The sequence below is a fragment of the Cannabis sativa genome, chromosome 2 (genome assembly GCF_029168945.1).
Source record: "Cannabis sativa cultivar Pink pepper isolate KNU-18-1 chromosome 2, ASM2916894v1, whole genome shotgun sequence".
Lineage (NCBI taxonomy): Eukaryota > Viridiplantae > Streptophyta > Magnoliopsida > Rosales > Cannabaceae > Cannabis > Cannabis sativa.
Window position 1 is genome coordinate 57,569,503 of NC_083602.1, and position 72,089 is coordinate 57,641,591.

Below are 72,089 nucleotides of genomic sequence, written 5' to 3' on the forward strand. Positions count from 1 at the left end.
CGGTTATATAGACCCATGGTCCCCCCACTAGTTGAGATAATATTGCTTGTAAGACTCATGTAATTGGTTTTGATTAATCAATTATAATTCTCAAATTAGACTATGTCTATTTGTGAATTTTTCACTAAGTAAGGGCGAAATTGTAAAGAAAGAGTTTATAGGGGCATATTTGTTAATTATGATACTTTGTATGGTTCAATTAATAAATATGATAAATGACAATATTATTTAATAATTATTTATAGTTATTAAATAGTTAGAATTGGCATTTAAATGATTGAATTAGGAAATTGGCATTTTTGAGAAAATCAGATACAAAAGGTGTTAAAATTGCAAAATTGTAAAAAGCAAGGCCCAATCCACTAAGTGTAGGGCCAGCCACTTTTGTAGGAAATTTAAACTGATTTTTTCATTATTTTAATGCCATATAATTCAAATCTAACCCTAGTGGAATGCTATAAATAGATAGTGAAGGCTTCAGGAAAAACACACTTTTCTTCTGACACTTTCTGAATCAGAAAAACCTGAGCCTCCACTCTCTTCTCTAGCCGCCACTCTCTCTCTCTTTTCTTCCTCAATATTTCGAACCTCTCTTAGTGATTAGAGTAGTGCCCACACACATCAAGTGATACCTCAATCATAGTGAGGAAGATCGTGAAGAAAGATCATCAGCAAAGGAGATTCAGCATCAAAGATTCAGAGAAAGAGATCCAGGTTCAGATATTGATAATGCTCTGCTACAGAAAGGAATCAAGGGCTAGATATCTGAACGGAAGGAGTCATATTATTCCGCTGCACCCAATGTAAGGTTTCTTAAACTTTATATGTGTTTAATTTATCGTTTTAGAAAGTTCATATTTAGGGTGTTAATAAACATACTTGTGAGTAGATCTAAGATCCTGGTAAAATAATTTCCAACACCATATAGTTCCTATCTTTCTCATCAGAAGGGACGAGAACCTACTGCTACTTAGAATGTTTTGGAACTTTGAAGTCACAAGTGGATTGTTTGGTACCGAGAATATTATAGGTCTTCAGATTAATCTCATTCAGAAGAAATTCAACTGAATGTAACCCAAACGGAAGACCTAAGAGATTCTTGTGTCGTTTCTCCATCTCGGGAGTTGGAATAGGCCTTTTTGAGACCGCTGTCAATACAATAAGCAAAATAATTAAAATGCCTACAATTAATAAATTGAAAACTCAAAACCAAGTTTTTGAGAAAAGGTAATACTTACGTATTAGGCGAGATGCAGTTGTGTTGATGGGGGAGAGACCGGATGTCCAGAAGAAATCATCCTTGAGTTCAGTTTTTTTGGGTAGCCTCACAATAATCGTTCGATCATTTGTAAGGGTCCCGAGGTAATAAAGCCACCTAATCCTCACTTCCTTGTGGGACATGCCTTTACGGAGTAAAGGTATAGAATTTCAAGAGGAGTTGGACACTCCCACTCCATAATTTGGTATAAGACCTTTAAGCATGCCAAAATTATGTAAGAACTCAAAATTAACTGAAAACGAGCAATTTTGAGATAATTACATAATTCCTTGTAATAATCTCTCAAAGGGAGTACTGCTCCAACTCTGATGTGCTCAAGGATCCAAGTGCCTATCCTAGACAAGCCACTAGTACTACAACCCTCTTCTCGAATTATTCTTTCAGGAGGGAAGCAGGTAAATTCCCCTGGAGCAATAAACCTAACACGACATCCTTTCTCGTATTTAATGTCGAAAGGCCTTAATGCTCCTATGGACCTAACCTTTGATTCAATCAGTTCAGCCTCAAATGTGATTGTGGGATCCTGAGGGGTCTTGGATTTTGAGATTGTGTAGTCATAATTTCAAAATCTAAGTCTGATTGAAATATTTTACCAGGATCTTAGATTTACTAACAAGTATGTTGTTTAACATCCTAAATATGAACTTCTAAAACGATATTAAATAAACACATATAAAGTATGAGAAACCTTACAGTGGTTGCAGCGGAATATAATGTCTCCTTCCACTCAGATCTCTAACCCTTGTATCCTTTCTGTTGCAGAGTATCACCAAGATCTGAGCCCGAATGTCCTTCTGTTGAATTTGGATTCTTCACGATCTTCCACACTATGATTGAGGTACCACTTGATGTGTGTGGGCACTCACTCTATCACTCAAGGGTTTGTTTTCAGATGTGAAGAAGAGGTATAGGAAGTGGCGGCTAGGTTTAGATAGAAGGCACTCAGTTTTTCTCTGAAGGAATTAAGATGCATCATCTTTTTCCTGAAGCCATCACTACCTATTTATAGGATGCCACCTAGGGTTAGGTTAGAATTATTTGGCATTAAAATAATGAAAAAATAAATGATAAAAACCTACATAAGTGGCCGGTCTTGGCTTTGGATATTGGGCCCCACTTTTGCAATTTTGCCGTTTTATCATTTCTACATCTCATTTTCTCAAAAATGTCAATCTTCCAATTTAACCATTTAAATGCCAATTTCAATCATTTAATAACTAAAAATTAATTATTAAATAATAATGTCATTTAATGTATTTATTAATTAGACTAACCAAAGTCTTTTAATTAACAAATGTACCCTAGAAACTCTTTCTTCACAATTTTGCCCTTGCTTAGTGAAAATTCACAAACTAGACATAGTCTAATTTTAGAATTATAATTGATTAATCAAAATCAATTAACTGAGTCTTACAAGTAGTATTGTCTCAACTAGTATGGGGACCATGGGCCTATATATCCGAGCTTCCAATAAGCAGACCAAGAACTTACCAAGTAAATTCACTGACTTATTAATTCCTTGTTGCATCCACGGATAGAACTTAGAATTGCACTCTCAGTTATATAGAACGCTCTATATGTTCCACCATATAGATACGATATCAATTATCCATTGTTATAATCCCAATTGGATCAATGATCCTTTATAGATGATTTACATTGTATAGGATTAAATTACCGTTACACTCTTCAATGTATTTTTATCCTTAAAACACTTAGCCCCGTATAAATGATATTTCAGCGAACTGAAATGAGTACTCAACCATTTATCTCTGTTTAGCCAAGCTCGAAGGAAATCATCATTTCACTTACTATTTGCTAGATATAAGCTATAGATTCCATATCTATGTTTAGCGCTCCCACTCAATTGCACTACCATGTTCCCAAAATGTACGTATCACCCTGACCTAAAAGTAGGCTTAACTAACAAATCAAAGAACATGTGTAATACTCCTGAGATTGAACCTAACCATATCAGGATTACGATCATTTGATCTAGGATCAACTAGGTGATATTGAATTGAATAGATATTACGGTAAGTTTAATATATCTAATTCAAAGTTTAATATCGTTCCCTTCCGATGCACACTCCATGCATCCAACCCAAGCTTTACTTTAACCAATGCTCTGGAAAGGACATAGCACTTATCCAAGGTGCAAGTAAACTATGTTGTAGATTGTCATATCAGTTAAACCCTGTGTGTACTGATAAATCTAGGAGTATCTATTTAATCACATAATCTTGATTACTTTCCACTGTGCTGACAACACAATAAACAAGAACATAAATGTGAAAAGGGTTCAGATGAATTTATAAATCAAATAAACAAGTAAATGATAACATGAACCAAATGACACACAAAAGAGTGACGAAAATACTTCTGTTTCTTTATTGATATTTAAAGAATAAAGATTACATTGAAAAGGAGTTTTATTTAGGGCATAAAACCCAACAAAGTCACCTGGTGAAAAAGCAACAGTGACTCGAGGTAAAAACAAGGGTCTCGCTAAAAGGAATAGAAGATAAAATTTGGAGTTCATGCCAAGCTACTTCACGCATAAAACGACATTTTTTCTCGATTATTTCTTACAAAAATCGTCTATAACGACTTGAAACCTCATCCTGATTGGTTTTTATTAGATGATATCTAATCTGGGCATCGTTTATCTCAAGAATAGTTTTAGGAACATAAGTTTTGGATTCAAAGGGAAAGGCAAAATTTTTAGGACAATTAGTTTATAAGAATTCTGGGATTGTTTTTTCTGGAATAAATTGGGTCATGTTTATGGGCAAATATTATCCCGATTTCTGGAAAATCTAAAACAATTTAACCCAAGAATCTATGAGCCGAATAACCTAGATTTTATCCTTAATACCCTAAAATTATACAAACTACCAAAATAAAATTACCTAAAAATAACCAAATAGCACTATTAAAAAGATATCAATGAAGAAAGCAAGAATATGAGTTCAGAAAAGAAAACAATTAAGAAGATGAGGATGTATCACTTACCGTTGTGGTTGGAATTCATGGGCAGAGAAAAGCCTGATAATGGTATCTGAAAATCATGAGATTGAGTCTTGAAAATCTCTGGGATGATGATTGATATCGATTGAAATACGCAAGAAATATGTGAAGGACAATGAGGGCATGCAAATTTTAAGGAGAAAACAACCGGGATTTACAGAAAAGATTTTAAGGTTCGAAATACAAAAATGGTGAAATGGATTGTTATTCCCAATTTTTATACCTAAATTTTAATAACCGTTCGATCAAGAGAAATTTGATCTAACGGATGGAAAATTTGCGAAAGAGAACAGTCAGAACATTTAATGCTAATGATGTGCCTCGAAGTTCTGAACTACCAAAACCCAAAGCATGAAATTTTTCAAAAATGGGTTGAGATGAAAATACTCTTGTAATCATTTAAAAAGTTCTTTTTTAAATTAAAAAGTAATTTTTAAGGGGCAATTATTATACCCGAAATTCGGCTGTACTTCAGAAGTTGATACGTGTTCTACAAAAGGAATATGAATCAACTCTAAAGATATAATAATATTATATCTTTAATTGCATATTAAATAACTCGTTGTTCTTACGTAGAAGTTTGATAGATAATATTCAAAACTCGTTGACTATACGGTCAAGAGCGAGACAAGGATAATAACTATCGAGTTGAGATTAACGAGATGTATGCCTGCCTCAGAATATACAGATAAGAAAGGAATATGCATCCACTCGACCAGAATAAATGTAATAACATAACTGCCTTGCATCACACATAGCAAGAAGGTCACCTCACATTGCTAATACTAATAAAAGAATATGACGAGACGAGCTACTTCCCAACACTTAGTATTTTTCTTTAAGATGGACAACAGGGAAAACTCATGTCAGGCGAGATGTAACCTTCCACGTTAGCAATAACCGTTTAAGGGATAAAACTAATGAACGGTTGGGTAGTTATCAGATATTATTCCACATGTGATTAAATGAAACGTGGGGATTATTCACGTTTCATGAGTAGTTGTATTTGAATCAATCCCAAAAAAGGGTAACTGCCAACCTATATTCCTATAAATAGGAGCAGATTCCATGAAAAAATAGACGACAAAATTAAGAGAGAAAATATTATTATTCAAATTCTGAGATTGTATTCCGTACTCAATAAATATCCCTAATAATTTTTAACTACAAAACTACATAAAATATCTGGTGTTATCTGATTATTTATTACTTCTATATATTTCTGTAGAGAATTTATTACGCAAAGGCTATTTTATTTTAGTTAACAAAAATCTACGTTAACAGAAACTACTTGGTCGACCAATGCTATATTTTTGACACAAATAGTGGCAGTGGTCGACCACAATATGGAATGAGTTTTTTTGGCCAAAGTGTGTTTCCAACATCAATATGTCAAATACAAGTGAGAAAAGTCACTCAAGGGTCCATAATCCACACAGGCGATCACTGCCATCTTTTTGGCCAAAAAGATGGCAGTGCTCTCTTAACCAATTGGCCAAAGTGGTTTTGTAGAATTCATATCACTAAAATAAGCAAGAAACACCATCCAAGGCTTCCCATAAGCCATGGCTGATCACTGCCATCTTTTTGCTCCAACTGATGGCAGTGGTCTCCCGTTAGGGTTTCAGACGTCAAAATAAGGTTTTGGGGTCCCAAGACTCCCAAAATATGATTTACCATCAAAAAACAAGTTAAAACACACCCCAAGGGGTCTGAAAACATGCGCTATCGAGAACCCTTATTTGGTCGTGTCAGTGCTCGCATCTGGAGACAAATAGAATAAACTTCCCTTTAGTAAAATGGGCATAACACTCTCAAATTTTATCCAGATGACTTGGTTGGACTTGCATTGAAAATATCTTTTCAAGACGGATCTATGTCTTTCTCATAGTCATAGCTCAGTTCTAAAGTTATTAGGCTCAAAATTGGCTCACAAGACAGGCTAGTACACTTCACTCGGGAATTAAGTAGTGTAATTAAGTGTGGGATGTTGGAGAGCTATCTCACAGCCCATGTGGCATCATATGCGAGGAATGACACCCTAAAACACCTATTTCCAACATTTCTCACCAATTTTATGAATTCCAAGCCGAGATGTGGCATCCATTGTCACTGTTCTCTAATTTGGTGTATTTCTAGCTGAGAATAACTATTTTCCCAATGTTTGTGGGATTTTGGCCTAGAAATAAGTGAGATTTTTATAGATATTTATTTATTTGTACTTTTTTATTCATTATTGGGAATAAGATTATGTTGGAATTTTATGCCCTAATAAAACTCATTTCAATATAAATCTTATTTACTATCAATAGAAGATTAGAAATCATTTAAGTTTACGTGTAGTTTTCATGATTATAGTTTTAATATAGAATTTCTATTAAATCCAGAACATATAGTTACTCACAATTACAGTGATGTCATTACAGTGGAAGGTAATTGTGATTATATATTTCAAACTATTTAGTCTCATGATTTATCAGTGCACTAGATTTACACTAACATGATAATTAACAATAAAGTTTACTTATACAATGATATGTGAAATGTCTTTTCTAGGGCATTAGCAAAGTATACTAGTATCCGATGTATTGGCTATATATTGGACTGAACAGATATTAATAGTGGAAAAGATATTACAAACTTACCATTATATCTTTTCTAAGTCAATGTCACTTAGTTGATCTTAGATCAAAAGATCTTAATCCTGAGATGGTTAGATTCTGGCTTAATTGTACTGCATGTGTTCTTTGACTTGTTTGTTACAACTGACCACTTTGATTGGCCCAATACTTACATCTTGGGAATATGGTAGCGCAATTGAGTTGTAGCGCTAATCATAAATATAGAATCTATAGCTTCTATATTTATTTAGAAGTGAAACGTTGATTTCCTTATAGCTTGGCTAACAGACATAGATGGAAGAGCTCTTATCTCAATAATTATATAAATTTACTGAAATATCATTTATAAGAAGCTAAGTATTTAAGGGTAAAATATATTGAAGGGTAGAACAGTAAATTTGTCCCTACTCAATGTAAATTATCTATAGAGGATATTTGATTATTTAGATTGAAACAATGGATAATTTATAGCGCATCTATTCTTGGTGAATAGAGTATTGTATGTAATCAGGAGTGAAATTCTGAATCTATAGTGGAGTCAGGAGGAATTAATAAGATAGAAAATTTACCTAGTAAATTCTAAAACTACTTATTGGGAGCTTGGTTACATAGGTACATGGTCCCCACATAAACTGGGATAATATTATTTTGTAGTCTCAATTAATTGATTTAAGATTCTAAATAAAGACTATGTCTTATTTGTGAATTTTACTAAGGAAGGGCATAATTGAGAAGAAAAGAGAATTCAAAGTTTATTTATTAATTAAGAGACTTTAGAAGGTCTAATTAATAAATATATTTAAATAGTAATTTTATTTAATAATTAATTATAATTATTAAATAGATAGAGTTAGTATTTAAATAACTAAAGCAGAAAAATAGCATTACTGAAGAAAGACAAGTTTGTTTCATTAAGGAAGCAAAATAATGGCAAAAATCTAACTCATGGGCCTTCTAAGGGGCTTGGCCATGAGGGTTTGTTTTAGGTCATTGGATCTTTCAAATCAGCCCATTTAGTTCTAACCCTAAACCTAATGAATCCCTATAAATAGAACATTATGGCTTTTGATTCAAAGATAACCATAATAGACTCTCTCTTGTCTAACAAATTAAATTAAAAAGAAAACCTATTATTTTTTTTTATCTATAATTTCAAAATTCTCTTAGTGTTTATTCAAAAAAAAATTCGTAGTCCTTGGTATTGAGAAATTACCCACATGATTCAAAGCAATACTTAGCATAGTGAGGAAGATTGTGTAGTTTAAATTGTCAATTGAAGGAGAATCCAAGTTCAGATCTTGATCATACTCTGCAACAGAAAGGATCAAGGGTTAGAGATCTGAACAGATTGAGTCATATTATTCTGTTGCCATCAATGTAAAGTTTTCTATTACTTTTATGTGTTTATTTCGTTTTTTTAGGAAATTTATATATATGATGTAAGATTATAGAATTATAATCCAACATACATGTTAGTAAATCTAGATCCTGTTAAATTAATTTTCAACAACTAATCTCAGAGCCATCGTAATGATTTATTATCATTAAATATGGATTTAAAACTTTTTTTGATTGATTTGGATGTGTTCATGATAATTTTTGTGAGTTTGATGATTGATTGTGTTATTACAAAATTTTCTATAAAAAATAATTTGATTTTTGATCTGGAATTATTTTATTTGGAAAGTTGGTTAAAAATAAGCAAATTAGCCTTTTACAAAACTGAATTTGGATTTAAATTGAAAATGATATTTTGAAGTTTTGAAATTTTGCAAGGGTTAAACCCTAGATGCGCCCGCGGAGGCTTGATATTTTGGGACACTCGCTCGGACAACATTGCTCAAACAAGAAGCTGTCCGAGAAAGGTCGATAAACATTGTATTTGATGCTAGCTCGTGTGCCCAAATGACCATGCATGCATGGTGTCTTCTCGGCCAGCCTCTCCACATGCGCGCGCGGACAGTATGCATTGCATAATGTCCGAATTTTCTAATTTTTCAATTTTTTCAGGTTTTAAAAATCATTTTTTAATGAAATAAATTTCAATTTTTGGTAGATTTTTACGTAGATTCTTATTTTTTAAATTTAAATCTAATTATCAAATTAAAATTAATTTTCATTAATTTTATTATTAATTAAAAAAGATGCAAGATTGGACAATGTGATGTGTTAGGTGTTGGAAATATTTTACGAGGATCTAGATTTACTAACAAGTATGTTTCATTAACATCATAATATGAATTCTAAAACAATGAAATAAACACATATAAAGTTTAGGAAACCTTACATTGGGTGCAGCGGAATATAATGACTCATTCCGTTCAGATATCTAGCCCTTGATTCCTTTCTGTAGCAGAGCATTATCAATATCTGAACCTGGATCTCTTTCTCTCCTTCCTTTGATGCTGAATCTCCTTCTTGTTGGTTGATTTTCCACAGTCTTACAAACTATGATTGAGATACCACTTGATGTGTGTGGGCACTACTCTATCACTCAAGAATTTCGAAATTATTGAAGAAGAAAAGAGAAGAAGAGGTTTCGGCTATAGAGAATAGAAAAAGGCTCAAATTTCATCTGACAGAATTCTCAAAGTTAAGTGTGAATGAGAGCCATCACTATCTATTTATAGGGAACCACCTAGGTTTAAGTTAGAATTATTTGGCATTAAAATAATAAAAAAATAAATGATAAAACCCTATAAGTGTGGCCGGCCATGGGCCTTGGATAATGGGCCTCACTTATGCAATTTTGTTGTTTTATCATTTCTGCATCTCATTTTCTCAAAAACGCCAATTTTCAAATTCAACCATTTAAATGCCAATTCTAATTATTTAATAACTAAAATTAATTATTAAATAATATTGTCATTTAATATATTTATTAATTAGACATATAAAGTCTTTTAATTAATAAATAAACCTAGAATCTCTTTTCTTTATAATTTCGCCATTGCTTAGTGAAAATTCATAAAGTAGACATAGTCTAACTTTAGAATTATAATTGATTAATTCAAATCAATTAACTGAGTCTTACAAGCAGTATGGTCTCAACTAGTATGGGGACCATGGGTCTATATATCCGAGCTTCCAATAAGCAGATCAAGAATTTATATCTTAAATTCACTGACTTATTAATTCTTCGTTGAATCCACGCATAGATCTTAGAATTGCACTCTCAGTATATAGAACACTCTATATGTTCCACGATATAGACACGTCATTAGTTATCTATTGTTATAATCCTAATGTGATCAATCATCCTCTATATAGATGATTTACACTGTAAAGGGATTAAATTACCGTAACACCCTACAATGTATTTTATCCTTAAAACACTTAACCCTGTATAAATGATATTTTAGCTAAGTGAAATGAGATTTCCACCATTTATTTTCGTTTGATTAAGCTCGAAGGAAATCATCCTTTACTTTCTATTCGCCAGATAGAAGCTATAGATTCTATATTTATGTTAGCGCTCCCACTCAATTGCACTACCGTGTTCCCAAAATGTACGTATCACCCTGACCCAAAGTAGGCTTAACTAACAAATCAAAGAACACGAATAACACTCTTGAGATTGAACCTAATCATATCAGGATTAAGATCATTTGATCTAGGATCAACAGGTGATATTGAATTGAATAGATATTACAGTAAATTCTAATATATCTAATCAAAGTTCAATATCGGTCCCTTCCGATGTATACTCCATACATCCGATGCTGGTAAACTTTGCCAATGTCCTGGAAAGGACATAAAACTTATCCAAGGTGTAAGAATACCTATCGCTGATTATACCATGTCAGTCTAAATCGAGTGTTCTGACAAATCAGGGAATAAACTTTCGAACATATAATTAAGATTATATTCCACTGTGTTGACAACACTATAATCATTAACAAATTGATATGTTCTGGACTTAAATAGAATTCATACATTATGTACATATAATCATGAAATAAATCATGTGAACCATGCAACATTAAATGTTATTTCTGATCTATATTAATAAGTAAATCTGATTATATTGAAATGAGTTTTATTTAGGGCATAAAACCCAACAAACTCCCACTTGCACTAATATAAAACAAAATGTGCATTTCAAATAATCTCAACACCTTGATATTCAAATCAAGTGTAGTAGTAGTAAATTCCTCGTAATAGGATCTGAAAGGTTGAATTAAACACAACCTTTTCTCCACCATTACTCTTCCTTAATCACAAAATCATTGATAATGTGAAATTCCTCTCTATATGTCTACTCTTTTGGGATACTGGATTCTATACCTTTGGCAACTACTTCTTGGTTATTTAGGAAGTAACCCTAGTAGTTAAGGCAGGTTGGAACAGTGCCACAATTGTATAGAACTTTCCTAGGACTGAATAAGTACCTTTCCTGCAACTTTAAAATTCAGTCTCTCTCTGGTGGACTTAAAGATTTCAGATAGGTTTTTACACTACTCCACCCTCAGAGTAATCACCATCTTATCAGCAGAATTTCTAGCACAAAGGCAAGTCTCGAAATCTGATGTGGTGTAGTCTAAGAGTTTTAAACATACCCTTATTGACTAACATATAGTTCCTCTTCTTAATCTTAAGATTTACTTGATTGTCTTCCAATGTTCTTCTCCTGGATTAATCTGATACCTACTCATTACTCCCACTCAACAGCAGGTGTCTGGTCTAAGGCATACTAAAGCATATCTGAGACCTCTCACTGTTGATTTAAGAAATTCTTTCATGGCTTTATCTTTTCTGGAATAGTTGAGACTTTTCCTTAGATAAATAAAATCTATGCCTAGAAGTCGAAAAGCTTCTATAGATTGCTATTAGAAAGAAAATGCTTCAGCATCTTACTAAAGTAAGTTGCTTGCATTAGAGTAAGTAATTACTAGGTATACCACAAGCCATAGGTTTAGATAAACTCAAACCTATAATACTAGGAACAGGAAGTCTTGTTAAGTCCATTGAATAGACTTATACACGAAATTTCCTTTTATGTCCTTGTAATAGAAAAATCTAGGTTACTCCATGTGAATGGATTAAACCATAGTTCTCTTGGCTTTTCTTCTTAGTTTCTTATCTTGACAATCCATTACTTGTTTAAACTCAAAATGGATTTTAATCACTAGTGTCTTCCAAGTCATAAGAAGTGAAGTTCCTTGAAACTCTCCCACTACGATAAGGTACCGTGAATTATGTCTAAGAAAACTAAATGGTATTGACCTCTTCGGTTGTGTCAAAACAACATAGACAGTGGGATCATCATATGGAATAAGATGATAGAACATTTTTGGAATCAAGAAAAAAAATCTCCTTTATTTGCTACTTTATTTTCAGACTTAGTCATTTTCTTAGAAAAGTAGTATTTGTTTAAACAAACACTTTCTTATCTATTGACTATGGGATGGTCCACCCCTAATCACTTAGAGTAGCTAACAAACCATGGTTAATAGTTCTAGCTTTTCTTAAGATTTTGATTAGGCCATCCATGAATCTAGTAATGTTTTACACTAAGTACCCAACCATTGCATCATTCTAAAATTGTATTACCATAGAAGGATTTAGGCAACGACTAGTAACTAATCATCAATATGCAAATCGAAATTTCTGGGAAGGTGAGTTTGGATATAATTCAAAAATCATTTTAATGATCTTTGAACTGCATATCTACTAACTATTTCTCCACCCCTATCATTTCGCAAGATCTTTAACCACTTACCTTAATGGTTTTCACCATTGCTAGAAATTCATGAAATTTTTCAAACATTTCAAATTTCTTTTCATAAGGTATAATCTAGAGTGATCATTTTAAGAATACAACGAAAAACTCATATCCACCCCTGAATGTACATCCATCTGCGAATGAGATGAACTTACTTTCAGTGGATATAGGCATATTAACTCTTTGCAGAGATTGATCTTGTCAAAACCACTATGAATAAGATACAAATGCCATAGATTAATAAAAATAATGTGGTTTTGTCTTTTTGATGACTTATGTTTAGTTACATTAAAAAGTTCTTAGAATAGTGCAAGTGGATCCTGGTCACAGAATACTAAACTCATATTCCATACAGTTTGAATCCATTGATAGAAAATGGTTATTAAACACATGTGAAAGTGAAACTGTATTGTATTTAAAAAAAAATTATTTGGAATCTAAAACTTAAAGTCAAAGACTTAAATTTATACCAAATATACATGAGTAATTCTTTCTTGGACCACCACTACTAATATAAACTCTAAGTCAGATTTGCCCATACAAGTAGGAGATTTCTAAGATTGAGGACTTATATCATTGTGGAATAGAATTTCGGGATTATAATCATATGCGTCATTTAATTTCTGAAGAGAAAAAATAGAATGACATGAAATGATATATAGACCATTCATCTAATGATATGTTATTGAGCTAATTCGAAATGAATAAGCTAAGAGGAAATTAGGATAATTTCGTTGTTTAAATAAGAATCCAACTATGCTTCGATTAACGAAAGTCAAAGTAATCTTATTTATACAATCTTCTTGTTTCATATCGTAAAATAATAGTCTAAGGTGTCATCAATTGATGAACAGCTAGATGTTGCATATACAATATTTATCCTTCGAGATCTAACACTAATATGTTTGTCTAATGGTGAAAATCCATTAGGGATTTATCTCATTAGAAAATACAAACCAAGTTAGACTAACAATGAAGATTCGAAATTAAACTACAATTTAATAAGAGAAAATAACATGGTTCAATATAAATTCATACACAGTTCAGAAATTATCAAACATATAGCAAGTAGGAATGACAAATGAAAATACTAAAACATACAAACCTAAATAATTTCCAAGGTTTCCAACAAACTGATACAGTGTCTCGGTAGGCGAGAGTCAAAGTATCATTCATTGAATAGAGTTGTCAGCTCATCTAAAATGCATACCATTCTAGTAACCTTTTATTCGATCAAAATAAGAATCCAACGTTGTCCCGGTAGGCGAGAGTCAAGGTTATTCTCATTTTATGAGCTTCCACCATTGTTTCATGTTTTATAAGTTTATCTCTAAGTAGTCACCATAGGGGAGAGTCTAATAGAGACGAAAACTTACAAAACACTTATCAAATGAGATCTTACGGTGTTAAATGTGTTCAACGAATAACCATCCATAAGGGGGACGAAGTCTAGCGTCTCGAGGTTATATTGAAAACATTTAACTATTGTAAGACCAACAATGGAGATCGAATATCCTAATAATAATAAAGCTCATTATTTTTAAAAAAAAATTGTATTTTCTTCTAATATTTATTTTAATCAATTTATTTTAAATATATATATTTATTTAATTAAAATTACCAATTTAGAATGAAAAATTTCGAAATTTAATATTTATAAATTATACTTAGATGGATATGAAAATAACATGAATTATTTCCATCTTAGTAATAATTTCCAATAAATATTTAGAAAAATATTCAATTTAAGTTGTTACAAAATTAATTTAAATTAATTTACAACTCAAATTTAATTTTCTATAAATATACATTGCATTTCGAAAAATTGAAGTATTTAAGAATACTATTTTCGAAAAAATGCTTTAAAATAAAAAAAATAAATTCTGGAAAAATTATTCTAATTTAATGTTGGCACAAAATTAATTAATAAAATTAATTTACAACAAAAAAATATAATTTTCCTATTTAATTAAATATATAAGAAAAATTTAAAATATTTAAGTATCATGATGAAAATCAACTTAAATATTAATTTTCTATTTAATTAAATACACTAGAAAAATACTTCAAGCAAAAACAGATAATATCTATCTAGATTTTCATTGACTAATTAATTCATTTTCTAATTAAATATATTTTACTTCATTTATTTTAATTAATCATTAAATGAAAAAATCATTGATTTAAGTTGGTCCAAAATTAAAATAAATAATTTACAACTTTAATCTATTTTTCAAATAAAATTTGAAATTTTTGCATTTAAGAAATGCAGTTTCGAAATTGTGGAAAAAGATTAATAAAATAAAATAAAATATATTTTGAAAATTATTCAAATTTAAGTTATATGAAATAAGATTTCAAACTTAAAATAATTTTCAATTTTAATTAAATAACATGAAAATAACAATATTTAAGTATCATGATGAAAATCAACTTAAATATTTAAATTTTTAATTTAATTAAATGTATTAAATTCAAGAAATAAATAATTAAGTATAGAGAAGACTTAATTATTAATTCTAATTTAATACTAGGAAAAATATACTTAACTTAGATTGTACCAAAATTAATTATTAAACAATTAATTTCACAATCTATGATATTTTCCTAATTAAATATTAAAAAAAATAAATAGTACTAGAAATAACTATCTAGAATAATTTCATTTACTAAGTGTTTTTCTAAAATTAACTTTAAAATATTAAATGAAAAAATAAATTTCATATATTTTAAAAGTTAATTATGTTGCTAATTCAATTTTAATTAGGTTAGACTAATATAATTAACCTAATACAATTATTTAAATAAGGCAAATGGGCCTTCACAATTGGGGTAGTTCATGTGAGGGGGAGCTGGGTTCAGTATGTCGTACCCACTTCTATTGGCCCCCAACTCTCACACAAGGCCCAAAAGAGAGAAATTTAACCTTTAAATAAACAATTGTTATTCATTGAATAAGCCCAAATCTAATTGGGCCTAAATAAATTTACTTATGTCAAAATTTATTTTAGCAACCTAGTCCATTTACTTAGTAAAACTTAAATGGACTTCCTATATGCATCTAAGCCCAATAGCAAACATATAGGCTCACACAGGTCAAATGATTTGGATGGGCCCTATCATGTTACTAGGTTTACACAGATGAAAGAAATTGTAAAATTTACCTGTTACAAATTATTTATAAGATTTATTGACAATTGGACTATGATTAAAATTAGATCATTGGATCTATCAACAAGTTAATCATAACAATTTAGATCAAATAAATAATAGGTTTGTAAAAAAAATTTGTATATTAATATATAAACAAACAATACAAACAAATAACTGAGCTGGAATATCTCGAAAGTAAGCTAAAATATCTCAATTTTAAAATTTTAAAAAAAAATAAATTTTAAAATAAATATCTTAACCAGAATTCAAATTTAGGTTGTTAGAGAATATTTGAAAAATTCAAAAATTCAACAAACTCCTAAATTTCTTAAATTCTAACAAAAAAATTAAAAATATCTAACCAATTTTTCAAATATCAAGTTTATTCAAAATTTAAATTTATTTAAAATTTCTAATAAGATAATATAATAAAATATCTTGAATTTTAAATTTAGATATTTCATTATTATATTCTAAGTCTTATAATTTAATAAATTTAAATATTACATAAATAAACTAATTGAAAAATTTATGGTTTGAAACCCTAAAATATCTATTCAAACTAAACTAACCAATTTTTCAAATCTTCATGTTATTTTTGCCAAAATATAATTTTAATAAAAAAAATGTCTGATAAGATTAAATGTTAAACCTAACATATTCCTAATCTTATAATTTTAATTAATAAAATATATTTTGAAAATAACAAATTTGAAAAAGATATGATATGGTTAGCAAATTTTGAAATTAGTACAAGATTATTTTTAAAGATAATATTTTAATATCAAAGTAAGATCATTTAAAATTTTAAAATAATATCTAATCTTATAATTGAAATAAATAAAATAATCTAAAATTTTAAAAATAACCATAAGGCTCTTCTGTGAGAAATCAAATTTTCAAAATTCAAAGCCTACTAATATCAGAAACTAATTTAAATTAATTAAAAAATTAATAAAAATTAATTTTATTCTGAAAATTAGATTTTTAATTGAAAATTTAGATTCTACACAAAATTCTACTAAAATTTGGCTTTTGTTTCAATGAAAAACGATTTTTGAATTAAAAGTTATGACGAAAACAAGTTTGAGGCGCAGGGGTATGCAACGGAATGGGGTGTCTGGCCGAGCAAAGAGGCTGCAAACAGCCTCATTTGACCGTGGGACGTGGGCGCGAGCTGCCCTTCAGAGAAGGAGCTGTCCGAGCGTCCGCACGGGCGTGTGTGGATTCAAATCCTGATATTTTCGTTCAACTTCAAAAAATCATAACTAATTCATAAAAAATCCAAATTGGGTTCTGTAAAAGCCTAAATTTATTAATTTTTTGTCTACTTTCCAAAAAAAATAATTTCAGATCGAAATAAAAATATTTCAGTAACATATATTGCGATTTCTAAACTATCATCAAATAAGCACATAAATCACATGAAACCATCCAAATCAATGCAAAACATCGTTTTAATTCATATTTCATGAAAGTAAATCATTACCATGACTTTGATACCAGTTGTTGGAAATATTTTACCAGGATCTAGATTTATTAACAAGTATCTTTCATTAACATCCTAATATGAATTCTAAAACAATGAAATAAACACATATAAAGTTTAAGAAACCTTACATTGGGTGCAGCGGAATATAATGACTCCTTCCGTTCAGATATCTAGCCCTTGATTCCTTTCTGTAGTAGAGCATTATCAATATCTGAACCTGGATCTCTTTCTCTCCTTCCTTTGATGCTGAATCTCCTTCTTGTTGGTTGATTTTCCTCAGTCTTACACACTATGATTGAGATACCACTTGATGTGTGTGGGCACTACTCTATCACTCAAGGATTTCGAAATTATTGAAGAAGAAAAGAGAAGAAGAGGTTTCAGCTATAGAGAATAGAAAGATGCTCAAATTTCATCTGACAGAATTCTCAAAGTTAAGTGTGAATGAGAGCCATCACTATCTATTTATAGGCAACCACCTAGGTTTAAGTTAGAATTATTTAGCATTAAAATAATAAAAAAAATAAATGATAAAACCCTATAAGTGTGGCCGGCCATGGGCCTTGGATAATGGGCCTCACTTATGCAATTTTGCTAATTTATCATTTCTACATCTCATTTTCTCAAAAACGCCAATTTTTAAATTCAACTATTTAAATGCCAATTCTAATTATTTAATAACTAAAATTAATTATTAAATAATATTGTCATTTAATATATTTTTTAATTAGATATATAAAGTCTCTTAATTAATAAATAAATTTAGAATCTCTTTTCTTTACAATTTCGCCCTTGCTTAGTGAAAATTCATAAAGTAGACATAGTCTAACTTTAGAATTATAATTGATTAATTAAAATCAATTAACTGAGTCTTACAAGCAGTATGGTCTCAACTAGTATGGGGACCATGGGTCTATATATCCGAGCTTCCAATAAGCAGATCAAGAATTTATATCTTACATTCACTGACTTATTAATTCTTCGTTGAATCCACGCATAGAACTTAGAATTACACTCTCAGTATATAGAACGATCTATATGTTCCACGATATAGACACGTCATTAGTTATCCATTGTTATAATCCTAATGTGATCAATGATCCTCTATATAGATAATTTACACTGTAAAGGGATTAAATTACCGTAACACCGTACAATGTATTTTATCCTTAAAACACTTAACCGTGTATAAATGATATTTCAGCTAAGTGAAATGAGATCTCCACCATTTATTTTCGTTTGGTTAAGCTCGAAGGAAATCATCCTTTACTTTCTATTCGCCAGATAGAAGCTATAGATTCCATATTTATGTTAGCGCTCCCACTCAATTGCACTACCGTGTTCCCAAAATGTACGTATCACCCTGACCCAAAAGTAGGCTTAACTAACAAATCAAAGAACACGAATAAGACTCTTGAGATTGAACCTAATCATATCAGGATTAAGATCATTTGATCTAGGATCAACAGGTGATATTGAATTGAATAGATATTACGGTAAATTCTAATATATCTAATCAAAGTTCAATATCGGTCCCTTCCGATGTATACTCCATACATCCGATGCTGGTAAACTTTGCCAATGTCCTGGAAAGGACATAACACTTATCCAAGGTGTAAGAATACCTATCGCTGATTATACCATGTCAGTCTAAATCGAGTGTTCTGACAAATCAAGGAATAAACTTTCGAACATATAATTAAGATTATATTCCACTGTGTTGAAAACACTATAATCATTAACAAATTGATATGTTTTGGACTTAAATAGAATTCATACATTATGTACATATAATCATGAAATAAATCATGTGAACCATGCAACATTAAATGTTATTTCTGATCTATATTAATAAGTAAATCTGATTATATTGAAATGAGTTTTATTTAGGGCATAAAACCCAACATTAGGTTCGAATGAGAGGATTTCTACTAAATTCATTTACCCTTAATTATGTTCAAAGGATAGGTGCTTTGGCTGGAGAGATTACTAAGGTTAAGTGGAGTGATGCCCAGAAATCTGTTCTAAATCGATATGTTTGAGCTCGAATAGGATTTCCAATAGCAAATAGTATCTTTGAGGGGCGTTTCATTCCTTTTGGTGGCCAAAATAAATGAATACAAATTATTGAATGGATGCCCGAACTTTGTTTTTGGTGTGGAGTTTGGGGTCATGAGTAGGGGAATTATTAAGCGGAGGAAGCCACTGAAATTGATGAAAATGGATTGAGAGTTCCTCGATATGGTAAGTGGTTGAATGAAGATGATCCAATTCCTAACTAATTCATGGCGCATCAGTTTCTTTAGGCATGATTGGGTCAAGGTGGTGAAGCAGATGCAACGGAGAGACAGGATGTAGGAGAGCCAAACGAGATACGTATTTTCAGGAGGTGCGGTTAGAAGTGAGGATCATAGCGGCCCTAAGAAATCAATAAGCAATGAATACTGGTGGCCCAATTGCAGTTGAGGGGACTGTGACGGTTGACAGAACGATTGGCAATGATGGAGGGCAAAAATTGTAGAGGAGATGCAACTACATTCTAAGAAAGATAGTGAGTTTCAATCAATGAGTTTGGGCTTTCTAATGGACCCAACCCAAAACATCAATGACACTTTGCCAAATTACCCAATTAACATCAAGAAAACTTTTATTGAATTGGGACAATCCACTCACTCACAATTAGGTCCATCATCAAACATATCGAGAGAGACAAAGGATGATGTTGCGGAAGAACTGGAACAGAAAAAAAAAGGAGCGATTTAAGGATTGAATGAAGAAAGGGAAAGAGAGAAGAGTTCAGGTTTCTATAAAACCTACCACAACGGTTGATCAGTGTACACCTTTATCGGGTGTGCTTGGAAGTATGGCCTTAACTTTCTGGAGGCTAATAACAACTTGTAGGTCAGCTTTTCCATGAGTGGGTATCAACTTTTAGCGTCGATTAGTCTTTTACTGATGTAGTATACAGGGTGTTGTACACCGTCTTCTTCTCTTGTTAGGATAGCACTCACATCATGATCTGTGAGTGCTAGGTACACGCCTAGCTCTTCATTGTCTAGGGGTTCAGACAATACAACTGGATTTTTTAAAGATAGAAAAGTTTATAAGTATATTAATAGTAAAAAAAAAACATAAGATCAAAAAATAAATATTAAATTATTTAAATTTAAAATATTAATACTTTGGGAAGAGTCAAACAAAAATAATAATTAAAAAAAAAAACTATAAAAAGATAAAATAGTTGAATCAAAACCAAAAAAATCCATTCATTGTTATACACAGATTATAAATTATAGATAGATTATAGATTAGCATTAAAAAGAAAAAAAAGTTTCACAACTCCTCATGGTTTGTGAAAAAAGAGGAAGAATAATTATGTAAACATTCACTTAAAGACTATGCCTCTTCTTTCCTAGCAATTGTGAGATTGTGGCATTATATACACCCAAAATGTTCCATTTGGGAATTACATAAAATCTTCATATAGCTTATTCATTTTGTAGATCGTAAGGATATATATACGAGACCTAATTAATTATGTATATGTTTATATGAGGAAACTTCCCTTTAATATCTTCCGTGTTAACCTAATTTTCCTTAAGAGAACTGAACAATAATACGGCACTTAAGATTTTATCATTTTCCTCTTTTATTAATTTATTATAATTTTTCATTTGTATATAGATTTATTTACTATACAATGGTTTATAGCTGAAAAATAAAGGTAGGTTTATGTTGATTATGGTTGTGAAAATTCCAGAAAAGTTCTTTTTATATATGTATACAGTATATAATAGACGTGGTACTTGTGAGATATATGTATTTATGCATTTTGAGTATTGTTTTATAATAATGAGCCAAGCTGATACCAAATACAAGTAAAACATATTGCATGTACGTGGTCACAGCTAGAATTATTCAAGATGATTATGTATAATTATTATATTTATAATATTATATTACATAATGTATGTAAGTACATTTTCCCTTTTGTCATGCATTAACCAAAAATTGGTAGATGCAATAAGTAATTCACTAAATCATGCCCACCTTAATTCAATAATGACGATCTCATCGGACATCCATGTTTGTTATGCCTATTAATCTTGTATAATTTTACCAATAGAGGAACATAAAACATGAGAACTTTTTTTTTTGTGTCTTTAAAAAAATATTAGAGTATTTTTTATTAAATTTTTTCTTATATATTTGTAATATTTAGTTTCTATATCATGGTTTTTTTAAGAACTAATCTCAATATTTATGAGTGCATTGATAATAAGTGATTTTTTTTTTTAGTAATATATAGATGTATTTTCTCCATTGATTTTTAATTTGGTTATTCCAAATAAGTCGTTTTTGATTTAGTTATTTTTATACAAATAGTTTTTGTGTATTAATTTTAATTTGATTACATTACAAAACTAATTTTTCAGTTTTAAAATTTTTAATTAACTAACAAATGTAATTAGTTATGATTTAATTTTTATTGAACCGTCTAGCCATTAATGAAAGAAACTGAGAACCAAAGAAAGAGAAGAAAAGGAAAGAAAGAGAGAAAACAGAGGAAAGAAATAGAGAAGAAAGAGTATCTCAATTCATTATGAAAGAGAAGAGTACAACTTATATACAACCAACACAATCGAACTAACAACTAACATGACATCTAGGATAAGCAACAACCAGCTAACAAACTAAGACAGTCTATAACTAACAACCACTTCTCTAACAGACACTCTAACAGATTGCCTTAACACCTCCCCTCAAACTCATAATTGGATGACTCAATTTTGAGTTTGTGTCTGAAATCAGTGAATCGTTGGCTTGAAATAGCTTTGGTTAGTCCATATGCAAGTTGGTCATAAGCTACAACGTGTTTGATTTGCACCATCTTGTTTAGAACCTTTTCACGAACAAAGTACATAATCAAGCTCTATGTGTTTTGTTCGAGCGTGCAAAACTGGGTTTTGTGTAAGCATTATCGTACTCCACTACTACAAAATCCACTATTCACGTCGGTCAACGCGACTGTTCATCGCGTTGACCGACGTGAATAGTACTATATTCAATATATTCGTCATTTTTAAAATGTCACAAAAAATAAACAAATTGCGTCGGTTCTATGTTTGTCACTAATTACCCAACCGACGGTAAAAGTCAAGAAATTAAAAAAATTCGTTCATTATTAGCGTCATTTTAAAAGGCTCACTCAAGCTTTGTGTGGCGTTTTAAAACCGACGGTAAAGAGATTGTGAGTGTGAGAAAACGACGCAAATTCTCCTTTTGTTCACTTACCCCCAAAAAGTCGAATACACTTTCATTTTCGAGCTCTTTTTTCCCTCTCTGAACAGCTCTCTTTCCCTCTCTTTCTCTCTTGCGATTTTGAAGGTTTGAAGGTCTCTCTCTTTCCCCTCTCTTTCTCTCTTGCGATTTCAAAGGTCTGAAGCTCTCTGTGATTTCGAACCGGCGATTTTCCCACCTCCGTAAGTCTCTCTCTTTCCCTCTCTTTTTCTCTTGCGTTCTCTCTCTCTCTCTCTCAGTCTCTCTGTGTAGGTTAGGGGTGTTTGAGAGGTTGATTTGGCGACTATCGTATGAATCTTTCTTTCTTAATCTCATTTTTTGTTGTTCAATAATGCGATTTTCTCTACTGGATTGCTAATCGAAATGAGAGAAATAGAAAATTGGATTTCAGAATCCTGAATTGATTATAATTTAGTGCAAGCAAATTTAAGTCTCTGTTTGAACTCATAAGAAATTTCATTGTGTTTCTAATTAGTCTAGACTGTCGTTAGATGAAAGTTATCAACTCCGTTCTTAGGGTTTTTTTTTATTACATTCCAGCTGCCTTTTTCGGGTTTCTGTTTTCCATTTTGATGAATTGTGAAGATTGAAGTTGGGTTTGTTATGTTTTTTTTTTTTTTTGCAGAAATATGGAAGAGATGATTTGAGACTTAAATCTATTCAACAGGTAGATTAATGATTCATTAGTGTTATCTGGATGTGCTTCAATTTTTTTTTTCTACTGTTTTGGAATTGCCTTACTATTTTTGTAACAGTGAGTATTGGGTTTTTTGGTCTGTTTCAAATGATTGTGGCTATTATCACCGAAGTGGCCCTTTCCTCTTTTGTTTAGTAGGCCTGATATCCATAAAAATTAATTGTTTTTACTAGCTTTCCCCTCAACAATTTTGATGTCAAGGCTTTATGTCAAAATTGTTCCACACTTGAACTTTGTTTGGCCATGCACGGATTTGAATTTTGAAATTAGGTGTCTCGGTTGTAACAGAAATTATATTGTGCTCTGTTTTTTATGGACCTTTTATGAAAAATTTTGTTTCTTAATGGAAGCATAAGGACAGAGAGGTCATACATGTGTTTGTATTTGTAATTTTAATGTATAAACTAGCACCAATTAGGTCTGTTTTGTTGTTGTTGTGGTGAGAAGTTATTTTGTGTTTGATATTGATGATAACTAGATAGAGAGATTTGCTATCTTTGGCTATGGAAATGGAGGTTAAGTCGAAATTTAGTATTTCAAATTAGAAAAGTTTTGAGTTCTTAATTTCCAGAAACAGAAGAAATAAAGTTTATTTTTTTTATTGAACTGCACATGACTTAAATTCTCATGAGTAGATTATGAAATAGGGGAAAAGTGGTCTCTTTATTTACTTGATTAATTAGGGAAATTTGGATTCAAACAGTCAAGCTAAGTTAAGACAATTAATTAATATTAAAAGTCGATATGGGGGACCAACCTAAACCAGTCAAGCTAACTCCAAATACAGCTTAGAGAGATGACATTGATAGCAACTGGTCTTGACTTGCCATACTAGCTTTATTCTCACATGTTATGCTAGTCTATAAATAGGAGGAGGGAGTCTATTGTTAGTTGGGGACTAATTTTGTGATTGGTATTTGTAACCAGCCTTCTGGCTTTGATCAAGTACAAAACTTTCTTCTTTCATTCAAGATCTGTGTTGTGTTGTAGTGTCTATCAGCCAACCCATTAATCTAACCTATGTGCTATTTATTTAGTCTGGCTTCAGAACTTGTAGTTAAATATAAACTTTGTAGTGTAGTCTTCACAGCTGAAGTATGGCATACTTAAAAGAAGTCTTTATCTGTATTTCAAAGAGGACTAAAAACATACTAAATCTAAACGAAGAGACAGTAGAAGAGTTAATGCTAGTTTAGTGGTATGATACACATGTTTAGATTTGATTTGAGCAAGCTAAAACTATTATATACACACTACTGATCATAAATATATCATGTGAATTGTATCATGTATCACTCTTTTGGTACCCTACTAGCTTTATTCTATCACTATCTAATTGCTAAAATCACATGCTTTCATTAATGCATTATTATTTATCTTTCTCTCATTATCACAAGATCTCATTAATTGGTTCAATTTTCTTGTCTGCTTTCAAATGTGACTATGAGCCTCTCCTCTGTAAATTCTGACCACTTTTCTTTCATTTTTTCTTGGAAATTCATGTATGTATATTTGTAGCTGAGTAAGGTGATTTCATATTTATTTACAGACCAGAGAATAATGTAGTAGTAGTTCTGTCATTTTTTGTTTTGATGCTGTATTATCTATTTGTATAATAAGATTTGAATGTGTTTTCTTTTGTATATTATGCTATGGTTTATATATTTTGTACAATAAAAATACAATAAATCATAATAACGAATCTTTCTAGTTTCTTCAAACTTGCCTCATCATCTCACAATTATTAAAATTGTACATGATTTTAGGTTGACTTTAGACACTTAAGTAACTTTAATGATTTGTTAATAATATTAGGGGTTGTTTCAAAATTACTTTATTTACTTAGTCTTGCATTATAATCCATAAGCTTCATTTACATACACAAGAATCAATGGATAATTAGTTAATCTAGTAGGAAGATATTCCCATACATGATACTATTTTTTTGAGGTGTATTTTTGAGTTTTACGATAGTAAAATTGAAAAGTACAAATAATGGTGATTAACTCTCAAATATATATTTATTTATATAATTGATGTTTGAATTTGATGAGTTTTGAAAGTAGAATAGTTGGAGTTATTAAATTGAATTATTTTATTAAAAAGTTTAATATTTAAGGAGTAAAATAAGTTTTATTTGATTTAAAAATTGAATTATTAAAGGTGTTGATTATTTTAATTTGATATATTGGTCATATTGTTATTTTAATTAATGTTTTTTATATTTTTTTTATAGATGAGTGATTAAGTACAAGGTTACCACTTTTTGTTATCATACATACGATATAAGTTTTATAATTATTGATATTAACACTAGTTGGTTGAATTAAGAGTACTTTTATTCACAATGCAGCTTTTCAATTGTGGTAGTATCTTTCGCAGAAATTGCTTGAACGCTAGCTTGGAATTGGTAAGCTACTCAAACTTTATTTTTTTATATTTTGTAAATCCTAGAAGAGTTTGAATATCCTAGATATTCATCCATAGTGAAGTAAGTTCTGGAATTGCATGACTGCGGTCGGATGGGTGGTAATATTTGTACTGTTAATTATAGTTTTGTTTGTTTGTATTATTGTGGATGTTTTAATAGATTAATTGCATGTTTAAAATTTTCGGGAACGTCCGAATTATAGATGTTATGCTGTCGAAATTTCAGTAAAAATTTCAGTAAGATTAGTATCACTACAAGAAAAAATACTTTTTATCATACCAAAATAGTGTTATGAAAATTTACCATAATAAATAGTTGGAGGTACATATCCAATTACAATGCAACCACAATCTATGAAACAATACACATAATTTAAAACAACAAAACATAAATAGAAAAGCCCACAATACATTCTAGAATGCCTTCCTAAAATTCATTATGCTGTCAAATGAATTCTCTCTTAGTTATTGTTGTATTCTCATAAAATTCCTTTTTTCTTTTTGTTGTAGTGTATTTTATTGAATTAATTACGTTAAGTTGAAATAGAATTATTTTATTGTATTAATTAGGTTAATTAAATTGTTTTTTTGTTGTTTTGTTAGAAGTTTCGAAATGGATAGAGATTGGATGAGTGCGAATAGGTTAACATATCTTGACTGAATTAACATGTTTTGTTCTGTAGTGATCACTAGTTGACAATTATGATTCATGCCAATACTCAAAGTGTTGCATATCTTGACTCGACGAATGACTTTATCCGAACTGATATTATGAAATGTATCCAAAAGTAAGTTATAATTTTTTAAATTTAGATTATGTTACAAAGCAATTCATTAATTAATTTCTTTTTTGTTTAGTGCTGTGGACATGTACAGGATCGAAAAAAATATACGAAACAAGGGTCCAGTAAAAATCAACCAATACACGTGTCGACAGTAGCCGGATGGAGTACAATGTGGTTATTATGTTATGAAGATTATCTAGAGTTTCATGACAGTTGTTAATCCTGCAAGTTTTTTGAAAAATCATGTAAACATGAATAACTACTCTTCTTTATTTAGTTTGTATTTTAATTATATATACTTTTAATATAATTATTAATGTTTTTTTATCTTTTGTTTTACAGTTCAAGTTAGATGCTCCCTATAGTAACGAGGAGATCAATGCCGTACGGGATGAGTGGGCCGAATTTGTGAAGCCTTTGATTATAGATTAAGTACTTAAGGTTACTACACTTTTCTTATAATACATGAGTAACAAGTTTTATGATTATTGTTATCTTTTGCATATATTATTAGTTTATATTTAGTTTACGATATACATGGAATTTAAGTTTTAGAATTGATTTTATTAACAATTTTGGTATTGTGTGATTAGTTAATAGAATCGATTACTAATTTTATATAAGTTTTCGAAATGTTATTTTAATTTTTTTTGTATTATGTATTTACTATATTATATAGAGTTATTCTAAAATTTGATAATGCAGGTGGGGAAAATTGCATGAAAAATTTGCAATTTTCCCTTACTTATATTTGTGCTTCATTTTATAAGTGACGCAATAAGTAAAAAAAAAAAAGTATTTTTGTAATAGATATGGCATTTTTAAACCGACGAAATAAGTTTTTTGTGACAGTTTTAAAATGCCATGAAACATTTAGCGTCATTTTTTAACTGACGCTTAAAATAAAATAGAAAAGTAATTATTTAGCGTCGGTTTTCAAATGACGAAAATTGTATTTTGCGTCTTTTTAAAAACGACGCAAATAAAATACTATTTACGTCTACGGATTATACGTCGGTTTTGTAGACCGACGCAAAATCTTTATATGTCACTTATAAAACGACGAAAATACCCCTTTTTGTAGTAGTGCTCGGATTATCACACCATATTGTAGGAGCTTAAGGAAGCTCGATATGAAGTTTAGAGAACAAATAATACAGCCAAGTTAACTCTGCTGTGACATTTGCAACACTGTGATACTTAGCTTCTGTGCTTGACCGAGATATTGTCTGCTGCTTTTTGCTTTTCCAGGCAATGAGATTTGATCCAAGGAAGATTGCAAAGCCAGAAGTCAACTTCCTATCATCTGGATCTGATGCCCAATCGGCATCACAAAAGGCAACCAAGTCACAAGAAACTGGTTTTGTGAGATGAAGACCATAGTTCATTGTACCACTAATGTACCTTAGTATTCTTTTAACAGTTTGCCAATGAGTGGTGAAAGGGTTTTGCATGAACTGACAAACCTTGTTTACACTGAATGATAGCTCATGCTGAGTGATAGTTAGGTACTGTAAAGCACCAACAGTAGAACGATACATTTGAACATCTGCAAATGGTTCCCCTTGGTGAGCTGATAAGCGAAGACCACTAACCATTAGAGTTGGAGAAGGTTTACATCCCATCATTTGAGCTTTGATAAGTAGATCTCTTGCATACTTTGCTTGACAAAGATGCATCCCATTACTGGTGTAGTTGACCTCAATGCCAAGGAAATAGGAGAGAAGTCCTAAATCCTTAAGAGAGAACTACCTATTGAGGTCTGAAATCAATGTTGTCACAGCAGTAGGATCACTCCCTGTTATTAGAATATCATCTACATACACAAGCACAAGTGTAGTAGAGTGACTAGAGTGATTAATAAACAAGGAATGATCAAATTTTGAGGAAACAAACCCAAAGGACAACAAGCACTGTTGAAGCTTGTCAAACCATGCCCTAGGAGCTTGCTAAAGGCCATATAAAGCTTTGTTCAACTTGCACACCAAGTGTTCTTGACCAGGAACTTCAAATCCAGGTGGTTGAGTCATGTATACCTCCTCTTCCAGCTCTCCATTTAGAAAGGCATTATTCACATCAAGTTGCCTTACACTCCAACCTTGCATTAAAGCTAAAGTGAGAAGCACCCATATTGTAACCGGTTTCACAACAGGACTAACAGTCTCTGTAAAGTCAAATCCTGCTTGTTGATGGAATCCTTTTGCCACAAGTCTTGCCTTATGCTTTAGAACACTTCCATCAACATTCTCCTTGATTTTATAAACCCATTTTCATCCAATAGCTTGTCTCCCTTCAGGAAACGTCACAAGAACCCATGTTTTGTTTTTGGCAAGAGCCAGAATTTCATCACCCATTGCATTATTCCAATGTTCTTGTTGAAGGGCTTCCTTAAGTGTTGCTGGTGGTGGCAAGATTAGTCTGAGGTTGCTGGTTCCACTGCTGGTTTTGCTGAGTTGATCCACTTCTGGTTCTAGTACCCGACTGTGGTCCTAAGAAGGATTTATCAAACCTATAGAAACAATCATAGGCAGTGTGACCAAAACGCAAGCATAGCTGGCATTGAACTCTCCTGTTAACATTCAGATTCATGTTAACTCCAGATTTACCACCTCTATTGACAAAAGCATTACCTCTGTTTCCAAAGTTTTGGCCTGAACCAGAACCATAATCACTGCTACGATTAAAGTTTCTATTACCAAACTGACCTGTAGGATTGCTAAACTGAAAATTCCCCCGACCAACCTGTTGTTGCTTAAACCTCCTAAAGGCCAGATTAGCTTCCATTATCGAATCTTGATCATTTGTAACCAGGTTTGCACTCGGTTCCATTTCCTTTCTGGATTTCTCAATTCTTGATTTTGAAGCCAGCAATAAAGCTTCAATCTCCCCTACTGTGTAATTTTCTATCAGAGTGTTCGATGATATGACAAAAGTGTCATATTCGCTTGGCAGCCCTTTATAAATTGTAGCAACATGATCACGGTCACTAAGCTTTTCTCCTACAGATGCAAGGAGATCCACAATCTATTTCACCTTCAGCAGATAATCATTGAGATTTAAGGTCCCTCTCTTCAAATTCTGCAACTTCGTGCAAAATTCGAGAATCTTTGATAAAACTTGTAGTGTAAAGTGTTTTTCCAATGTGGTCCAAATCTGTCGAGAAGTGTCATATCCAACCATTCTTGTGAGGAGGCTTTCTGTCATAGAGGATAGCAACCATGAAATAAGAAGCTGATCCTTAATCTTTCAGTCAATGAAAGCCTGATTCACTCTATTCTGGTCACGATCTTTATTTGTCAAGAACTCGGTTGGAGGTGGTTCTTTGATGAACTTGAGCAGCCGATTTCCTTTAATTTCAGCTAGGACTTGCTGCTTCCATAGAAGGAAATTATGGTCATTCAAACGAATTGAGATGTTGTGATTGAAGTAGACCGGTTCTTGCATCTGAATATCTTTGGTGTGATTGGCTTGAGAACCATTATCGCAGGGCCTAAGCTTGCTGTTGTGTTATTGCCAAGAGTAGCCATGTTAGCACTAAGCAGAGGAAAGTGCTCTGATAACATATTGAACCGTCTAGCCATTAATGAAAGAAATTGAGAACCAAAGAAAGAGAAGAAAGGGAAAGAAAGAGAAAGAAAACAGAGGAAAGAAATGGAGAAGAAAGAGTATCTCAATTCATTATGAAAGAGAAGAGTACAACTTATATACAACCAACACAATCGAACTAACAACTAACATGACAGCTAGGATAAGCAAAAACCAGCTAACAAACTAAGACAGTTAATAACTAACAACCACTTCTCTAACAGACACTCTAACAGACTGCCTTAACAATTTTGTAAGCCGTTAAGAACTCATATGTAATATGTCTTTTTTTTTTCTAACTAGTTTTTATGCTTCAATTATCTTTTAATTGTTTTAACTGCTATTATATTTTTGTTTCAATTTTTTAGTTCGTTGTATTTGGTAAGCATTCATGTGTGAAAAGGTCTGTGAGCGTGCATGCAAGCATGTGTGTGTGAAAATGTCTGTGAGCATGCATGCGTGTACGTTTCTGCATGCAAGCCCCTTAGCATGGAAGCGTTGCAAAGTACCAAGTATATTGTATGTGTGACGAGAAGTGAATGTAAAATTTGAATGCATATCAAAGAGGATATCGTTAGAGGGGGAATCAACGAACAAGGCGTGTAATGGAAAAACGTACAACTACACCTTCAACAAACTCTAAAATCAAGGAGGTATGGATAGCGGAGGCAACACTCCTGTACGGTGTGAGGACCGACTGAGGGTATATTGCATTCACAGTCCTACAATCGAGGACCACACACTTGCAATTGGGGACCGCACACCTGCAACCGAGGATAACACACTTGCAATAAAGGACCACACTCCTCCAACTGGGGACCACACTTCTACAACTAGGAACCACACACCTACAATTGGGGACCACCTGACACCAGACAAAGGTACGAAGTGCAATGCCACCTCTTTCACCTGCAACGTGTAGCCTGAAAGCGACACATTGTCCCCTTGGGACCACCTTATACTTGAGGCCATTAGAGCCTATAAATACCCCTTTCTCATATATGAGAAGGGATTGGAAAATTATTCTTGTAACTTGACCTTGAGAGTAATAGAAAGTTTTGTCATTTTCTCTCTATTTTGAGATAGCAATTATAAGCCATATCTCATCTTTCTTTTCGTCTTAAATCTGAGCTTGAAGTATAGTTTGATTTTTCAGCCAATAAGTTAGTTGACGAGTTCTCACCGTCAACAGTTTTCTACCACTTATGGGAACAAAAAGCTTAAGCCAAGTCATTTCTTTACACACAATTGATACATAATGCCTAGATGTTCTTGCTGTCTTCAAGACATGGAGATTTTCCTTGATGACAACCAGTTGATCGGTTTGGGCAACCTCCATTTGTCATTAGAGAAGAAGGCGTCAATGGTCACATACCTCAAGTAATAGGAGAAAATATGAATGTTGTCCCGCCTCAAGTAGGAGGAGAGGGCGCGAGTAGGCGAGATCTCAAGCAAGGCAAGGAGACAATCACCATGAAATGATCCCAATGGACGAGCAACGCGACGGAGTTACCACCCCCATCACGACCAAAGGTTAAGGTGGGGCAAAAAGGAAGAGGGTCCCATCATTACCAAGGCACCCTCCACCATAAACACTGCGAGATTCAGGTACCTCACGACATCACCTTAAAAAGGAGAAGCGAGTCAACTCTGTGAGCCCAAAATCCCAAACTCGCCGCTATGAAGACGAGCACAATGATATTTGCTGGAAAAACCAAAGGCTAGAAACTAAGGTGGCCGACATGCAAAAGGTACTAAGCGCCATTCTTAAAAGCAAAACTCAAGCTTCACACATTCTGTACAAAAGCCACCAGCAAGAGCACAGGATCCCAAGCGTACATGGTGATGTAGAGAACTCTATGTCATCAACGAATAGCACCCCAAAGGATGAGAGTGGAGAGGGCCTATCACGAGACAAGAATACAAGAGGTTGTTCAAAGCAATGTGAATCTATCCACTCGCATAAGACTGCAATGAGGGAAACATCGTGTAATATTATGAAGAGACTTCAACCAATGAATCTTGTGGTAGGAGGCACCGCGCCTACAACCCCTTTTCAAGAGCAAGGCAGGAAAAAGGTGTCACCCCTCAACCATAGTGGAAGGTCGCATGACGAAGAGATGAGAGGAGTAATACTCACAGGCTCCATGCGAACTGCAAGAAAAACCTAGGTTTCGCTCACCAACTCTCTAAAAAGGATGAACAAGAGAATGAAAGAGCTAGAAGCAGAGATACAAGATCTTGCCATGTTATGGATGGTCGTGCCTCAATTCGAGGAATAATAGGCAAATAGGTTATATCTAGGCTAGATACGACAATGGAAACGAGCTATTGTTCAGGGTGAGGAGCACCTACAGGGGCACGATTATCTGCCTATTGTTATTTTTTCTTGAGATATATTCCACCATGGATTGAGAGTCTTTGCCGAATGTTTGTATTTTTGTCTTGTACTCGTCCATTTATAGCTTTCGAGTGTGCTCCATAAAGAGCTTCCAAAGCTCTCCATAGATCTGCTGAAATAGAGAAACCCATCACTTTTGTAGCTATGATTTCTGTCATAGAAACATACAGCCATCCCCATAAGCAACTGGTCATGAACAACCCATTTTTCTTAGTCAGGGTTCATTTCTGCACCAAAACCAGATTGACCATTAAGATTCATGACTGTTACAAACTCCTGCGACTTCACCTTTGTTCCTGTTAGAAAGCCATCAAACTTGTGTCCCTTAACAATGGCAGACACCATTGTTTTCCAAAGGGAGAATTGTTCCTATCCAATTTAAGAGTAAAGGGGTGGTTTAAAGTACTCCCAAATTGTGGAACAACAACACTCGCGCTAGTTAAGATATTATAATACTTACTGTTGTATCTTTCCAAGTAAATATCACTAGTTGATCTTAGATCAAATATGCTTAGGCTCAATCTCAAGAGTGCTACTCATGTTCTTTGATTTGTTAGTTAAGCCTACTTTTGGGTCAGGGTGATACGTATATTTTGGGAACATAATAGTATGATTGAGTGGGAGCGCTAAACATAAATATGGAATCTATAGCTTCTATAGGTGTTTAGAAGTTAAGTGATGATTTCCTTCGAGCTTAGCTAAATAGAAGTAAATGGAAGAGCTCTTGTTTCAGTGATTATATTTTAGGTCACTAAAACATCATTTACAGGTAGCTAAGTGTTTTAAGGAGCAAAATACATTGAGGGGTGAAACGGTAAATTTATCCCTACTCGCTGTAAATCATCTATGTAGAGGATCTTTGATCAATTGAGATTATAACGATGGTTAAATGTGATAGCGTATCTATATGGTGGAACATATAGAGCATTCTATATAACTGAGAGTGCAATTCCAAGTTCTAAAAGTGGATTCAACAGGGAATTAATAAGTTAGGGAATTGACTTGGTAAATTCGGTTCAGCTTATTGGAAGCTCAGTAATATAGGTCCATGGTCCCCATTCTAGTTGAGACCATACTGCTTGTAAGACTCAGATAATTGATTTTAATTAATCAATTATAATTCTTAAATTAGACTATGTCTAGTTTATGAATTTTCACTAAGCAAGGGCAAAATTGTGAAGAAAAGAGATTCTAGGTTTTATTTATTAATTAAGAGACTCTACATGTCTAATTAATAATTACATTAAATGACAATATTATTTAATAATTTATTTTAGTTATTAAATAATTAGTTTTGGCATTTAAATGGTTAGAATTGGAAAATTGGCGTTTTTGAGAAAATAGAAATGAAAATTGTCAAAATTGTAAAATTCCAAGTGGGGCCCATTAACACCATGGCCGACCACTTGGAGAGGCTTTTTCCAATTATTATTTTCATTATTTTAATGCCAAATAATTACTAACCTAAACCTAGTGGTTACCTATACATAGATAGTGATGACTCACACCAAAATATAAGAGATTCAAGTGATTCAAGAGATTGTCTTCAGAAAATTGAGGCTCTCACTATCCTTCTATAGCCGACCCCCCCCCCCCCCCTCTCTCTCTTTTCTTCTTCTAATTTCGAAAACCTTTAGTGATAGAGTAGTGCCCACACACATCAAGTGGTACCTCAATCATAGCCTGGAAGATCGTGAAGAATCCAAATTGAAGAGAAGGACATTCGGACTCAGATCTTGGTGATACTCTGCGACAGAAAGGATACAAGGGTTAGAGATCTGAGTGGAAGGAGACATATTATTATGTTGCAACCAATGTAAGGTTTTCTAAACTTTATATGTGTTTATTATCGTTTTAGAAGTTCATATTTAGGATGTTAAACAACATACTTGTTAGTAAATCTAAATCCTGGTAAAATAAATTCCAACAACTCTCTAATCACTATCCTAAAAGTTGATGCAAAGAGAAACAATGGGCGGAGTATGATGCAGGGTGCTGATAAGTCTTGGAAATGTTGAATAAACAATACTAAATAGGATCATTTCTTAACATATATGTACACATAAATTACACATAAACTCCATACATACTTATGTATGTGTGGCAAGTTACTATTAACAAGAAAGACCCATTTTAAAAAAGATATTGAAAAATATTTAGTCACCAAGTGTGTCAAAATTGTGTGTATTTTCTATGTATGCAATAATATGTGCACATATATATTATATACAAACTCCACACACACTTATGTGGTAATAGTCAGTTTTAACAAGTGAGACTTATTTTTATTACAAGAAATATCATTTTTACTAGCACAATTCGCTACTCTGCTGGTAAAGTAACTTTCACCAGTGCATTTCACAAATTGCACTGGCAAAAAGGTCAAAGTTTTACTAGCTAGCGCATATTTGCAGTGGCTAAAATCTAACTTTTACCAGCGCATTTATGCGCTGTCATGAAAAGTCATTTTTGCCAGCACTTTTCATTTTGTGATGGCAAAAGTTCTAATACCCAATGTTGATTTGCCAACCCTTTTTGCTAACATCAGAAATAAATTCTATTTTACCAGCACAAAAATATGCTGGCAAAAATAATATTTCTTGTAGTGTTTTAATTAAGATGTTTGGGAAAATATTTTGCTACATGTCAAAATTGTGTATAATTTATATGGGCATATCATTATAATTATTAGGCAAGTGTTTTTGTCCAATTATAATTAAACTTGATAAACAGTAATGATCAATTTATGTTTAATTTAAGAAATGTTTTTATCCATATTATTTTATTTTGTATTATATTAATTATTTTATAATATGCTACAAAAAGTATGTTATAATATATTTATATATATGCATGTTATATTTACTGACAAATATAAAATAACCTAATATATTGTGCATATTAGATAAATTGAGCAGTGACCCTCCAAAAAGAAAAAGGAAACGTTATGGTGCCAACTTTGCACACAGTCACAAAGCAACACGCAAATCATGTTAGTGGCAGTGAAAACCAAGTACGTGTAAACTCCAAGTTTCATGCAATAATGGGACCAAAACCCACGAAAATTCCACGAAGCTGCCTCACGTACATATATATCTCTTAACCTCAATACTTTGAAGTACTATCGATCCCCTTATTAATTGTTCTATATATTTATATGTAAACCACCTTATATAACTTCCACTTTTCTAACGTCTCTTTGGCCAAATTATTATAATAACTAACGGCCTCTATATATCTTGGTACTACTACTATACTATATATACGTGTATTATCGCACATATATATTGTGATCATATATCATATCATGAATCATCACGGCAGAAACGATCAGGGTAGTACATTAAACGACATGGAAAATGGCATTGTGAGTAGTTATGAAGACGATCACCACCAAAATATTATTAATGGTAATAATAATAATAAGGGAGAATCTTACGGATTATTAGGAGGGAAGAGTGGTTGTCGTTCGCCGCAAAACATGTCGTCGTCTTTACTGCGAAAGAAATCAGACCCCATATTAGTGTCCCACGTTCGGTTCCAAATGCTTAGAGCCTTTCTCACAAACTTGCAGGAGGTTATTCTTGGAACCAAACTCGCTGTTCTCTTCCCAGCCGTTCCTCTTGCTGTCGCAGCCGATTTTTATCACTTCGGTAGAGTAAGTAATTAATTAATTAATCATTTCTTAACTGATATTTTTTTTTATATAATTATCTTTAATAATTATTAAATTACTTCCTTATTGTGCCACACGTACGTACGTAGCCATGGATTTTCGCTTTGAGTTTGCTTGGACTCACTCCGCTTGCCGAACGAGTCAGCTTCCTGACTGAGTAAGCAGCTTAAATATATTATATTGCATTTTTATTATTATTATTATAACTAGATAATTACTGATCACGTGAAAATTTGCAAAAAATTTCTCTTCTCCAAAAAATGTCAGACAAATTGCTTACTTCACCGGGCCAACAGGTACGTGTCTAAAGTACTATTTAATTACATTAATGTATAATACATTAATTAATTATTGCTGACATATATAATATACATGCAGTTGGGGGGTTACTTAACGCAACATGTGGCAATGCAACAGAGTTAATAATAGCATTATTTGCTCTTCAACAAAAGAAAATAGATGTAGTGAAGTACTCACTTCTGGGTTCCATTATTTCAAACCTCCTCCTAGTTCTTGGTACCTCTCTTCTATGCGGAGGCTTGGCTAACCTGAAAAAGGAACAAAGATATGATAGAGTAATAAGACGTTATTATTATTATTATTGATTTCTTTTTATAATATATATTAAATATATATGATGATAATAAATATAATAATATAAGTGCAGAAACAGGCAGATGTAAACTCACTTCTTCTGCTACTGGGATTGCTATGCCACATACTGCCATTGATGTTCAAATATGCAGCAGCGCCGGGGATTTATGTTGGAAACTATACGCTTCAGTTGTCTAGAGCAAGTAGCATTTTTATGCTTTTGGCCTATATGTCCTATATCTTCTTCCAGTTAAAAACACACCGTCAGTTGTTTGACGCACAAGAGGTGATCATCATCATCATCACCATCATTCATCACCACACACACACATATATACAATAACCCATTTTAAAATGAAAAAAATATAAAAATTAAACCTAATCATTCTATTAGCCGGACTACTCTAGTCTCTACATTAATTTCATAACTTAAAAAATTTATACCTTACTTAGATCCTATAATGTCATTTTATTCATTATAATTATGCATGCTCCCCACCTATCAAAATGGTAAGGGCCCTTTTAAAGTGTCAAGCACTACAAGAAAGTAAGAAATGGTTATGGGATCAATTTAATATTGGTCTCTCTTATACTATATATCAAGTCTATAAATATATAATTATGTAAGTTCAGATATATGGATTGAAAAAATAAAACTTGTTCAATTTCGGAAATTTGTCCTAATATCCAATTCTGAGATTGAGGTGGTTACTTACTAGTCATTAACATTTATAATTATTAAATTAAAATAAATAAAGCTTAACAAAAATTAAAATGTATAAAACTTATATTAAATTTTATTATGACACCAACAATGGCTTTGGACACTTTTGGCACCCATTAATTCTTAAAATAAAGAAAAAGAAAGAAAGAGCCCATGTGTAAAACAAACTCGGCATATTTTTAAGGAAAAAGAAAGAGGATAATACTATCAATAAATGGAAAAAACTGTTCCTTAAACTTTCATGCCAAGAAAAAAAAAAACTGTTCCTTAAACTATATTTACAAGATTTTGTTTTCGCCTAGTGTAGTGTGTTTACATGAATTAGTGGGCCTCACCCTGTCCCTTTCTGTACTTTTGGACTATGTTTCTCTTCATACTATAAAAACTATGTTTGTTATCGGGAAGTTTTTCTACACCCTTGTACCTGAATCAATCCCTTCGAAAGTGTCCAAAATAGAAGCAACCTTTTTGTCTTGAATGAAAATTGCTAGACATACATGGATTTCATATGTGTGGGGCATATACCCAATTAAGCTTTTTTTTTTTTTATTTTCTTTTTAATAATTCATACCAATATTCATATTGTCATCATATGGAAATCTTGACTTTCCTTATTTGTAATTTTTGCTCTAACATATACATAGGTTGATTGGAAGAATATTGTGTGACCATGTGTGATATTTCATAAACAGGTTGAAGAAGAGGAAGAAAAGGCAGTAATAGGATTTTGGAGTGCATTTAGTTGGTTGGTTGGTATGACAGTTATCATAGCCGTGTTATCTGAATATGTTGTGGGTACTATTGAGGTAAATATATTGAAGCCTTTATTTTAAGACTTAATTAATACCATGTTTATTCATTATAAAATTTTGATTGATCATATATATATATATAATTGCTCAATTAGGCTGCATCAAATTCCTGGGGCATCTCTGTTAGCTTTATCAGTATCATTTTGCTACCCATTGTTGGAAATGCAGCAGAACACGCTGGCTCAATCATTTTTGCTCTGAAAAACAAGTTGGTACGTGACAACCACACATTGTAGATTTTTTTTTCTTCTTTTAATTTTGGCTTTAATTATGTAATTTGGCTTTCATAAACACAGGATATATCTTTAGGTGTTGCTTTGGGGTCTGCAACTCAAATTTCTATGTTTGTGGTATGTTTATATATATTTATATTAAAGTCATTTAATCCAATCAAAGATGTTCATTATAGATCCTATATTATACTTATCTCTATACCAATTTCAGGTTCCTTTGAGTGTGATTGTTGCTTGGATTATGGACATTCGTATGGACCTTGATTTCAACATACTCGAAACTAGCTCTCTAGCATTTACAATAATCATAACAGCTTTCACTTTACAGGTTTCTTTACTTTCTTGAAACTAATAATATATGTAGTGTAAACATTAATTTATATACATATATATTAAAAAAAATTAATTAATTTTGTAGGATGGAACTTCACATTACATGAAAGGAGTTATTCTCTTCCTATGCTACATAATCATTGCTGCATGCTTTTTTGTTCAGAAAACTCCCTTGAGTAAGTGCATATCTTCTATATGAGTAGTGATGTATAGAAACCTATATTACATTATATTATTATGAAAAAACACTGATCACACATTTTGGTGTATATGGATTTTTCATGATCCTATAGACAATGCAGCATTATTCAACTTTGGACCAGAGCTTACACCATCCTCCTCTGGAGTCTTGACTGCTTGACCCTATGCTATATGTGCACAAAGGGAATAATATTATTCCCAAATAAAACAGAACATTACTGCTGCAAACCAAGTTCTATTTCTTATTTAATTCAACCATTTTCCAAAGAAAAAGTTGTTCACTTTTAATTTTGTGCTCTCAAAATTATTCCTACCCCAAAAGAGGCCTGAGTACCAAAATCATGTTCGATAAATATGTAACTTTAAGGTGGGAGCATTGCAACAGAGCAAAGAATTTTATCAACTCGGAGGGAAAAAGAAGTGTGCATACACAAACTGGCAAACCCTTCTCTTTTCTTATTTATTTATATATGCATGTACCCTAATAAGGTTTTGTTATTCAAGAAATTTTCCCTCCATTCAATCCATATTCCTTTCACTTGTAATTTAATTTAATAAGTCAATGTGTTGATGAAGCAGAGAAGAATGTCCATTCTAGCTTCCTTTTATGTAATAATATTCACTATAATAATAAAAGAAAACTTTGGACTCAAGGAAGTCTAGAGTATTAGAGCATGTTTGGTATTGTTTTCTGTTTTTTTGTTTTTAAAAAATTGTTTTTAGAAATGAGAACAAAAAATAGTTTTTGAAGTTTTTGAAAACAAGTCATATTTGGTTAGTGTTTTTTAAAAGCAATATTGACCAAAAGTGAATTGGTTTTTAAAACAGAAAACAACATTTTGGTGGCGTTTGGTAACACTTTTGTTTTTTAATTTTAAAAACAGAAAAATAAAAGTAGTTTTTTTGTTTTTAAAATTTTGTTTTTAAAAAACAAAAATGTGTTCTATAACTACTTTTGTTTTTAAATTTTAAAAACAGAAAACAAAAGTGTGTTCTGTAACCACTTTTGTTTTATAATTTTAAAAACAGAAAACAAAAGTGTGTTTTGTAACCATTTTTATTTTTCAATTTAAAAACAAAAAACATAAATTTTGATTTTTTTTTCTTTTTTTAAATAAAAAATTATGAATATCATTTATTTTTATTTTTAAACAAATATATAAAAATTATAAAAAAAATCAAATAAAAAATACTCATTAACATTTTAAAAAATTCAAGTAATTTAAAATCATGAAACACATTATCTATAACACAAAACTGACAAATTCATAATAAAATATGAACTAATAATTGTCTAATCTTGAAGAAAACTATTAAAAAAAATTTAATTGTTAATAATCTTCACTCATTATCTTCATCGTCGATTTGCTCTCCATATATGATCAGCGATTTCATCACGGACATTAGCCATTTCACGAAGTTGATCTCTTGAAATGCTAAACTCAACACTATCATTCAAAGTTTCGTGGGTACTTTGTATAGTAGCATCTTGTACTTCAGGAATGTCTTCATCTCCATCAAAATATACGTCTTTTTCTGCATTTGTCCTTATAAAATTATGAATTCCATAACAAGCAATCACAATGTACTTTTGTATTTTTAGATCATAGGAAGGCATTTGCTTTAAAATAAGAAAGCGAGCCTTCAATACGCCAAAGCACCGCTCGATGACATTTCTCAAAGACGAATGTCGATAATTGAACAACTCCCTTTTTCCTGAAGGATTACGATCTGCATATTGATTCAAATGATATCTTTCTCCTCGATATGGGGAAAGAAAACCAGGCATGTTTGTATATCCAGAATCAACAAGATAATATTTTCCTAAACAATGTTAATTGATATTAATTTTTTATATTAATATTAATACAAAATAATGTCAATAAACATAATAAGTTTGATAACACTTACCATTGGGTGGAGCTGGGAATTCATAATCTGGGTTTGTGGCACATTCTGAAAGAATTCGTGCATCATTAGCTGATCCTTCCCATCCCGCTACAACATATGTGAACTTCATGTCAAATGAACATATACACATGACGTTTTGAGTTGTATCCACCTTCCGACCTCGATATGGTATTTGTTCATTAATGGGAACATGAGCAGAGATATGGGTCCCAACTATAGCTCCTACACAATTCTGAAAATAAAAAACAAATTAATGGCTTTTGTTCTTTCTTTATTTATTAAATTTTAAAATAATAATAAAAGAGATAGTATAATTTTTTTTACCTTGAAAAATGGATAAATTTTGGATTGAATCGAATTTCTGAAGGAACTACATCAAACAAACAACCCATTATGCATATTACTGACCCACACTAGAGGTCCCATCATAGCACATGGAGCATGAACCCCCCACAGCGATGGGGGCTCGCCACATCTCTAATCACATTGCCTATAAATGGTACCACCAACAATGGTGGAGCCTTAATAAAACATACATATTACTAAAAAAAATTACTAATTTCTTAGAACAGACTCAAACAGCTTAGGACAAGAACACCATTAACCCGTATTCAATATCAAAGTAAACACAACAAATCGCCCCACCAACACTAAAATTTCCTTCAAATACTTATTAAAAAAAAAAGAAACGAATAAAAGAAAGAATGATGGATACATATATATAAATATATACTAAGCAGTTAACATACATATTGATGACATTTAGATATCTCTGCAGAACTTATACACAATTGTAAAAGTAATATTCTGTTTCAATATTGGGATTGACTTTTACAGTACTATTTTATATTATATATATATCTACATGCATCATCATGACAATCTATAGAACCAAAGGAAAGCACAGGACAAAAGAAGAGCTCCAATAGTTCAGCTACTCTACTGGTTTCCCTAAGTTCCTCCTAGCACTCTATATTGATACTTTCAAATTCAATACAGTCTCAGAATTTCAGAAGTAGTAATAATGTTCATTTCAAATTTGCTTTACAGTAGAAATCAAACTTTTCATACAAAAACACACAAAAAAAATTAAATAATGAAATTGCAAATAAAAATCAAATGAAACAAGGATATCAACCATGGGTCTGTAATAACCATAGTATATATGTTCTCTTGGCTAGGCGAGGGGAACCAAAATGAGAAAACCAGGATCAGATCTCCATAGCTCTATTACTATTTCTTTACCCTCTTTTCCCAAACCATTCCCACACAAATGAAAAATTTCCAAAAACTGAACAATCTGTGATAACTTTCTTAGAGATGAATCACAAATTTAAAGTAAAGTTACACAAGCACCATAGAGAAATAAATCGAAGAGACTACTAGAATCAAAGATCACAAAACCAGAGAGAGAGAGAGAGAGAAGAAACCTGTGATGCCAAGAGGAGGAAGATGAAGCAGGTGCCGAGAACCCAGTAAGGTGCCTGAAGTGGGTACTTCAATCTTCTGCCTGTAATAGCAAAAAAATATTTCTCTCTAAGAAATAACTTTCATTGTCATTCTCTTCTCATTTTTCATTTTCGGATCTGAGAATGAAGGAATAACAAAAAAAAATCTGAGAAATAAGGAGAGAGAGAGAGAGAGAGAGAGGCGAGATCTATAGAGAGAAAGGAACATAGAACCAAATAAATATACAATGAGGAAGAGATTTACCTTTGAAGCCATGGAAATGAAGCTCTCCTCTGATGAAGGTGACTGTAACGAGAGAGAGAGAGAGAGAGAGAGAGAGAGAGAGAGAGAGAGAGAGAGAGAGAGAGAGAGAGAGAGAGAGAGAGAGAGAGAGAGAGAGAGAGAGAGAGAGAGAGAGAAAAAACCAAGATAAAAGTGTTTTAAAAATTTTTAAAATCATGTAAAAACTGTTTTTAAAATTCAATACAATATGTTTTTTAATTTTAAAAATAAAAAGTAAAACTAAGTTACCGAACACAATTTTTATTAGTGTTTTCAAAATTTCAATTTTAAAAACAAAAAACCATTTTTAAAATGGTTACCAAACATACCCTTTGTTGTTTTCAAAATTCTTGTTTTTTGTAACTTCATTTTCTGAAAACTGTTTTAAAAAAATAAGGCCAAACAAGCCAAATTATTTTCAAAAAACAATTTTCTGTGTTTAAAAACAAAAACTAATTTTTTAGTTATGATGTCAAACATGCACTTAATTGCTAACATTTCTCATGTAATTGAAAATTAAAGCTATGAGATTCTTTCATAATTATCCAAAAACAAAAAAAAAATAATGTATGATTTTTTAAATATTTTTACGAACTATTTTTTTAAAGAAATATTTTTACAGAAATACTAACTGTAATTTTCATAAAACATTTATACTATGTGGTCTAGATGTTGCTTTTATATAATTACTTCTTATTATATTTATATAATTACTTCTTATAATTACTAGTAAAAAGCTACGTGCAAGGCACGTATATTAAATTTTGAGCTAGGTTTTTTCTATGTTATTTAAAAGTGATACAATTAAAAATTAAAGAAAAAATATTATTAGTTATTAGGTGAGATTATTATTATGTGTATCTAAATATTATAGTTTATAATATTGTCAATTAAAATTGAATACCGAATGCAATATATTAGTATTTAAGAAAGCTTGATGATTTAAATAATATGTTCTTAAGTTAATCTAAAAATAAACTAAAAATTGATGTTTCAATACTTTAAGAAACATTACTTAAATGGGTGTAAGATAAAAAGAAAATTAAAAATCAATCTCTAAATTGTTGATAATTGAAGATAGCATTTGTCTAAAAATTGTAGATAAGAAAACTAATGATACTCATTCGTGGATTTCAATCTTCATTTGCTTCGATAGAGACAATAGTGTAATTTTTGTATTTTGCACTTTTCATTCTAGCCGAGTCCGCAAATAACTGGATTGTCTATTTTTTCGTTGATAATTAAATTGAATATGGTAGTGTCGACAAAGTGGCAGTGTTGGGCAGCAGTATATTCTATTAGTTGGGCAACAATACACGAAAATATTTTTTCCACAATATCTGCGAACATGACACCAGGTAGGCTCTTTGTATTGTCATCAAGTTCAACATATGCTATAGCACTGTAAAATGCATAATAAGATTGTTAGTATATTTTTAATTTTAACTTAATTTCAATAACATCATATGTTTTGTAATATACCGTGGTGTAGAAAATCCTTCCTGTCTGCATGTTGGCTTGTCACATGTGGTTTTTTCCTTGCGATTGTATAAACTTGTCACACAAAAGTTTTATAAAGTATTGTAGTATAGTTTTTACCTCATTCAGTTGCAGATTTTTCGTCAAATTTGAAATTTGGATGTTAGTCACTATTTCGCGTAATCCAACAGAAGAAAACGTTATGTTACGTGGCAAGCCACATAAATGTTAATTTTATTTAAGTTTTAATATTTTTTTTAGATTTTGGTAACTAATTTTATATTATTATTTGAACGATTTGTTTTATAAAAGTAAACTTGGTGTAAGTGAACCATAATTATGTATATAAAGTTATGATATGCACATTGTTATTAATATTAAATAGTATGTTAATCTCAATATATTCATATTCATATGAAAATCCAAAAAATTCATGTTGAATCATAAACATGGAAATCCACAAATGAAAATTCATATGAAAATAGAAAAAATTAATTAAATAAACTAAGAAAGAAATACTGAAATTTTTAAAGAAGAAAGTCATTTGAAAAGATTTCTTTATCTTAATAGAAATACTGAAATTTATTTAAATAAACTAAAAAAAAAAATTACTGAAAAGATTTAATCATAAACATGTATAACATTATTTCATTAGAAACTATTAAGAGTCCCTTTTATATATTCCTCTGAGATTTAGATATTTTCCAAGCATGGTCTTCCAATTTAATTTTCTTTCCGAATTTGTTTCCTAATTAAAAGAGGAGATGAGCAATAAAATTAAAAAACTTACTATTGGAAGTAGATTTAATCAATATTGATATGATCAATAGAGTAGTATATCTTATATATCACAAGCAATGGAGATAGATTTAACAGAATACCCACTATTAGAATGGCATGTAAAATAATTATTAGAGTGGCGTCTGATTGATTTTTAGTCCATTCCAATGAATAATTTAATAATTATATTTTGTTATTAATAAATTTTAAATTGACATAAAATATTCTAGTTTAATTTAAAATCAAATTTAAAAATAAACTAACTACAAATATCAAAATTTGAAAACTTTTTTATATTATTTTAATTAAAATATAAGAATATTAAAAAAAAATTATTGTAACAAAAATCTTGGAATACTTAGTTTTTTTAGTGTAACAAAAAAAAAATAAACGAAATGTTAAAATACTTCAAAGTGAAACAGAATATTATACCATGTTCTAACAAATTAATAAATATTAAAAAAAAATAAAGGAAACAAATATAATCTGCAAATCAGCTAAATTAACAAAACAAATAGGTCTTCTCTCTCTAAAAAAACAAAATAAATAGGTCATCAAGAACAGAAATTGAACCAGACCATAAGGAGTTCAACTATATACCCTTGCAGAATTGACAGAAAATGTTATTATTGAACAGTATAAGCATATTCTATTTCGAACTAATAAAACAAATATGTTAATGAATACATAATGAAAAGGTAAATAGATGACTTTGTGCACCTTAAAAGCAGCAGCATAGGCAGCCTGTAAATTTGAAATTCCTTCAAATGACATACGGTTGGTTAATAATTCCCACAGGACAATTCCAAAAGTCATGTACACATCAACCTTATTATTGTAATGCTTCTTCTCTCCTTGACGTAAAGTCACAGTGCTATACAGCTGCAAAATGCAAATCATATTTAGTGAACCAGGAAAAATGAAAATCAACAGTAGGATTTGAGTATACATGTACGTAGAAAGTAACAATATTTGATTGTTTATTGATGATATTGTGAGATTATGGCATATGACTTGTAGGTGAATGAGTTTAATTCCAATATTAATACTTTGAACTCAATTCTACATCCCCCTCATATAAGCAATAATATAGAATTGAACCCCCAATTGAAATTTGAAATTCGAAAGAAACACTTAGGTGGCGTTTGGTTGGAGGTAATGAAATGGAATGGAATGGAAATGAAACAATTTTTATTCCATTCCTTTGTTTGGTTGCATTTTCAAGTATTGGAATAGCATTCCAATGGAAGGCTCTTTCCACCATTTTGGTGGAATGGCTATTCCATTTTAAAAATAAAGGAATGACCATTCCAATGTAACAAGAAAAAAAAATTAATGATTTTTTTATCAATTTTTTTTATGCATTTTAAATTTTATTCCATTCCATTCCTATTCTTATTCCTACTCCCATTCCCATTCCTATATTTTCATTCCTCCTAACCAAAACTACCAATTTCATCAATTTTACATAAAAAAAAAAGTTCATCAATAAAAAAACATTAGTTTGAAACTACCAAAACTTCAAACTTTTTTCTTAAAAAAATATTTTATGGGAAATGTGTTCATTGTCGCCCCTTAAACAACCAACTTTGTTGGAATTTAGTAAATTTAGTAATTAGTTGTTATGATTGTTATTTATTAATCAAAATGAAAAAAAAAAAAGGAGTAACAAAGTAAGGACCTCTTAGCAGTACCATTGCCATATCTTTCAACCAAAATCACTTCTTCGACTCCTCCTCCACATCTACAGCAGAAAAACTACCCAACAATTGATCAATCGACATGATGCTAGATGGTTCATTTAAATTATAACAATTGAAGAAGGACTCAAATTGTATTTTAATTTTCAGTTACTTGGCACGATCAGGAGGAAGTGGGTTCTGGTTTTCTCCTCCATTTTGAAGAGAAGAGCAGATGGTTTGAAATGGACGAGGTGTCTTACTCTTACTCCTCCATGTCCTTGTAGTTGTTGTAGAATATTCAAAATCAGAAGTAGGTAACTGCAAAGAACAGCAAGCCATGTCGAAGAAGAAGATGAAGAGTATATAGCTAGGTAGCTGTTGGTCATGATCATGGTCATGACACCGTGGCCGTGGGACTAATACCAAGAGACAATTGCTTAGAAAATTATTTACATGAAGCAATCAAACTCGAATAGTAAAACAATAAGAAACAATAAGAACCATCTTGAAAGTCCAAATTTTATTTTTTACCTGGCAGTTGAAGCAACACGACTTAAAATTCAATCCATATAAATATTGTCATTGCTATTGTCCAAAATCTGCAATCGATCAACTGAAAATAAAATAAAGAAATTGAAACAATTCCTTTTTCGATTTTCATCTACATTTCTCAACAACCAACCAAATATATATCTATATTTTATGTATTTATAAATGAATAAAAATGAAACAATACCTGAATCGGAGACTCGAACGACATCATTGTAGAGTAAACGATCTGACTCAACTTCAAGATTTGAAGCCGCATTCTGTTCTCCGGTTGAGATGACGATGTACTCCGGATTGGAGTGGTAGCCGAAGAGCAAGTCTACCAGTTAACTGACCAGGCTTGCGACGATTAGGATCGGGTTTTCTTAAAGACGATGCTTGGATCGGAGCAGGTGAGAATGAGGCGAGAGAACAAAGGTGTGGTAGCCTTCAATTTTATAAGACCATCTCATCATAATCAATCGTATAGGATTTGAGATTAATCTCCGTTGTTTTCTTTTTAAATGGGGTGTGATTCTCGAATATTTAATATCAGTTCAAATATTAATAGGATTTGTTTTATTATTATTTTATTATATATAAATAATATTTTATTATTTTATTAAATAAAAATTAAAAGTCACCCATGAATTTCTCATAAACCAAGAATTTCTGTTATATAGGCACACTTTATATAGAATAGATATTTAAAATACGTGTATAGTAAAAAAAAGTAAAATTTTTGTTTGTATAGGTGCGGATCGGATAGGATTACTTGCTCGCAAGGGATATGGCTCTCATACCATGTTGAGAATCATGAGGTTCTGTTATAGTGCAAATTCTTCGCCTAGACACTCAAGACCAGACTCCCATAAGAATGACACGTGGACTCACACCCCCTGAGGATTACTGAGCTGTCAAGAAGGGACTCCTCGAAAAATAAACCTCGCCTGAACCAAACTCAACGAGATGATGTGACCGTGACAGAGTCTAGTCGCACTATTACGCCTCGCGTAAAGTAAGGCAGGACCAAAGAAAGGGTTATACAAGTCGCGCATATACCAAGATATCTGCGATGACTACATAGACTTCTCATGATGCGACTTAGTAAAGATCATAACGAGTTGGTCCAAAAGATCTAGCATACTTGATGACTCGATAAGGACTCGCATGTCTTATGTTATCAATGTTGATAAGGTATCCACATATGCAACTTGATTAGGACGCAGATACCCAAGTACGAGGCCCGATAGCCTCCTTTGTGATAAAACACACCCTAAGCCTGGGAGCTTGTGCGAGTAGATGAACATGCAACTTGCACTATAGAAGTCGCATATTTTGTTGCATTTAGTAAAATGGATTTAAACTGTTCTTCATTTATTCTATGTACGTTTATTTCTATTTAATGTAAAACTGTTCTATAACCAATTAAGTTTTGTGTAAACTAAAGGGACACTTGCTTTGTATATGAAGAAGTGATCCAACATGAATAGGACAAGATAGAAAAAATTTTGCAACAGTGGACTAAGCAGACCATGATCTGACTGAACTATTATTCTTCTTTGTGTTCATTATTTCATTACATTCTATTTGTCTGGGCAGTTTCGTTTGAGTACTCACCATTCTCGGTTGAAATCTCGCGGTTTTTTAGTTAAATATCAAATTCTTATTTTATTTGGTGTTGTCCAAATTTCTCCAACAACATTTGGTGCCGTCTATGGGAACTAACTATTGATTTTGGAGGAAAATCAGTATGGCTGCAAACCAGACAAACAGAAACACTGGATTTTTCAATGTCGAAACAATGCTTGTTCCACTCCCAGGTGATGGAGCTAATCTAACTAACACAATTAATGGGGCTATGGGACGAACCAATGTCACTCCTCTCAATTTGTTCCCAGAAACTGTTGGCCATGTGGGAGAAACATCAACACCAACAGCCATTGTAGGCCACTTCACACTGCCCGTAGCTTCTGAACGAATTATCCAGCTGACAACGACCCAATATACGGCCAAGCAGGAACAAATGCAGGCATTGCAGCCTGAAGTTAATGGGAGAGTCAGGACCCGACGTCCACCCCGAGTCCCGTACACGCATTCAGGAAACCCTCGGGTAACTACTACGAATAAACGACAAAATGAACGTCTAAACAATAATCGTGTTCGCAGGGAACGAAAGACGAACAGGAAGGTCTCGATTTGAACCAGCCCACACATAATTCCATGTGGAACAGGGAGCTAGTTGCGTCTAACACTGGTTGTGGTAGAGAAGAGATACCGCGAGAAGAAGACCCTAAACGAAGAAACCCTCGAAGTCGGGCCCAGCCGCAAGTTGAGGTAAATAAAGTCAAATCCCATTCTTCCTCTACTAATAGTCGCTCCCCTAGTGTTTATACCAGGTCAATTTCTGTTGAAATGCGACGAGGAGGGAGATACCATGTTTATAGCGGTGATCTTCGTGATCATCTCAATGAAATTTTTAGGGTGCGATCCCAAACACCAAGGAATCGTGATGATGACGAGCCCCATGATCCCTAGGTGGGCGATCAAAGCACACAGAACGTAAATAACCCCACTAATCTAGTCAACCCGCTAAATGCACCAGCTGGGACTACAGAGGTAGTAATCCTGGCTAACATAGTCCCAGTTGCTGCCATACAATTGGTAACACAGGCCAATCCTATTTTACCAGGAGGTATTGACCAAGAAAGCCTCCTACGAGCATTGAGAATCGAGCAGAAGAGAAAGCCCATTTACAAGATTCATGGGACCGCCTTTTACAGAAGAAGTACAACAAGCTCGACTCCCGAAAGGCTTCATGCTGTCTGAATCACTCAAATACAAAGGTACTACTAACCCAATCGATTATTTAGATAAATTTAATATGATTATAGAAGTAGACCAGGTACCACAGCTGGCAAAATATCAGATACTTGCTAATGCTCACGACTGGTTTAGCCAATTACTCGAGACCTCCACATCAACATGGGAGACTTTTATAGACATGTTCTTGATGCACTTCCAAGCCACGATGGCATACAAACTTTCGTACACAACGCTGGCAAATATTAAACAGGAAGGTCGGTGAGTCTATACAGAATTATTTTAAACGTTTTAACGCTGAAATAACCAAGGTCGAGAAGGCCCCCAAGTCTTCGTTAGTTGGCATGTTGATTGCATGTGTTCTACCAAGAACCGATTTTTAGAAGGAACTACAAGCACAACGACCCGAGTCGTTAGTGGAATTTGTTAGCCCAAGATATGTTTCCAAGAGGGGGGTGAATTGGAAATTTAAACTAATTTCGGTAAATTAAAACTTTTAACACAAAATTATGCAATTAGTCACTTAATCAAATAAAAGCAAGTAATATGGCAAGCAATATATTAAGACAAATAATCAAACTTGCAAAGTAAAGAGTTTAAGGATTAGAAAATGCAAACTCTCAATTTTTACAAGGTTCGGTAGAGCTATGCCACCTACGTCCTTGATCTTCAAAGCTATGGACCTAGCTTTGAGTTCCAATATCGAGCCAAGTTAACGGGCTTGACTAACACTTACAACCAGGAACGTCTTAAATATTTTGGAGGCCCTGTTCTAATTTAAAATTTGGGCCCCTACAAAAAAATGTAATTTATATATAATATTTTTAAATATTATCATTCAGTTATATATTTTACAAAACACCAAAAAATTCCAACTATTTATAAAAATTGTTATTGATTCCAATAGAACAAAAAAAATATAAGAAAAAAAGAATATAAAAAATTTGAAAAAAAATAATAAATAGCAGTAATACAATTTTTTTTTACTTAAAAGCATTAATAGAATTGAAAATGAGCTTTGGGCATTGGGATAGAAATGACTAATGACAAATTGTTAGCTCTTTCAAAAGTTAGGTTCATTAAAAAAAGTTATTGGGCATTAAAGAAAAAAATATATTGGGCCCTTTATTTTTTTGGGCCCTGTGCAGTAGCCCACTTTGCACTCCATCATGGCCGGCCATGCTTACAACCGGGAAATTTTCACCAAGGTATTTCCAAACCTCTTACAATAGTTTCGCACCCCCGAGGACTATTAACCTCTTTCTCGGATTGTTGTAGTGCCAATCTCACAATAACCGGGTTGTTTACAATACCGGTGCCAACCTCACCTTAATCACAATATGGAAATGTGTTTGATATTACAAGCAAAATCACTATAGAAATATGATGATACAATGGAAACCTAGAGTGAAAAGCAAGCACACTCAAGATGAATAAAATCAAATTTTGGCTCAAAGTGTGTGAAAAGTGTTTGTTGGATTTCAAACTTGGAAGCTCATTAATCTCACTTAGATAGGTTAGATATTTGAAATAAATGCTCAATCAACTTATATTTTTGAGTAAAAATCAAGTGTATATAGAGTTGGGGTGAAAAGTAGCCGTTTATAGCCGTTAGCACGCATTTCAAAACAAATTCTGGGAAAAACGGACTACCTATCTGCGAAAAACGGACTACCTATTTTCAATAGGTAGGCCGAAAATCAGGCAGGTTCAAAAACTTGCATTTTTCGCCACTAAAATGCGCATAACTCTTTACTCGATTATCCGATTTCAAAAATTCCACTTTTATTCTCTTAGTTAAACAAAATGTGATTTAGAAATTCAATTTAAAAAAATTTTGAACTATCGTGTGAGAAAACTTGTTGCACAAGTTAGTGAATGGGCCAAAATTTAAATTTATAAAACTTAGTGTGCTATGCAAATCACTTTAACAAGACTAAAGTAAATTTATACCATTTGATTTTGAGTAGTCTTGATGTAGATGAGCCTCCTAGCTTGATTTGCATATTTTTGACCCCATGTTGACTTTTTCCGAGAGTTGACTTTTGACTTTGACTTTGACTTTCGGGTTGACTTTTGACTTTGGGCTTTTGAGGACCTCTTTTGAATAGGGTCTTGAATTGTTGATCCCTTGATGAATCTTTTGCTCTTGATATGCTTGTTGAATCCATTTAGGGTTGCTTTCAAAAGTTTGGTAAAAATACCAATTTATCATGAAAGGTTTATTTTCTTTTTTAATTTTGCTACAAAATCAATAAATCATTAGTAACAAATAATAATCAAATATTTGTTAATCATCAAAACAAGGAGATCTAAAAGTTTGAGTTAACATTCTCCCCTTTTTTGATGATATTAAATATTTGATTATTTTGAAAGGGAAATAAAAATTTAAACAATGTATATTGGATTAGATCCCCCTTAATGTGTGCAAGAAAAAAAAAATTACCTTTTAATTTTACCTTACATGTTTTTGTAAACTCCCCCTCAATTTTTACTTATGATTAAAAGATTAGATACTAAAAAAAATGAGGTTATGCCAAAAAAAAATTATCAATAGATTTTCTCCCCCTTTTGATTCATCAAAAAAGGTGGCAAGGAATTCACAAAATATAGAGAGAAAAAATAAATAAATAAAAATAAGTAAAGCAACATTACCCATGCATAAAACAATAAAACCACAACATCCAACAAAATAACATTCAACAAACAACAAAAACAAAAAAAAAAATACCATCAAACACAAAGTCAAGAGGCATGAAGCCTTTGCACACAACCAAAAACAAAATGAAAAACAAGAGTAAATATGCAAAAGAAAAAAAAAATGCAAGAAAACTAGTTTGGTGGAGGGCCAAAACGATCCATGTAAGCCCTCCATTGTGCCATCTCATCTTGAACATTTTCAAATTCTTGGACCATGTCACTCCTCATGGTGTTGATATCATTCCTCAAAGTTTGAAATTGAGTGTCAAGAGATGTGTGAAGTTGAGCAAAAGCCTCCTCAATATTGAATTGAGGCATGGGAGGCGCTTGAGGATGCACTTCTTCTTCATCTTCCTCTTCTTCTTCTTCTTCTTCTTCTTCTTCACTAGCACTAGGAATTGCTTGCCCCCCTCCTTGAGCTTGGAATCTTGCTTGGTGTAAATCCATCTTTCTGCATCGGTATCAAATTTGTAGGACATACCCTTGATAGTGATTTCCCCTAAAATATCAGAATCCTTAAATTCTAGCACTTCGGTTTCATCATTGGTAGGAATGCCTAGAAGAGGAAATAGGTAACTAAGAAGGGCACCAAAGGGTAAGGCCTTTTTTTTTTGTCTAGGCTTAAACACTTCATTGATGGTTCGAATTATAAGATAGCCTAAGTTTATACTCTTACTTTGGACAATGATATTGAAAAGGAGAATTTGGTCAAGAGCACTAACGCTATCTTTATGGCCCTTCCTAGGTACTATATTGTTGCAAATAAAGGAGTGGATGAGTTTTCCTTGAAGAGTAAGGTTATGGTATTTTGGTTTGTCAAGAACATCTTCTCCTACACAAATTATACTAGTAAATGAGGCATGGTTATAGTAGGCATCATTCTAAAGTCTAGGCCTAGGATCAAGTAAAAGACCTTCATTAGGGGCATTTAGGAGTTCATTTAAGGAATCAATGGTGATGGTAAATCTAACTCCTTTAAGGGTTCCCTTAATGCAATAAGGATCACAAGTAATTTCAATGCAAGCAAAGAAAGTCCTCACTAGCCTAGGATAGATATAAGTGTTAATTCCTATCAAAGTTTCCCAACCCATCTCTTCAAAAAGAGTGCTAAAATTAATAAAGTTAAGGGCATTCAAATCACATTTCTTACCAATGAGTATGTCCCTCTTTGAGAAATCCTCTTGAAATTTTTTTGCCCATTTTCCATAGGAGAAGAGTTCATGCCTAGCCTTGCTCCTTAGCTCTTCTTGTTGCATGGAAGTCCTTGTCCTCTTTCATTGTCTTGATAATGAAGCCATTGAAGATAATTGAATTTGGAGAGAGATAGGATTTTGAAAAGAGAAAAGAGGGATTAGGTTCTGGTAAGAGAAATGTTGATAGAAGAGGGTAGGAGGCTGCCAAATAGGGTTAGGAAATCAGAAATGGGGTTAGAAAAAGGTTTGGAATGGTTTTATGGAGAGAAAAATCGAGTTTGGAAAGACCAAAAGGCCCATGCCCACGTTTCCTGTAGAAAACGGTAGTCCGTTTTCTCTGGTACTGGGAAAAATGGATTGTCGTTTTCTCAGCACAGTGGGCAAAAAAGGGTCCTAACTCGGGTTTTAAAAATCCTTTTGATCTCAAATCTTTTCTAATATCTCAAATATGATAAAATAAAAATTCTCAAACAAGAAAAACTAAAAAATGATGAAAATGGACGCTTTACGGTAAGCTTTTCGAAAATTGCCAAGAAAACTAGAACCTTACCGAAAATGAGTTTTACGTAACGAAATTGAAAAATTCTTTTTCCAGCAGTTTGATAAAGTAAAATGTGAGGTGTACAAACTTACAGAATCGAAAAATGTTGAAAAGTGAGAAAGTTTGGCGAAAAACACTCTTTTAGGCCTAAAAATCTTTAAATTCAACAAGTGAGGTGCCAAAAATTTGTTTCATGCTAATTTCAGTCAAGACAAACCTATAGGCACACTAAATACATTCAATTTCACATATTCAAACATATAGATATACAAGAAAATCAAATATGCAAAAATTCACATGTTCACTTGTTTAAAATCAAGTCCAAAGTTCACCAAAAATTCACATTATGACCTATAATCTTGAGTTTTCAACAAGTATAATTCATATAGGTCAAGTATCAAGAAATTTTCTCATCGATGCATATAAATCTCATTAATATCATATTTGGAACGATTATGCATAAATAAGTAAGTATAGAGATATGAAATTTTTTTCTTATAGCTAGCAAACCTTATCTTTCATTTAAGTTGGTCATGCCTAGCTCTCTTCTAATGAAACTAAATCTCTCATCACTAAGAGGCTTGGTGAATATATCCGCTAATTAGAATTTGGTGCTCACAAAGTCTAGCATAATATCATCTCTTTGGATATGGTCTCTAAGGAAGTGGTGCCTTATGTCAATATGCTTGGCTCTAGAATGCAATATTGGATTCTTAGAGAGGTTAATGGCACTAGTATTATCACACTTTATGGGTGTACATTCAAAATCAACATCAAAATCCTTAAGAGTTTGTTTCATCCAAAGTATTTGTGCACAACAACTACCCGCGGCTATATATTCAGCTTCGGTTGTGGATAGAGCTACCGACTTTTGTTTCTTGCTAAACCATGACACTAAGGAATTTCCTAGAAAGTGACATGTTCCACTAGTACTTTTTCTATCCATCTTACAACCGGCAAAGTCGGCATCCGAGTAGCTAACTATTTCAAAGTTTGAGTTCTTGGGGTACCAAAGTCCTAGATTCATTGTGCCTATCAAGTATCTAAATATTCTCTTAACGACACTCAAGTGGGATTCTTTAGGACAAAATTGGTACCTAGCACAAAGACCAACACTAAACAAAATATCCGGTCTACTAGCAGTTAAATATAATAAAGAGCCAATCATACCTTGATACTTGGTGATGTCCACATTCTTACCGCTTTCATCTTTGTCCATCTTTATAGATGTGCTCATGGGGGTATTGATGGACTTTGCATTTGCTAAGTCAAACTTTTGAAGTAGATCCTTGATGTACTTAGTTTGACCTATGAATATGCCATCCTTTTGTTGCTTGATTTGAAGTCCAAGGAAGAAGTTGAGTTCTCCCATCATGCTCATCTCAAACTCACTATGCATACACTTAGAAAATTCTTCACAAAGAGCATCATGAGTAGCACCAAAGATAATATCATCAACATAAATTTGTACTATAATAATGTCTTTCGATTTTCTTTTTATAAAAAGTGTATTATCCGCTTTACCCATTGAAAAACCATTTGAGATAAGAAAAGTGCTTAATCTTTCATACCAAGCTCTAGGAGCTTGCTTTAAACTATATAAAGCCTTTTTCAATTTGTAAACATGGTTAGGGTATTTATGATTTTGAAAATCGGGTGGTTGAGAGACACAAACCTCTTCCATAATGTAACCATTTAAGAATGCATTTTTTACATCTATTTGGTACAAGATAAAATTCTTGTGGCATGCAAAAGCTAACAGCATTCTAATGGACTCAAGTCTTGCTACCGGGGCAAAGGTTTCCTCATAATCAATTCCTTCTTCTTGATTGTAACCTTAGGCCACTAATCTAGCCTTGTTACGCACAATGACCCCATGCTCATCTACCTTATTTCTATAGACCCATTTTGTTCCAATTACAGATTGATGTGACGGTCTTGGAACTAACTCCCAAATATTATTTCTTATAAATTGATTTATTTCTTCTTGCATAGCTAGAAGCCAAAATTCATCAACTTCGGCCTCTTTAAAATCCTTTGGTTCAATTTGAGAAATAAAAGCAATGAAATTACACAAGTTTCTAATGGAGTTTCTAGTAGTGACACCTTGAGAAGGATCACCTAGAATTTGGTCTATAGGATGAGCACTTTTGAATTTCCACTCATGTTGAAGGTTAGAATTCATACCTTGGCTTTCATTTACCTTTTTCACGGGTGGTTCCTCTTTGGGAGTTTGTGAAGGAGCATTGGAAGTCTCTCTAATTTCAAGATTTTGAACCTCATCTCCCAAACCTACGACATCATCATCTAAACTTTTGCTTGTAGGCGGGTTAGTCTCATCAAAAGCAACATGAATAGATTCTTCAACAACATTAATTCTTTTGTTATAAATTATATAAGCTTTACTATGTGTTGAATACCCTATAAAAATTCCAACATCGGATTTTGCATCAAATTTTCCAAGGTTGTCCTTGGTGTTTAAAATGTAGCATTTGCATCCAAAAACTCTAAAATAGCCAATGTTGGGTTTTCTCCCTTTCCAAAGCTCATAAGGGGTTTTATTCATGTTGGGCCTAATGAAGACACGATTCAAAATATAACAAGAAGTATTGACGGCCTCGGCCCAAAAATATTTTGGTAATGAGATTTCATTTAGCATTGACCTAGCCATTTCTTGAATTGTTCTATTCTTCCTTTTGACAACTCCATTTTGTTGAGGAGTTCTTGGTGCCGAAAAGTTATGGTTAAAACCATGTTCATCACAAAACAATTCTAAGGCATCATTGTCAAACTCACCACCATGGTCACTCCTAACGGAGGTAATAGAATATCCTTTTTCATTTTGCACACTTTTACAAAATTTGACAAAGTTTTCCAAAACATCACTTTTAAGAGTCAAGAAAATAACCCAAGTAAATCTTGAAAAATCATCAACAGTTATAAATGCATAGTATTTACCACCAAGACTAGCAATTTTAGAAGGACCAAATAAATCAATATGAAGCAATTGCAAAGGTCTAGTAGTTGAAATCTCTTTCTTGGAATGAAAAGATGTTTTAATTTGTTTTCCAAATTGGCATGCATCACAAAGTTTATCTTTGACAAAAGGAATAGATGGCAAACCAATAACAAGATCTTTTCTAACCAATTTTGAAATAGAATCCATACTAGCATGTCCTAATCTTCTATGCCACAACCAAGAATTATCATTGATAACGGTTAAACATTTATTTTGACTATCAAATGAATCAACATCAATAACATACACATTATCCTTCCTTACTCCAAGGAAAATAACTTCATTGGTTGAAACATTTTCAATGGAGCATTTTGAGGTTTCAAACACAACACGAAAACCTATATCACATAATTGACTAATACTAAGCAAGTTATGTTTAAGATTATCAACAAGAAGCACATTTTTAATACATGGAGAGTATATGTTACCGATATCACCAATACCCAAGATTTATCCTTTTGAATTGTCTCCAAAGGTGACAAAGCCACTTTCCTTGCTTTTAAAGCTTGAAAATCTTGATGGATCATCGGTCATATGCTTTGAACATCCACTATCCAAGACCCATAAGCTTTGGCTCTTTCTTGTTGATTCCTACAAAAACAAGTTCATTTGTTGGCTTTTGGTACCCATATAACTTTGGGTCCATTCTTGTTAGTTCTAGAACCCTTTGGTACCCATTTAGTCTTGCCTAGATATGCAAATTTCTTCACATGACAATAGGAAATAGTATGACCATCTCGGTTACAATATGTGCATGTAAAGTGAGGTAGACTAGATGATTTCACAAAAAAGTTTCTCAAGAACTTTTGTTTTCTACTAGGATCATAACCAATACCATTTTTTGAAAAACCACATGATTGGCTTCCTACCATGAGATCATAGCCTTCTTTACCTCTAGTGAAAGTATATATATGTCATTTTTTAGGCTTCTCACATGGGCTTTTAATTCAACAATTTCTTTCTTATGTGAAGCACATGTAGCACATTGAGATTTAGCTATAAGTTCTTTTTCATTTATTTTCAAAATCTCAATTTCTTTTAAAAGCATGTTGGTCTTCTCTCTAAGGGTTTGGTTTTTAACAAGCAATTTACCAAAATCATCAAATAGTTCCTTAAATGAATTAGACAACTCATCATATGACATATCTAAGTTATCATCATCATTTTCGCTATCACAATCATTTTGGCTAGAAATGCTTACCCCATCATCAAGTGCCATCATGGACATGTTTGCTACTTCATTCTTTCCTTCTTCTTCGGAGTCCTCCTCATCACTATTGAGCCAATCCGCCAACATTATCCTTCCTTTGTATTTGTTCTTCTTCCTCATTGGACAATCCATCTTCATATGTCCGGGCTTCTTGCATTCAAAGTAAATTGGTGGATCATCTTTGCTCTTTCTTTCTTTTGAGTCACTCCCTCTTTGTGGCTTCTTCCCAAAGTTCTTTTTAAATTTCATGAACTTTTTGTATTTCTTAGAGAAGAGAGCCAAGTCCTCCATGTCACTACATAAGCTTTCCTCATCTTCTTCACTAATGGCATGGGAGGAGGAAGACTTAAATGCAATAGTCTTATTTTTCTTCTCAACTTCCTCTTCTTCTTGAGCACTCATGAAAATTTCATGGTTCATGAGTGAGCCAATTAGTTCTTCCAATGGAAGTGTTGAGAGATCCTTGGCTTCTTGAATGGCAACCACTTTTCCTTGATAAGCCTTGGTGAGACTTCTCAAAATCTTGGTCACCATATCCTTTTGAGTAAGTACCTTGCCAAGAGAATTCAAACCATTAGTAATTGTAGTGAAGCGAGTATACATGTTAGCAATTGTTTCATCCGCTTTCATCTTAAAGTTCTCATATTGAGTGGAATAAATTTGAATTTTAGTTTCCTTCATAGCACTACTTCCTTGATGAGTGACTTCAAGCATTTTCCACATATCATAAGCGGTAGAGGCTTGTTCAATATTTTTAAATTTGTCTTTATCCAAACCACATATAAGAGCATATTTAGCTTTAGCATTTTTAGAAAGCATTTTCTTATCATTTTCATCATATGCTTCATAAGTCTTAATTACTTCAACACAATTTATGACATGTTTAGCAACATAAGGACCACTAGACACAATATGCCACAAATCATAGTCTATAGATTGAAGGTAAGTTTCCATTCTAATTTTCCAATAAGGAAAATCTACTCCATTGAAGTATGGTGCTCTATTTGTGCTAAAACCTTCTAACATGTTATTTTGTGAATTACTTGGAAACGCCATGCTCTAGATTGTGAAATCTAATCAAATAATTTGAGCCCTTGCTCTGATACCAATTGTTAGCCCAAGATATGTTTCCAAGAGGGGGGTGAATTAGAAATTTAAACTAATTTCGGTAAATTAAAACTTTTAACACAAAATTATGCAATTAGTCACTTATTCAAATAAAAGCAAGTAATATGGCAAGCAATATATTAAGACAAATAATCAACCTTGTAAAGTAAAGAGTTTAAGGATTAGAAAATGTAAACTCTCGATTTTTACAAGGTTCGGTAGAGTTATGCCACCTACGTCCTTGGTCTTCAAAGCTATGGACCTAGCTTTGAGTTCCAATATCGAGCCAAGTTAACGGGCTTGACTAACCCTTACAACCGGGAAATTTTCACCAAGGTATTTCCAAACCTCTTACAATAGTTTCGCACCACCGATGACTATTAACCTCTTTCTCGGATTGTTGTAGTGCCAATCTCACAATAACCGGGTTGTTTACAATACCGGTGCCAACCTCACCTCAATCACGATATGGAAATGTGTTTGATATTACAAGCAAAATCACTCTAGAAATATGATGATACAATGGAAACCTAGAGTGAAAAGCAAGCACACTTAAGATGAATAAAATCAAATTTTGGCTCAAAGTGTGTGAAAAGTGTTTGTTGGATTTCAAACTTAAAAGCTCATTAATCTCACTTAGATAGGTTAGATATTTGAAATAAATGCTCAACCAACTTATATTTTTGAGTAAAAATCAAGTGTATATAGAGTTGGGGTGAAAAGTAGCCGTTTATAGCCGTTAGCACGCATTTCAAAACAAATTCTGGGAAAAACAGACTACCTATTTGCGAAAAACGGACTACCTATTTTCAATAGGTAGGTCGAAAATCAGGCAGGTTCAAAAACTTGCATTTTTCGCCACTAAAATGCGCATAACTCTTTACTCGATTATCCGATTTCAAAAATTCCACTTTTGTTCTCTTAATTAAACAAAATGTGATTTAGAAATTCAATCAAAAAAAATTTTGAACTATCGTGTGAGAAAACTTGTTGCACAAGTTAGTGAATGGGCCAAAATTTAAATTTATAAAACTTAGTGTGCTATGCAAATCACTTTAACAAGACTAAAGTAAAATTATACCATTTGATTTTGAGTAGTCTTGATGTAGATGAGCCTCCTAGCTTGATTTTCATGTTTTTGATCACATGTTGACTTTTCCCGAGAGTTGACTTTTGACTTTTGGGTTGACTTTTGACTTTGGGCTTTTGAAGACCTCTTTTGAATAGGGTCTTGAATTATTGATCCCTTGATGAATCTTTTGCTCTTGATATGCTTGTTGAATCCATTTAGGGTTGCTTTCAAAAATTTGGTAAAAATACCAATTTATTATGAAAGGTTTATTTTCTCTTCTAATTTTGCTACAAAATCCACAAATCATTAGTAACAAATAATAATCAAATATTTGTTAATCATCAAAACAAGGAGATCTAAAAGTTTGAGTTAACAGAATTCTTCGCCATGGCCGAACCACATAAAATAATTTTAGCTCTAAAACACTAAAATAAAACTTATATTTTAGCTTTAAAACATACACCATATTGTAGAGCTCGTTCCAAGCTTTGAAACAGTATATAGAACGTCTAAAACGGACACCCGAGTGAAAAATTATGACAAAAATACGATTTTTGATCTCCTCGGAATTTCTAAAAACAGTGAAACTCGAAAATCCCAAATTTTGCACTCACCGAAACACTACCAAAACTTATCCAAATCACTCCAAACTTCACAGTGTACATATATACCATAAATATTACCATCCTTACGTAACAGAAATTAAAATCAAGCCCTTAAATGAAAAACGACATTAATGTTCGGACTAAGCTTTAAAAAGTTCCAAACTCGATTTCTAACTCAAAATCACCTCAAATTCAACAAGTAAACATCAAAACTAGTCTCATAGCTACCAAAGAATAATTCTACGAAGTCAGAATCTCCATAACTACTCTAAATCACAAAGCCACTATATAAAACTAATCATTTTTAGCTTAAAATATAATTAAACCATACCTTAAGCTTTCTCTCTTTAAGGATTTGCTATCCCGCTACTACCAAAGCTTAGATCGCTAAGTTTTAGGTTGAAAAACAAAGAAAATAAATATAAAAAGAGAAAGTTTTGTCGAAGAGAAGGAACGAGAATTTCATTCTTGGTTTTTTACTATTATATGTTAAACTTATTATATATTTATAAAATATATATATATACAAAACTCATAAGTTAAACTTATTTATATTATAATAATAATATTAATAAAAATAAAATAATAGTATAATATTATTAATAATATTAATAAAATAATATATTTTTTTAGTAAATCAATGTAATTCATTACTCTAAATATCTCTTTTACATCCTAATAGTATCTTTAAATGGAAGACCTATATATATTTTTTCAGCTATACAATAATTCTTTATAGTCTTTCCTCTACTAAATTTGTGCTCTTATAACTCTACAATATTTGAAAACCATTGTTTATCACTTATAGAGATATTTTTAGGCCAAAGATGGATGATTCTTCTCTTCACTTCTTCTTTAGTTTGACAGGTCACTTGTGTTTCTTTCGGGTCCTCTAAATTCCACAGCAGCCCATTCCTCAATTCCCATACCTGATATACAAGCACAGCCATAACAGCATACAAAAACCCCTTCTTGAATCGACTGATATTCGAATGCTCAATCCATCTTAAAATTGCATTCAAATCAATTGTTTCTATCCTCCAATCCAGCCACATTTTTTATCTGCATTAAACATTGTAGAGAAAAAGAACGGGAGAAGAACAGATGAGACTTTGTCTCTGGTTGCTGCATGTAGAACAAGCAGCAGTCTTATGCAATTATGTTGAATTGCATCAGCCTTTCCCTTGTTGAAGTCTGTCCTGGATAGCAGTCCAGAAAACATAGCTATGTTGAGGTATATTTTGTCTATTCCATTCTCCATGGCTCCAATTTACTTTCCTTTGAGGAGGACAAAGTAAATTGTAGCCATTAGAGATCTTGTATTGTGTGCTAATGAACTACTGTACATCCAATTTCTTTCTGATTTGATCTTTAACACATATCAGTTTTTCCAATACCAACTTGCTTGTTGTGAAGCTTGATAACTCTACCAATCTTCCCCCTTTATATAGACACAATGTATCCATTTGATCCACAAATTGTCCTCCTTGTTTGCTATTGCCCAAACATATTTTGTCATTGCTACCATGTTCTGCTATTCTTTTGAGGCCTATTCCCTCTGCAGCCTTCGGTTGACAGACATTTTCCCATGCAACTGGCCTGGAGCCAAGTGACATATGTTGCCCCTTCCAAAGATAGGCACGACCTATAGTTTCAATGTCTTTAATTGTCTTCTTTGGTAGAACCATGATCAATACAAAGTTCACAAGTACAACTCTACCTGCTAAAGACAAATTCCTTTAACTCCATGATCTTATTCTCGCTGTCATTTTTTCAACTAGCACCATACATTCTTTACCAAAGATACATTTAGCACATATAAGAATACCTAAATATTTAAAGGGTACCTCTTTCTTGCTGAATCTAGAGCTATCAATGACCCGTTGTATTTCATTTTCTTCCACTCCACAACAGTAGATGGCAGACTTGGATGGATTCGGTTGTAAACTGAAGGAGCATGAAAAAAGTTTCAAGCCTTGTAACATTAAATTAATGCTTTTGAAGTCTCCATGACAGAATAGGATAACATCATCAGCAAACATTAGATGGTTCAGTTTGAGCTCCTTACATCGATCATGGTATTTAAATTCTACTTTGGCCCCAACTTAGATCATTATTCTTGACAAGTACTCCATTCCAAGGATAAAAAGTAATGGAGACATAGGATCACCTTGGCGTAATCCTCTTTTCCCCTCAAAGAATCCATGAAGAGTTCCATTGAATATTGGATCGAGAACCTGGGAGTGCGCACACAAATCATTACCAGCTTGATAAATTTCATAGCAAACTGAAAAGCTTGTAATATTTCTTCCAAGAAATCCCAGTCGAGCATATCATAAGCCTTTTGTAAATCAAGCTTAATCATACACCCCGCTTTAGATGATCTCCTTCCATAATGCCTATTCAGGTCTTAACAGATCATTATATTGTGCAATAAACCTTCCGGATACAAAGCCTCCTTGATTCTGGGCAACCAAATCAAGAAGAATGGCTTTCAGGCGAGAACAAATCAGTTTTGTTGCAGCCTTGTAGATTATATTGCAGCACGCAATAGGTCTGAAGTCGTTAACTGTGTTCGGGCACCTGCTTTTAGGGACAAGTGTTAAGACATTTGTGCTGATTTCTCTAAGCATCTGCCTAGTGTGTAGGAATGACAGCACCGCTTCACTAATATCATCACCAATTATATCCCAATTGTCTTGGAAAAAACAGCTTGAGTAACCATCCGATCCTGGGGCCTTAATTCCTGGAATCTCAAAGAAAACCTTCTTAACTTCCTCCTTTGAAAAATCTTTCATTAACCAATCTGCCTGTTGCTTTGTAACTTGGGGGCCTTGTTTCATGACTCCATCTAAGTCTTTCCTCCTATTTTCCATTTTACTACCAAGGAGTTGATAATAAAATGAAAGAAACACCTCAGTAATTTGTGTTGGATCATCTACTCTTGTTCCCTGTTTATCTTCTATGGACAGAATTTTATTTTGCTTCCTTCTCTCTCTGATGTTGGCATGAAAGATAACAGAATTTTCATCTCCATCTTTAATACAGTTGATTTTTGATTTCTGTTGCAGGAAGGATGACAACTCCTTGAGTAAATATCCATATCCCTGTCTTGCAACCATCTCTTGATTAATGAGTTCATGTTGCAAAGGGTCTGCTTGAAGCTTCTTTTGTATCTCAAATAGCTCTTCTTTTGCTTGTCCTACTACCTCTTGAATGTTAGAATATTCCCTTCTATTCAAGTCTTTGAGAGCTGCTTTAAGCATTTTAAGTTTAGAGGTGACTTGAAACATCTTAGTACCAAAAATTTGATGATTCCACGCTCCTTTGACTATCTTTGCATAACGTGGATGAGAGGACCACATACAAAAAATACTTGAAAGGTTTTTCGCCACCAAGCATTTCGGAGAAAACACAAATAACTGCAGGGGTATGATCGAATAAACCTTCTACTGAAAAAATTGCCTCAGCATTGGGAAATTAGTCTAACCACTGTCGATTTGCAAGGACCATGTCAATCTTAGACCAAATTCTTTTATTTTCTTGCCTTTTATTATTCTATGTAAGAAAAAAAAACTCCCCCTATATTTTATATCTTCTAATTGGCAACAACTAACACAGTCGATGAAGTCGGTAGCTGCATTGTATTTTACTTTTTTGCCAATTCGTTCTTCCTTGTTCAATATCTCATTAAAATCTCCCAAGATCATCCATGAATCATGAGTAGCTATTGCTTTTAAATCTGTCCAGAGTGCCTTTCTCCCTTCCACTTCATTGAAAGCATAGACAAATGTAGCATAAAATCGGTTCTTTCCATCTATAGTTGTGACATATAGATGAATAAGTTGGCTAGTGCAATTGAGGATGCTTACATTGAATCAAGAAGGGTTCCAGGCCACTATTATTCTTCCTCCATCGTGCCATGCATTATTCGATGTGAAACACCATCCTCAGAACATATTCACATATAAGACCCCAAGTTTCTGGGCCTTAACTCTCGTCTCGAGAAGACCAACAGGTCCAGCCTTATGAGCATTGATCATGTTCTTAACTTGGTTTTACTTTTCTTGGCTACTGATCCCTTGGACATTTCAACTCATCAATTTTTCCATTTTCCCGAGGAGGAACTCCCCCTCCTCTTGTTTTCTCTGCAGTAGATAATTCTTTGGCATGTTCTGTCTGAGTATGAGAGGATTCTACAATGTTCTTATTCACACCAGTAAGCTTATCTGTTAGAGCATCAAAAGAATTGCACAATTGTGTCTCGGTCGATATTGCTATGCCCTTTCCCTTCCCACCTTTACTAACTTTTTGAAATCCATCGTCATCTGTAGCTTTCCCTTCTACTGCATCAGCTGGTTTACTCTCTTTGACCACCCACTGTTGCTTCTTTCTATCTTTCTTGCGACAGTCTATTATTGCGTGTCCTAGGCCTTTACAGTGATTACATAGTATCGGTTTCCATTCATAAGAAACTGAGGCTGTCACATTGTAACCATGCTCATCTTCAAAATGAATTTTAGCAGGAAACTCCTGTTGAATCGATACTTCTATATAGCTATAAGCACCCTAGGATAGTTGAGCTTGTTCCTTTCTTTAGTCACAGGATCGACTTGTAGGGGTGTCCCCAATTGCCCCACAATCTTGAATAAAGACCTCTCACCCCAGTATTTCAAATCTAAATCAGGGAGTGTTGAATCCAGATTGGCACCGTTCTTATGTCTTCTTTCTTGACATTTATATCTGGATCCCAAGCTTTCATCACCACTGGCCTGTTGTTGAAGAACACATAGCCTCCATTTAGTATTTCATCTCTGTTTTCCATTGTATCGAATCAAACCATAAAAACTTCATACGATAATGGTGGATTAGCACCAAGGACATAACACACAATAGAGGAGCTCCAGAAGTGTATCTCATCTTCTATATCCTCCAAAGTAATTTTGACCTTTTGAGCATTACCAGAATTCTTGAAAGAGTATTCCAAATTACGAACAACATTTCCAGATCTAAGAATTGGTGGAGTAACAACATTACCTTGATGTATGCTAGTAGAGCATTATCGATTAGCACTTAGGAAATATTCGAAGTCCTTGCTGATTTTGTCTTGGCGTTTTATAGCCTGTAACGAAGATCTAGGCGAGAGTGGAGCTTTGAATAAATCTACCAATAAAGCATCCTTGATTGAGCTTGTGATTAACTCATTTTAACCATCTCCTTCATCCTCCGAAAAATCAATCGGCTTAATTCCCAAAACTGAATCCATTGTCTTTGTTTTCCGAACATTTGCAATAGAGGTTGGACCTCTTTTCTTAAGTTTCTTTGCTTTTTATTTCTGCTTCCCCTGCCTCGCCCTAGTTTTTGCCATAGCACCATCCCAGGAGCTGCACGAGAGAGAGAGAGAGAGAGAGAGAGAGAGAGAGAGAGAGAGAGAGAGAGAGAGAGAGAGAGAGAGAGAGAGAGAGAGAGAGAGAGAGAGAGAGAGAGAGAGAGAGAGAGAAGGAGCTGCACCATTAATAAAAATATTATTATTGATAGTTATGTTATCATTTTCTAGTCACTAAGAAATTTATATTTTAGGGTATTTGGTCGACTCCGAGTACCCCAAAATATCCCAGTAGTTCTAAAATCAATTTATCCCAATAATCCCATAAATATTTCTAATTAAAACTGTTGTGATATTTTTGGCCTCCAATCGGGTCTCCAGGGTCGTCGAACATGAAAATATTTTTATTTCACAAATAACTCATATTATATCCACGTATTTCAAATAAATCTCCATAATTAAAAAATTACGCTTATTTATCCACTTATCGGGTCTTCAGGATTGCCGAACTTAAAATATTTTTATTCAACATATAACTCATATTACATTCACACATGCTATATAAATCTCCGTAATTTATAAACTACGCTTATTTACTCACTTATAATAAAATTTCAATTTTATGCTGAAATAGATTAGTAGGATCATAACCCCACTTCTTACCTGATTAACACATAATATAAATATAAACCATAATTATATACTATTAGGCTTATCGGGATATTACAAAAACGTTGTTATAGAACTGGTTCTATTTTAATTATAACTAGTTTTGAGTTATTTTGTGTTATTTATTTTTATTCATTATGTTATAGAACCGGTTATATTTCAATTATAACCAATTTGAGTTATTTTGTATTATTTATTTTTAATCATTATATTATAGAACCGATTTTATTTTTGTTTATATCTGAGACATCTACTTCTGGTGATTTTTTCAGTGACTTTTTTGTAATTTTTTTCGGCGACAATGACTTTTCCGGTAATTATTTCGGTAACGGTAACATTTTCGGTGAGTTTTTCGGCAACACTAATTTTTTCAGTGACTTTTCTGACAAAACTTATTATTGTTTTAAAAATATTTTATTTTCATCTTTTTTTACAAAAATATGGTATAAAAAATTCCATGTAAATGTAAAAAATAAAAAACTCCATAACTTTATGATATTATTTATTTAGGCCATAAGAATGTAAACTCTTATAATTTTACCATATAATTTCTATTTTCTAATATGCATAGATCGTTGCAGTGGTGCGGGTGGTACGATTTTTGACCATTTTTTTGAACCAACTCGCACATGCAATTTTTCTAATTTTCCAAACCGCACCCGCACCGTGAAACAAAAAAACCGCAAAAACTGCACCGCAAAAAATGGTGTGGTAACAATTAAACTATCATAAATACAACAAAGCTTGAGCAACACTTGTCAAAAATACCATAAGGCTTGAAAATAAATATGAAAAAAAAATTAAGTCTAAACAATACATTAATTAGTGGGCTTTGGATTGGATATTAACATATTGGACCTAAATAAATATAAAAATGAGGAAATTACACTCTATACGCTTTTTATATTGTCCACTTTTATTTTTACCCTTTTTTTAAAGTCTATCATTTTTACCTCTTTTTTTTTTAAACATTATACCAATTTTGCCCCTGTATACTCTTCATGTGACTCTCTTATGTCAGGGTATTTTGAGTACAATACATATAAAAAGAGGTATGTTTCAAATTATAAAATTAAAGGTAAATTGATTAATTGATTAACAAAAGAGGTATTTTTCAACTTACGTATTTTTATAATGTGCGGTGCGGTGTAGTTTAAACCACATATTAACAATTCAAAACTGCAAACTGCACCGCACCGCCTGGTTTAAAAAAAATTCAAACTGCGACCGCACTGAAAAGAATTTCAAACCGCATTTTTTTTTTGCAGTGCGGTGTGTAGGCATAGCAAAAAGATCCATTTATTCAGGTCGATTTAGTGATCCGATCTGACGAATCATTACTGATTCAAAATATTTTGATACTTATCGGATCTTGGATCAAATCCGTTCCGCGCCGCTTAATTTTTTTACGGATCGGATCTGACCCGATCCGTTTTGAATATATATTTTTAAAAAAAAACGTTTTTACTTTTCAATATATTTAAAAAAAAAAAAAAATTAAATCCCTTACTCCCTTACCCTAAATTAAATCCCAATTTGAACAAATCTTAATTTAATTTTATTCTCCTTATTTTCTCAAGAAAATCCAAAACTGCTGGATCTGAGCAGTTCCATGATCCATCAATGGCTTACAAACCTTCATTGACCTGCTTTTCCGACCGAACTCCAAAACAGCCACGAGGAAGAAGAAGCCACGTCGCCTGAGGAAGACCACCTGTTCGCTGCTTGAGAACTCGCTCACCTGGAAATGTCGATTTGATATATATACCCATATATGATCTGAAGCCAATCAATCTCTCTTACTCTCTCGTCGCCTCTATGATTCACTTCTGCTATTCAGCTTTGCGATTCACCTCCTCTCACTCGTCTCTCTTGCTTTCACTTACGGAGCCTGCAACAAAGTTTTCTCGGTAACTCTCTTCACTTTATTTATTTCTAGTTTTTTTTTTTTTTTGCAAAATTCATAAAGAGTTGTTGAATGAGAAATTAGAAACAATCATTTTCTAAAACAATATTGAAGAGATTACGATCCATGGAATCTATATTTCTGAAACTTGTCTTTCCACCACCACATTCTATCTTCCTCAATAATAATAATACATTATCCTTGATTAATATTCCTTCCTTTGCCCTTGGCGGACTCTCCGAACTCAGAGGCAACAATATGCCTTATTCCAAATTCTTCATCACCAACAACAACAGTTATAACAACAACAATAATAATCATGTAAATGCTACTAATCTTCAAAAACAATCTTCATTCCAAGAGAAAAAAACTATTGAAGAGGTTAAGGTGTCTAGTAGATTAGGCATGCTTATATGTTACACTCTAGCTATACTAGCCACCTTGGGTTTTTACCTTTTTTTTCCCAGAGGAGCTACAGCTTGAGAATGCTCTTGCTCAATTTGGCTCTGGCTCTTCATTTCTTCAAGAGGATTTTTGAGGTAACCATATTTTTATTTATTTAATCTTTTACTCCAAAAAACATAGAAAAGTATGGAAAATGCACAAAAGGGTGTGTGTTGAATTAAAGCATTCTCAATTTTGAAATGTACGAAGCCATTTTTTTTATTGTAACAAGATTGGTCATTCTGTTTTTTTTGGGGGAAATTATTACATAGATAGGAATAGGATGAATGTCACCTGTGATAATGTTCATGTACTTATCAAGGATTGTCTTTTCTGTATTTATTTTTGCTAAATTATATTTGGCATATAATTCCCAATGATTTCGGGATTATTTGTTTGATTTCAGGAAGCATTGTTGAATTTAGTAGGAGACAGTGAACTTTTCAAGACGAGAAATTCATTTCATTTTATTTTTATCACGCATTCATGTAGATTGATCTATAAACTTCTTTATAGAAGAATTTGAATATCTTATATATTCATCCATAGTGAAGTAAGTTCTGAGAAAATTTGTGTGCTACGGTGATATAAGGATGAGAACTTGTGTATTGTTTTATTGATTATAGTTAAAATTAACAAATGGTTAAGGTTAATAAAATAAGAGAAATGCTGTCTAATTTTTTATAGATATATTTTGTCTGTATATGTCTAGTCAAATGAATTCTAATTTTGGGGGTGTTGAATTTGTTACATCAGAAGAAGTAGAGTCTAGTGATAGAATAGATGAAACTCAGAGTGGAGAGACAACAAATAAGAAAAGGAGAAGATCTCCTGCATGGGATTACTTTACTTTGCAAACGATTGACAATGTATTGAAAGCAGTGTTCAATCACTGCGGGAGGCACATGGCGGCAGGAAAAAATAAGGGGACTAAGCATTTAAATTTTCATGTAGATCGATTTCCAATTAAATGACATTGCAAGTCCTGTAGTTACGTACAATTTTGATCAAGAACTAGGAAGAAAAAAGTTAGCTCATATGATTATTCTACATGAGTACTCTTTATAGATGGTTGAACACATTGGATTTATAGATTTTGTAAACACGATTTCTCCTATGTTTCAATTGATGTTGTCAAGGAATACAATAAGGTCTAACATTATGAAGATACATAAGTTTGAGAAGGAAAAATGTGGAGAAATTTTGAAGAAAAATAAAAGTAGAATAGCTTTAACCACTGATATGTGGACTGCCAATCATCAAAAGAGAGGATATATGGCTGTTACATCTCATTTTATTAGACGATGCTTGGACCTTGCATAGTCGGATTATAAGCTTTAAATATGTACTATGCCCACATGACGCTCCAGCACTTACAGAGGCAGTAAGTTCTTCAATGTCTGAATGGATCATTGAAGATAAGGTTAGTACGGTGACACTTGATAATGCATCCACTAATGATGCAATGATTCCACTTTTGAAGCAAAAATTTGATCCTAGTTGCTTTATTTTGAATGGAGAGCTACTTCACATGCGTTGTTGTGCGCATATATTGAATTTAATTATTAGAGATGGTTTGTCTGTTATCGGTGATAGCATTGATAAGATTCGAGACAGTATCGCTTATTGGTCGGGCACACCAAAATGGTATGAGAAATTTGAGGAGAATGCTTGTCACCTTGGAGTGACAAGTACTGAAAAGTTGTCTCTTGATTGTGTTACAAGATGGAATTCAACATACTTAATGATAAAGACAGCTTTATTGTACAAAACAGTATTTGAGCGAGCAAAGCTTCGTGATCGAAAGTATAAATGTTTGCCATCAGAAGATGATTGGATTAGAGCTTAAAAGTTATGTGAAAGGCTAGAAGTTTTTTATGAGGTGACAAAATTATTTTCTGGTACCAAGTACCCTATTGCCAATCTATTCTTCCCAGAGATGTGTAAAATTAAGAGAAAAATTGAAGAAGAAATATCATCAAATGAGTTATATTTATTAAGGATATGTCAACTCAAATGATGTTTAAGTTTCAAAAGTATTGGGAACAGATTCATGGGATTATGACTATTGCAGTTAGGGCTGAACATCGGGTGGGTTTATCGGGTTTCGGGTTGGCGGGTTTCGGGTTCACGGGTTTCGGGTTCGAAAAATTGAAACCGAACCCGGACCCGAATAGGGCACGGGTTGGCGGGTTGGTGGGTTGGCGGGTCACGGGTTGGCGGGTTTTGGTTGGTTGGGTTTAGCGGGTTGGCGGGTTGACCCGGTCAACTCAGTCAACTCTTTAAAAAAA

At 32.7% G+C, this 72,089-nt stretch overlaps 3 protein-coding genes and 3 long non-coding RNA genes across 9 annotated transcripts; 4 read left to right on the forward strand and 2 right to left on the reverse strand.

Annotated features, from left to right (window-relative positions):
- The first annotated feature begins 22,605 nt into the window (after positions 1-22,605).
- LOC115694710 (uncharacterized) lies at positions 22,606-27,157 on the forward strand. The gene is made up of 6 exons (XR_009686315.1): positions 22,606-22,783; positions 23,227-23,268; positions 25,652-25,708; positions 26,412-26,516; positions 26,587-26,758; positions 26,856-27,157. It is a non-coding gene; the product is annotated as an uncharacterized LOC115694710 (long non-coding RNA).
- Positions 27,158-35,608: 8,451 nt separating this feature from the next.
- Positions 35,609-39,747, forward strand: LOC133035029 (vacuolar cation/proton exchanger 3-like). Its single transcript, XM_061110662.1, has 11 exons — positions 35,609-36,157; positions 36,265-36,332; positions 36,443-36,471; positions 36,554-36,750; positions 36,843-37,055; positions 38,186-38,299; positions 38,401-38,517; positions 38,602-38,655; positions 38,750-38,866; positions 38,957-39,047; positions 39,165-39,747. The coding sequence occupies exons 1-11, from the start codon at positions 35,807-35,809 to the stop codon at positions 39,230-39,232; spliced, it is 1,419 nt and encodes a 472-aa protein (XP_060966645.1). The 5' UTR covers positions 35,609-35,806; the 3' UTR covers positions 39,233-39,747.
- Positions 39,748-40,232: 485 nt separating this feature from the next.
- On the reverse strand, positions 40,233-42,390 carry LOC133035030 (uncharacterized). Of its 2 annotated transcripts, none has more exons than XM_061110664.1 (2): positions 40,984-42,390; positions 40,233-40,803 (listed from the first exon to the last, which is right to left on the reverse strand). In XM_061110664.1, exons 1-2 carry the CDS (start codon positions 41,111-41,113, stop codon positions 40,427-40,429), a joined length of 507 nt encoding a protein of 168 aa, XP_060966647.1. In that variant the 5' UTR covers positions 41,114-42,390; the 3' UTR covers positions 40,233-40,426. The 2 variants fall into 2 exon arrangements, with proteins under 2 accessions (XP_060966647.1, XP_060966646.1); XM_061110663.1 differs by having other exon boundaries at positions 40,233-40,896; positions 40,984-42,387.
- Positions 42,391-44,643: 2,253 nt separating this feature from the next.
- Positions 44,644-48,103, reverse strand: LOC133035031 (uncharacterized). 3 transcript variants are annotated; one of them, XR_009686316.1, is made up of 5 exons: positions 47,392-48,101; positions 47,187-47,268; positions 46,828-47,071; positions 46,655-46,731; positions 44,644-45,855 (listed from the first exon to the last, which is right to left on the reverse strand). It is a non-coding gene; the product is annotated as an uncharacterized LOC133035031 (long non-coding RNA). The 3 variants fall into 3 exon arrangements; XR_009686318.1 differs by having other exon boundaries at positions 44,661-44,941; positions 45,694-45,855; positions 46,655-47,071; XR_009686317.1 differs by having other exon boundaries at positions 46,655-46,973; positions 47,392-48,103.
- Positions 48,104-68,669: 20,566 nt separating this feature from the next.
- Positions 68,670-70,479, forward strand: LOC133035032 (uncharacterized). Its single transcript, XR_009686319.1, has 2 exons — positions 68,670-69,358; positions 70,205-70,479. It is a non-coding gene; the product is annotated as an uncharacterized LOC133035032 (long non-coding RNA).
- Positions 70,480-70,502: 23 nt separating this feature from the next.
- LOC133034393 (zinc finger BED domain-containing protein RICESLEEPER 1-like) lies at positions 70,503-71,647 on the forward strand. Its single transcript, XM_061109473.1, has 2 exons — positions 70,503-70,699; positions 71,122-71,647. Exons 1-2 carry the CDS (start codon positions 70,503-70,505, stop codon positions 71,645-71,647), a joined length of 723 nt encoding a protein of 240 aa, XP_060965456.1.
- Positions 71,648-72,089: the final 442 nt, after the last annotated feature.

What these genes read in the sequence shown, in the direction of transcription:
- LOC133035030 (XM_061110663.1), bottom strand. Translation starts at nt 41,113, where the DNA reads ATGTGTATATGTTCATTTGACATGAAGTTCACATATGTTGTAGCGGGA. An exon ending in ATTCCCAGCTCCACCCAATG is followed by an intron (nt 40,897 to 40,983) that starts GTAAGTGTTATC and finishes AACATTGTTTAG; the next exon opens with GAAAATATTATCTTGTTGAT.
- LOC133034393 (XM_061109473.1), top strand. Translation starts at nt 70,503, where the DNA reads ATGTCTAGTCAAATGAATTCTAATTTTGGGGGTGTTGAATTTGTTACA. An exon ending in GTGTTCAATCACTGCGGGAG is followed by an intron (nt 70,700 to 71,121) that starts GCACATGGCGGC and finishes GACCTTGCATAG; the next exon opens with TCGGATTATAAGCTTTAAAT.
- LOC133035029 (XM_061110662.1), top strand. Translation starts at nt 35,807, where the DNA reads ATGAATCATCACGGCAGAAACGATCAGGGTAGTACATTAAACGACATG. An exon ending in ATGTTGTGGGTACTATTGAG is followed by an intron (nt 38,300 to 38,400) that starts GTAAATATATTG and finishes TTGCTCAATTAG; the next exon opens with GCTGCATCAAATTCCTGGGG. An exon ending in TTGCTCTGAAAAACAAGTTG is followed by an intron (nt 38,518 to 38,601) that starts GTACGTGACAAC and finishes TCATAAACACAG; the next exon opens with GATATATCTTTAGGTGTTGC.